The sequence below is a fragment of the Miscanthus floridulus genome, chromosome 19 (genome assembly GCF_019320115.1).
Source record: "Miscanthus floridulus cultivar M001 chromosome 19, ASM1932011v1, whole genome shotgun sequence".
Taxonomy (NCBI): Eukaryota; Viridiplantae; Streptophyta; class Magnoliopsida; order Poales; family Poaceae; genus Miscanthus; species Miscanthus floridulus.
This window is the reverse complement of record NC_089598.1, coordinates 68,116,790-68,188,878: the sequence shown is the minus strand read 5'-3', so window position 1 is coordinate 68,188,878 and position 72,089 is coordinate 68,116,790. Positions and strand designations below refer to the sequence as shown.

The 72,089-nt window shown below is 47.8% G+C and overlaps 2 protein-coding genes and 1 pseudogene across 2 annotated transcripts; 2 read left to right on the top strand and 1 right to left on the bottom strand.

Annotated features, from left to right (window-relative positions):
• Positions 1-11,849: 11,849 nt before the first annotated feature.
• LOC136527003 (uncharacterized) lies at positions 11,850-12,260 on the bottom strand. Its single transcript, XM_066519596.1, has one exon. It carries the CDS (start codon positions 12,216-12,218, stop codon positions 11,850-11,852), a length of 369 nt encoding a protein of 122 aa, XP_066375693.1. The 5' UTR covers positions 12,219-12,260.
• Positions 12,261-44,895: 32,635 nt separating this feature from the next.
• Positions 44,896-45,969, top strand: LOC136526727 (putative RING-H2 finger protein ATL69; annotated as a pseudogene).
• Positions 45,970-48,733: 2,764 nt separating this feature from the next.
• Positions 48,734-49,979, top strand: LOC136525198 (E3 ubiquitin-protein ligase ATL41-like). Its single transcript, XM_066518189.1, has one exon. The coding sequence runs from the start codon at positions 48,902-48,904 to the stop codon at positions 49,808-49,810; it is 909 nt and encodes a 302-aa protein (XP_066374286.1). The 5' UTR covers positions 48,734-48,901; the 3' UTR covers positions 49,811-49,979.
• The last annotated feature ends 22,110 nt before the right edge of the window (positions 49,980-72,089 follow it).

Sequence of the window (72,089 nt, the reverse complement as noted above, 5' to 3'; positions counted from 1 at the left end):
GGGGTCATGACGGACTATCTAAGATCAACAAAGTAGAAGATGTGTTGCCCCCACTATCGTGCAAGGGATGCTACCCTAGATACCCTCGTAGCCACACCTTGGTTAAGGAATAGGAGTTTGTGCCCTTTATGTAATAAAACGTTAGTATCGCAAGTCGAGTCAATGATTGAGTTGTGCACCTTTATTGCTTTGTTGAATTGTCATTATGCTTTTGCTTGTTTTGAATCTTTGTAATGATTGCAATGATCTTGTTGAGTGTTCCCACAATTTCATTTAGTTTATAGGCCTAAGGTATGAGGATTAATGAAATAAATAGTCGGGTTTTGATTCTCTCCTGTTTTCTCTATCGTGCCTTCGGAGCAACCTATCTTTATCCGTTTATATCTCTGTCTTTGGACTACCAAAAATCATGACAAAATTCGGGACGACATTAGACTTCAATATCTTTCTCTAACCATAAGAATCACCTTGATAGCTATGTTGGTTATGGAATTATGAAAATCACAAGACGATACATCGATGCTGTCTGAAGCCTAGAATAGTTTCTATTGTGCACTACTTTCGACTACCTGAACTACAGAATTTAGAAAAGTGTTCTATAAGAAAGTTGAGGATTTGATAAGCTTTCCAATAATATATAACTGTAGCTCTATTGGATTAACAAAATGAGAGTTATAGCTGTTTTACTGCGCTGTTGTTTTTCTGCTCGCAAGGAATTTTAGATTTCTTGTTCTTGCTCATACATGAGGGTATCATTGGGATGTCAGAACGTTTTGATACTAGTTAGCTCATCTGGAAGAAGGTGCAAACTACCCTTTTTGTGTCCCCTAGTTGGTCTTTTCTTAAGGGGCGTAGCCAAGTTGAAGGATTTGCAAGATGAAGTATCTTACGTTCTAGTTTATGCAGCGGAAGCGTGGTGGACTCAAAACCCACAGGTCCCAGGATCAAAACCTTTGGAGGAGATCAATAAGATAGACAATCATGCTTGTGCCAACTATCTAACTAAGAAGGGTCTGAATGTTCAAGGTGCCATATGAAGTTCAGTTATGCTCTCTAGCTCTCACTTGGAAGAATTGGTTAATCTGATAAGAAAGGTGGTACCTAGAGGATGTATATCACTTAAGGGTTTCATCGTCCAGAGTAAGTATCATTTGCTCGGTTGATAAGTTATTGGATCTTCTACGAGGAATGGATGCATTCGTCAATATGGCTCTACGATTCGAGCTATCCTCAGCTGGGAGTCCAATCTTCAACATACCTAGGACAAGTAGGCGTTGATGACAAAGGAATGAAATATCTGATAACTACATATGGTTCTATGGAGTCTCAAGAAATTCCAATGATATACTAAGCATGACAAGAAGGTTTGGATTGAAGAAAGTTAATGATGTGATAGGAACCCGCTCAAAGATGTGAGAGAAACTCAGAGTCTTTAATAATGAGGTTTGATTAGAGGTTCAAGGAAAGTTTATCCAAGACCATCAAGATATTGATAGTGTTACTGGAGAAGGTTTAAGTTCGGATCAAGAGACCTCAGCTAAGTATTTGAATGAGTAAAAAACGAGGTTGAGATAAAACCTATGTATTAGCTTTGCCAGATCAGGACAAGAGCTTTATATTTATTATGACACACCATGTCAAGGTGTGGGATGTGTCCTTATGCAAGAAGAAAAAGTAGAGGTTTATGTAAGAAAACATGAGAAAGAACATCTGATGTATAATCTAGAGTTATCCATTGTGGAGCATGAGGTACTATCTATTTGGGCTTAACAAGTGACATCTAGGAGGATCACAAGAATCTACAGGACATCTTCACTAAGATGGTTTTGAGCTTGTGATATCCTCGTTGGAATGAAATTGATTATGACTTGGGAAAGTGCTATTACTTCAAGGAGAAAAGTCATGACCAATGCCCTTAGCAACGGAGAGTTGTGCTAAGAAGGTTCGGGTGACACCAAGGACTAAGAATTATATTCCAAGTTTGAGCAACTTAACCGGAATCATTAATGTTTTGAAGATTGGTGGTAGATTCTCTTTCTGACCAAGAGATTAGTCAGGCTCCGTTGGAAGGTGAATATTTTAAGAAAGAGAATTGATATTATGGACTAAAAAGAAAAGTGGCCTAGTGATTGGAGTTACCTGAGTATTGTTTGGAGTATCTGTCAGAATCTTGGAATCAGTTTGGTAAGGTACTTGGAGTAAGGTTAACAGGTATGCAAAGTAAAGTGGGATCCTTGTCAAGACAATGGAACTACACGAGGAAGTAAAGAAGAATCCAAAGACGGAGCATCCCTATCTCCTAGTCGATGTCTTCCGAATCTCAGGGACGAGATTCATTTTAAGGGGATAGAATTGTAACACCCTAAAATTTGTACTTTTGAAAATAAGATTAAAATGATTTATTTATGAATTTTTGTGCACATGAAATATAGGAAAAAGAATATTTTTCATTATATTAAAATGTATCATAAGGCAGCAACATGTTTGTGCATACATGCAGCTGCATATTTATTTGTAATGATTGAGTTTGATCAAAACTTCAAAAGGATTTAAATTTGGATTTGAAAATTGGGTTTGAGAAATTAAAAAGGAATTTCTTTTACTTCCCCTCTCCTTCTCGGCTTCAAGCCCACGGCCTGCCCCAGCTCGACCTCTCTCCTTTCCCTCACTCCTCGGCGGCACAGTTTTCTTTCCGCAACAGGCGGCCCATCTCTTCTCCTAGCCCAGCTCTCACCCTCGGCCCACTCCTCCGCACTCGGGCCGCTTCCCCATTTTCCCTGTTCGGGCCAGCTCTCAGCCCAGCAAGCCGCGCCACGCCTCCTTCCCACCCACAGTCGCTGCTAGGCCAGACCTGCTGTCAGCGGGGGTGTCTTCAACCTCTCGTGCTCAACATGGACTCCGCGCCACCGAGAGCCCCATGCCGCCACGACACCGCCTTGTCGTGCCACCCACGTCGCTCTACCCCTATAAAAGCTGGAGACTCTGCGCCGCATCGCCCCCGCATAGCTCTAGCGCAAGTCGCTGCTTCCACTTGAGCTCGTAGCACCGCCGCCGCTGCGAAACCTTGCGCCGACATCCGTCGTCACCTCGCCAAGCCACGCGTCGTCTCCATGCCTCCTCTGCCGTCGAGAATACCATAGGTGAGCTCACCATCATCCCCTCGCTCGCCCGGTGCCCTCGTTTCGTGCAATCGTGAACCATAGACCGTTTTCCAAGAACACTGATGAGCTCGGTCGCCGCCGACCATGTCCACCGCTGCCTCCTCTTCCTGTTCTGGCTCCGGTCATGTCTTCTCTCTCACCGATTTGTTTCCGGCCATACGATCTGAGATCAACGGCCTAGATTAGAAGATACACTTCACCGGCCTTTTTGCTAAAGAGACCCTGAGTTTTTATGAAATTAACCCGCCGTCCAGCGTAGTTCAAAATAATTCAATCCAAGCCCCTGAATCTTATGTTTTGACCCCTGTAGTTTTCCAAAATCGACGCCCAGTCCACAAGACTGTTTTAATTTGGTTTTTAATTATTTTTAATACGAAATTGATTTCAAAATATTTACAGAATTGCTATTGATCTTATTTTATGCGTAGTTTCTTCGTTTTAACTCCGATTTAACCCGTTCAACTTGCGTTAGGTTCGTAATTCCATAATCTACATGTTCATACTACTGTTAGATATGTTTTCAACTTATTAAATTTGAGGTTAGATTGAATCTATTATTTTATTAAAGAAAATCTTGTTTAATTCATAACTTTTCGTTATAGCTCCGATTAGTGTACTTTTCGTGTCTGTGTGTTCGTAGTAACGTGTAGAACATCTTTAAAACCTTTTTCACTTATTTATTATGTTTGGTGTACTGTTCTAATTTAGTTCTATTGTTTGCTTCGTGTATGATTGTATGGATACTTTTGTGGTGTTTTATGATCATGTCGAGTCGGTGAGCTATACGCGGTGAATCTAGAAGCAATTCATTGAAGGTTTGGACTAGAAGAAAGATCTGAGTTTTAAGGCGAGTATAGCATGGGATCTTCTTTGCTGTCCTATACACCTTTAATCATTTAATTCATACTACATGTGTGTACCTTGACTACCACTAAGGATTTTCTAGTACTTTGTTACCTCGTACCTTGATTCCTATGGGTTATTGCATTGGGTAGTATGATGCTAGTGCTCAACTACAACCATGATCTTGTCACTTGACTAATGGAATATGCAATAAACAATAAAAGATGCTTTTTAGCAACATGGAACAAGGTGGCTAGAACATTGGGCTATTTTTATGGTGCTCTAGATTTCTCTCCCTAATTACTTATCTATAAGTGATCATCCGGAACTTACAGTACAGATGTGAGGGCTACATGGCTCTGGCTTTAGCTTAGTATGAGGATCTTTTCTAGCTTGTTAGTGGTTACCTTTATTAGCATGAGAATGGCTTGCCGAATCGGGTATAGTACGGCCTTTGTCCCCTTGTGTATAGGCTGCGCGTCATTGTGCCATTGGAAAGGAGGGTTCTACATCTTTTTGTCGAGTGAATCTAATGACCCTAACTTGTTAGACGAGCCTTTAAAAGACTTCATAGTGAACCCTGCCGACGTTCCTTGGTAGTGGGTCAAGAGGCTGATCACCTCAGGCGAGAGGGCAAATCACGACTCACTGTGAAAGTGTACAACCTCTGCAGAGTGTAAAACTGGTATTTCAGTCGTGCTCATGGTCACGAGTGGTCTTGGAATCCTTAGGGAATAGATGATAAACACTGATGATACTGATGATAAAGATGCTCGTTAATGGTTAATTGTTTATGCTATTCATTGTTCATGTTTACATGATCATGTGTTTAGTGGGCTTGTGGATAAATTTGCTGTTACTCAATTACTAAAATGATGACTCATTAAAAGCTAATCTCAGTTAAACTAGTGTTATTTTTCAATTATTCGGATAAAAATCCGCGATGGGAACCAGATTGCCTTAGTTTGGAGGAATTAGGCTTGTGATCAACCAGTCAGTTGTCCCTGTGGAATTGAAGTTTTCATCCGAAAATCGAAGTTGTCTTTCCACTGTTTGTTGTCTAAGGTTATATCCTTTATACTAAGTACGTTATATATTGAGCATTGTCTTTCAATATTACTCTTATTTGTAGCTATATATGAGATTTAACTTCCTAGGCTCATATATGGTGCATATCTGGTTTTGTTCTTAAAACCATATGCTACATTTCATTATGCTAGATAGTATATTACTCCATTTGTCCCAAAATAAGTGACGTTTTTTACTTTTATACTTCTTGTTTGACCATTCATTTTTTTTAATTTTTTTATATAAATAATAAAATAAATAAGTCAGTATTAAAATATCTCTAATGATAGAATAAGTCATAACAAAATAAATAGTATTTATACAAAATTTTTGAATAAAACAAACGGTCAAATAAGAAGTCTCGAAGTCAAAAACATCACTTATTTTGGGACGGAGGGAGTACGACAAATATTGTATAGGAGTACTATACTTTTTAAATAATATAACCATAACTATGTTTACATGTAAAATACATTTCATTTCAAAGTACCAATTCAAAATTTATTTGTGCACCAAACAATTATTTAGGAAAATATTATGTCACACAGTTGAAAACAACTATTCGAACATAGGTAATTCTTTTCCACGTTGAAGAGAAACAATTTCACAGAAATAAATAAAGAAAACAAAGGCAAATAATATGTTCAATTCTCTGGCCTACAAACGCTGACTAACAGATCTGAAAAACGGGTGCTCATCCCTCCCTCTATCGTCCCTCGTACTAAACACAAAATAGGGACATCTCAGTCCCCTCAATGGAATCATCCCGTCCTAGAAAACTAGATTGGATCTGTCCCATCCCTCCTAGTCGCAAAACCAAACGCAACCTAAGAAGGCTAAGTTGCTCCCTCTACTGGACAAAGTCGCTAACAAACTTCCAGGATATAAGGTGTTGGTGTAAATGGAGCATCTGTAAAGGGTCTTTGTGCAAATAGTTGAATAAAAGGAGAAAGAGTGAGTGTGCTGGGAGAAGTAGCACACATAGTATTCCCAAAATCAACATAAGGCAACCTTGATGCGGCCCTTTGGACATTTGGTCCTCGTGGAAGTTGTCCTAACAGCCATCTAAATAGTAAATCTGTTAGCTCATAGACATAGATATTCCTAAGTGGATCACCAACATTAAGATCCGATGGGCTTTCCTTTGGAAGAGCAAAACTAACGTGAGGTCATTGTGCTATGGCTTGAAATGTGCTAGGGTTTGCCCATGACAGATCAAAATTTGGTAAATTTTGATCAAAGAATGGAATCCCTTATAACAAATGACCAAAAATTGCGCAGGACCTGTTATACTAAGGAAAGAAATTGGTCACATGCCCAGACAGACAGGTAGTTGACAGATTTTGCTGTGAATTCTGAAGTCATAGCTTGTGCAATCATGAAACTAACTGAAATAGCATACAAGAACAGCTCATGGTGTTGACATACGTCATCTTTCCCTGGTAGATGTGCAAAGAAGAGTAATTCCTGTCCCCGTTATATAGCTTTCACATTCTCTGCCAAGTTCTAGCAGGTTAAGATTATGAATACAAAAAAATAACCGTCTGTAAGTGTTGTGGCTTAGGGACCGGAGATCGTAGGCAGTGCCGGTCCTAGGATTTTGAGGACCTTCTGGCGAACTTGTCGCGACGGCCCCTCTCGACAAATGTTTCTTAGGTAACATTCTAAAATTCTAACACATGACCTAAATTACAAGAAAAACATAACTATATGAGTACAAAGTACTAGACAAAAATTGAACAAGGAAAAAAAACCTAGGGCCCAGACAATTTGGATATGAACTTATTCAGAACCAAGATTCACAAATCACAAAAGGGCAGAAGGCAATAACCAAGATCAGATGTCGTCGTCTTCGTCGAGCCCTGCTTCAGCTGCCTGGTCGTCGTCGTCGTCTGGAACGCCGTCGTCTAGCTTCTGGAAGACTAGAACTCGAGCATCGGTGTCTCGGTGATCTGCGCTGGTGATCGCGTGGTGAACTGGTGATCGGCACCGTGTCTCTCATAGTCTCCCGTCTCGCCAGAAGTCCAGAAGTCGCGACTCACGATCGCTATGTGCGCGTGTGCGGGTGTTGGCGGCTCGGCTCCTTGCCTCCTGGAAAGAAAGAGGCAGACGACTCCTTTTGCTGATGGACCGCTGCATCTTCTCATTAATCTTAAATCCTAATGGACTATAGCTAAAGGGTATGGAGTATTATATACTTGGGCTTGGGCCCCCATCCCGCGAGGGCCCTCGGCCGTCGCACCTCCTGCCCACCACTTAGTGAAAGCTCTAGTTTGGTTTTGGTAAATTGATGAAACCCTAAGTGCTAACCTAGTTTATCAAGTGATCATGACATAGGTAGCACACTTCAAGTAGAAGAAGCTAATGAAGATCATAGCATGACAATGGTGATGGAGGGGGCAAGCCTTCGGGTGTGGCGAACACATCTTCAAAGGAGGCGAGTAGCTTGTCAAGCAATGTTGTTCCGATGGTACGGCCCGCGTCGTGAATAGCATGGAGACGGCGAGTGGACTGCACGTCATCTCGGGTGGAGCCGATACCTCGCCTGAACACGCGCCGACCTGCCCTGGTGAATGCCATGCACAAGTCATCAAAGTCCCACAATATCGGTCCAAGGGTGCGCAAGAAGTTGACCCCGAGCACCATGTCCCAGCGGTCCAATGGGATGGTATAGCAGTCGACTGAGAATACTTCTTCGGCAATTCGTATGCCGACGTCGCGCGCGAGCCCCCGGCAGGCTACGTGGTCACCATTTGTGACCGTGACTCCGGCACCTGGGCATGGTTCAAAGTGGATGCCAACGCGTCGTGCGACGCTGCCACTGATGACTGTGTGAGTAGAGCCCGAATCCAGCAACGCCACACACTATACGTTGCCCACCTGGACATAAACCTGCATAGTATCCTCAGTCCTGATGCCTGCAATGGCTGATAATGATATGGTGGGTCTGTCTGCGCCGGCTGCTGACGTCTGTTCATCGTCATCGGACTCTGGCTCCTCCACAAGATAATCTGTGACTTCAAGGTAAAACAGCCGCTGACACTTGTGTCCCTGCACATATGGTTCGTCACAGTTATAACACAAGCCTAACTTGCGGCGGTCTGCCATCTCTGCTGGTGTGAGCCATTTGAAAGGCCGGCCTGGTGGGGACGCCGAGGCTGGTGATGATGGCGGGGCGGCCCCTGTGGCCGGTAATGCGCTCTGTACAGCCGGAACGCGCCGAGAATGTCGACTTGGTGGTGCTGGAAGTGCGAGGGCTGCTGACGCTTGACGACACTCATAAGCCCGAGCCAAGCGCATGGCGCGGTGTAAATCCTGAGGGTCATGGAGCTCCACGTCGACCCTGATGTACTCCGGAAGTCCTCCGGTGAACAGTTGTGCTCGTTGTAGCGGTGCCAGATGCCCCGCGTGCGCCAAGCGTGCCTGGAAGGCGTCCATGTATGCATCAACCGAGGAACCGAACGGTAGGCGGGCGAGATCAGCAAGATGGTTGGTGGACAGCGCCGGTCCGAAGCGTTGGTGGCAAAGCAGACGAAAGTTGGACCAGGACGGTCGGCCGGAGTCTCGTTCCAACACATAGTACCATTGCTGTGCGGATCCCGTCATGTGGAAGGAGGCGAGCCAAACCTTGTTCGCCTCACGTGTCAGCTGGCCGCGGAAGGACTCACAACGGTTGAGCCATCCAAGCGGGTCTTCTTTGCCGTCGTAAGTGGGGAAGGACAGCTTATGGAACCTGGGAACGCCCTGGCTGTCTCCATGTTCCTCAGGTTGATGGCGCGGTTCGTGCACCATCGTTGCAGACGAGTAGATCGGCCCGTGCATGATGGAGGACAGCGACGGTACCGGTGATGGTGATGCCGAAAAAGGGATCAACTGAATGGGCAGCCCCGTCGTAGCTGGCTACGAGGTGACGCGAGGAGGTGCGGTCTCCAGGCGCGGCGCCGTGGACCCCGGCATTGACGGCGAGGACAGGATCTCCGAGACGACCGGCTGTGAGGCTGACACTGGAAAACCCCCATACCCCGGCATGCCATATTGTAGTAGCGGCGGGGTGGAGTACGACAGACGTGGTGTCATCGAAGGGCCCGACTGGCCTTCGACAGTCGCCAAGCGCAGAGACATCTCCGCCATCTACCGCTGCTTGCCTTGGAACATGTCTCCCATCTGCCGCTGCATGGCTGCCAAGGCGGCCAGGGAGTCCTCAAGAGTAGGCGGTGTGGGGGGCGGTGGAGGGGCGCTCGTCGCGGCGACAGCAGCGATCGACGACGCAGCGGCGGCGGCAGGAGCACCCGAGGAAGCCATGGTCTCTGATACCAAATTGTTGTGGCTTAGGGACCGGAGATCGTAGGAGTGGAAGACCGGAGGCCTGGGCTTTGAACCCCAACGATGGACTGGAGGTGCCGTGCTCGGTGGCTGGCTGTAGACGGCTGGGGAATCGACGGCAGCGGAGAGACCGTGAACAGTAACGCCCGAGGGCCCAAGGTGAGATAAACTCAATCTCAGGCTGATCCTTCTATTATAATTGTTTAGTACTTATACAAAGAGATGTCCAACCGACTCAAACCTAATTTAATCAAATAACAAACTCTAAGAGATAAACATCCTATATTCTAGGACTTGATAACCAACAGTCCAGCTAGGCCGGACTCCTAGCCCGTTGTCTACGCCTATAGACCTTACCGGTCATAACAGTAAGCCTATCAGGGGATGACTATACTGGCCTCTTAAAATAAAAAATGTAATTACTATAATATCATCAAAAGACTGGGAATTACTGTTGAGATTACTCAACTTCTATGGTTACACAGACATATTTCAAACTGAAATCAATTGTAGTTTAGTATGATTAACGAAGGTCCATAAGGTTTTAAACCAAATACTACTTGCACTCCAGAATAGCTATTGTCTAGTGTCCTAGAATATGTGCAGCCAAACTTAGAAATTGGGCTACTAATATGCATATGCATGTACAGAGATATGATATAACTTATACGTTTCATCTAAAGTACTTTCGTATCATTTTGTCTCCAATAATCTTTGGCTCCTCGCCAAGAAATAATATTGGACAAGGACCTGTCTTGGAGATGGTATTGTGTCCAAAACAACAAAATAACAGATCTACTAACTACTTACCAGATATGCCTGTTATGTAGTATGGTTGAGATGACTAATATTAACTCTTTCCCTTAATGCAGTTTCAACAATACAAACGAAAATAATGCCCTATTTAGAATTAGAATACTCCTTGCCTGTATTTAGCCGCCACCCAATCCGGCCATTCCAGTCTCTAGATGGTGATATCCCTACAAAAAGTTGGCCAGAGTTAGTTCATGAATTCTGTGATGTGGCAAAGGGGATCACTTGAAATGTATATTAAAGCATAAAAAGATGAATGTTTTAAATCTCCAATTATGGCATTTAGCAGATGGCCTCTAAAATAGCTAATAGCGTAGCTAAATGAGGCTATAGAGGGCTATAGCCACTAAATTGTACATGGACACAAATAGCTTGATATGCCTCAAAAAAGTATAGCAGGCTATATCGTAGAACCTTGAAAAAAAAACCTTAATCATGTATAAATATGCTTCCAGAACATTGATGAACAATCATTTTTCCATCAGAGGTCAAATCATAGAAGATGGTAACACTTTTCACAATAAATAAATAAATAAATAAATAGAAGACGGTAGCACAGGAAGTATTATATCAAATTATCAACCAGATGCCACTATTATGATAGATAAACGCTTGAAGAATGAGCTCTTCCAAATGGCATTTGTAACGATAGTTACAACAAATACGGCAATTTGTGTGTATGGTGTTCTCATAATTATGCTGTTCTACTTCAGTATACCACTGATGTTCAGGCTTCAGAAATTGTGTGCAGGTTATCAAATTGTTTCCAAGCAAAAGTTATCAAAATGTGTGCAGGTTACTAGTAAGCGTTACCAGGCAACTGCAGTTTCACAAGAAAATTTGTATGCGGAAATGCCGGTGGGATCATCTTCTGTCACTAAAGGCTGCCAAAGAACCAAAATTGGAGTAAGCACAATCACCAGGATCATTTGTAATGAACCAAGAGAAGTACAAACCCTCAAAATGGTCAAAGAGAAGCAAACTGACTCCAGAGTAAAGGCACAATCCAGTGACACCAAGAGGGTAGCTAATCTGCTAAATCACTGAGACTGCATCACAGCATCTTCTATTGTACTCCTAGTAAACTGAATTCAAACCACAGTTTGTAGCTTTTGCTGCCTTTAGCTAGGAGGGCGCATGCACAGCAAGTGCTGGACGAATTTACCATCAATTACAAACCCAGAGATAAGCATAGATGCAAAAGCAATACACGATGGCATCAATCTTGCTGTGGTAGTACTAGTACGGTAGCAATATGACAGCAGATCACGGAGAGGGGTTCTAGATTCAGTGTTGGGATGATGGCCTAGAGACTGAATTCCCTGCTATAGCCTTCAGGGCCTTGGGGATCAGCAGGGACCAGCATCAAGGTCACAGAAGCATTCCCTAACGTAACAAACTCTTCAAATTTCAGGAATCCAAATTGCGACCCATTGTGGCGCCATCATCAGTGAGGAACAGATCAATCTATGACTGCAATTTATTCATTTTTTTTCCTTTGGGGACAACTTATTTCCTATCATCAAGAGTACAGAAAAGAGGAAACCAACCAACCAATCCACTCCAATCGAATGCAATCAAATCCAACGAGAAATTGGGCCACGAAGCGAGAACTCCTGTTCTATACTGTACAGTGGACGCCTATCTGAACCCCTTCCGGAGCGAGTATCTGGCCGCCTTTGCCACGGGGTCAGCAGCGACTCCATCCTGCAGTGCTGCCAGTCTCAGCACCGCCGGCAGCACCGCATCGGGCTCGGTCAACTCCGTCGCCGCAGCCGGCGAAACCTCCTGCCCGAGCGGAGCCTCGGGCCCCGCGACCGCCGAGATCGCCTCAATCAGGTTGGTGATGTCCCGGAGCTGGACCCGGCCCAGCAACCGCGCCCTGGACGGGCGCTTCTTCACCCCGCAGCTCTTGACAGCGTAGCCGGGCCGCCGAGACACCCCAACAGCCGAGGCGGTGGCGTCCGAAGAAGGGGCAGCGTTCTCCTTAGCTGCAGAGCCGGCAGCCATCCCGGGTCGCGAGCTCGGGTGCCTGGACCGGGCGGAATCTGGGGCGAGGGCGGGGGTGGGGCGGCGAGGCTGGACGCTGGAGGTGGGATTGGGGAACGGGGAGTGCCCATGGGTATTTGAGAGCTGGAGAAGCCGGGATCCCTTTCAGGATTTGAGTTTTGCACGCAAATGACTGGAGAGGAGTGGAGGGAGTGGTGGATTTCGGTGTTCTGGCTCCATTGCGCAGGCGAATCTGTGGAAAATTTTGAGGAACACTATTCGGATTTGGAATCGGGGCGCCGGGGGCGGGGGCGGGTGGTTTCGAGTCGGCGGGGATGGGATGGGGCAGGGAGGCGGAGGGAACTTCAAATTTTGTCAGTGACTCAGACCAATTTCAGAGTGTAAAGTTTTCGTGTCACATCCACTGTTATGTGAGAGCGTGGCGTGTGTTCGGATATTAATAAAATAAATAAATTATAGAATCCATCAATAATTCACGAGCTGTAGCACCACATTATTAAATTACAGACTAATTACGTCAAAAAGATTTGTCTCACAAATTAGTCGTAAACTATGCAATTAATTATTTTTAGTCTATATTTAATACTTCTACGTGTGTCTAAACCTTGGACAGAATATAAACAACACCTCAGTCGAAGAGCATGAGCATGTGATGGTGGTGTGAGCGCGGAGTGCACGCGCCTATTTCGTGACGTCAAAAAAGGGCAGGCGGCTGAAATGTGCCGAGGCGGCGTGCTGCTGCCACCGTGACTTGGTGAGGGGGCGTTTGGAACAAAGGATTTTCGTAGAAAAATTAAAGGAAACAAAAACGCAGGAACGGGAGGACAGTAGAGCGTTTGGAACACGGGAAAGTAATATTTCCTTTCATATGGAACACTGAAGCTTCTCTGCAGTTTCACGGGAAAGCAAAACTCCACTCCAATCTCTGGTTTCTGATTCCTTCGCGGAAGCCCGAGGTGACTATGGCAATAATTCATCAGATGCATGGTTGTCTGCTGCTAAAAGCGGATGGATGAGTAAGTGCATGGGTCCCACAATAGTAACATGTTACAATTAGTACTCATATTTGCCTAACATGTTACAATAACTATATTATAAATTCCTGTGTTCCAAACAGCCTAAATTTTCTATTCCTGTGTTTAGAAATCCCGTAGTTTTCACTTTTCGTTATACCTTATTCCTACGTTTTTTCCTATTCCTACGCTTTGGATTCCTTCGTTCCAAACAGGGCCTGAATCTTTTTTCAGACCACGATAGGCTCACCACACGTGGGCCCTTTCACCCTATAAAAAGCACCAACACATGCCCTGTCCCTTTAAAAATAAACACACACATGCTCTCACGTCTCTCAAAATGATAACCGTATTTTAATAATGAAGAAGTCAAACAAAACAGATTTTGACCTATTATTATCTTATACTATATATTTTAATTTGTTAAAAGAGAAATATAATTTTTGAGGCACGTTGAATACAAATTCATTACTACAAGTTTCATGTTCAAAATTTATATAATTTGAATAAATGTGGTCAAAAATTTTATATAAGTTAATTTTCCCATTGTTTGAATATGATTATTATTTCCAGATAGCAAAGATTTTCGAAATATTGAACCGGTAGGTTTTAAGATGAATTCGTTTTGCACGTGAGCTATTAAAGAATTGCCCAAGGCTTACTGCTTAAGTGCTTGGATTTTTATAAAACAAAGGTTGCTATGAGAGGCATTCATGTCATCAAAAGGGTAATTGCTTCGTGATGGTTGCTACAAAATACTTTGCAAAAGACGTTGCAAGGTGATCGTTCATCAGGTGATACCCAAGCAATGGCCAATATACTCATATCACCCATAGAAAAACATGCCCGATGTATACATCATCCAGATACTAGGTAGTCCATGAGTTGGACATCGTTGCTATTTAGTGATTTTATGTTTCTAGGTTCGTATAAATCTCATCTGAAAACAGGGGGCATGTGTTGACAACCAAAATTATTCATTTTGTACAGTTATCAAAATGTGAAATGGACATTACCATTGCGTTTCTCTCATCGGGACGGTAAAAAAAATATGGAATGTCCAATTTGAAGTTCAGATGAAGGAGTTACGTCCTCAGCTATGACCCATTTCGGAAGTTCCGACGGACTTTAGAACTTCTGAGAACCTAAAAATTGTTTGGGTGCACGGGGTCATCCCCACATCGGAAGTTCCGACCTTCGAAAGTTCGAACGGACCTTAAAAATGACCTTGTTCGTACTTAGCATTTTGGATTCCAATTCGAACTACTCCAAACTCAAGGAAACTTGAAAAATACTCCTTGAAAAGGTTTTCTACTGGAATAAAACCAATCCCCTTTTTATATATTAGAGGATCATGGCCGATTGAGTAATCCAACAACCAATAGAATATTTTACATCTACTATCTCCTTTTGCCCTAATCTCTTCCAACCCCTATTCTGTTGTTTATCGCTTAATACAACGACCAAGGATGGCGCTCTAGGCTTGCTGGCCAACCTAGGGTAACCCGACGACGTCCTTGCCCTAACGGGTCCCTCCCGAGCAAGAGTTTCAACAATTCATTTGCTAGTTTGCTCGAAAACTAGCCGTTCTTCATCACGCAAGTGCGATTATTGGCTATTCTTTGGTGGTTTCATTGTAAACCTCACTGTTCTTCATCACGATAAAGTGTTGGTTATCCTTTGTTGGATTACTCGTAAACCTCACCGCTCTTCACCGTGAAAACATGTTGGTTACCCATTGCGTTCTTTGGTCTGTGGTGACCCGAACGATCTAGCCCTAACTGGTGTGTAACCTGTCTTTGCGTCAACAATTCCCTACATAATTGCGGCAGCACGACAATGACATAGACCTTGATCTACTTGACCTACGACGCTCCTAGCTGAGGGCGTGCTCGAGGATGGATTGCTCCTTCACAAGTACCACTGAAATGATGGACCCACGAGCTCTTACCCTTCAGATCCAGTGTCGCCCCTCCCTTCCGGCACCGCCATGCTGTTGCAGTCTTGTCGGTGCAGAAAATGACCAACTAGTAAATATTTATAGTTTTGCTGTACGTTGTGATCGGAGGTGGCCTAGCACTCAATGACACATGATCTATACTGGTTCGGACAACGTGCCCTACGTCCAGTCGGGGTCGGTCGACGACTTTATTCCTAAGCCCAGGTGCTCGAAGTTTGCAGTGGGGTTACAAACGAGAGGAAGAGAGATGGGGTGTACAAGAGGTTCGGTTGGCTCCGACCGGAAGGGTTGTGGTCAGAACTTGGTGGTTCTGCGGTTGTAGGGTGTTGATCTCGATCTGAGGAACTCTGGTCTCCCTTTTCTCCGTCCCCTTGTTGGAGGGAGTGCATCCCCTTTTATAGATGAAGGGGATGGCTTTACAGGTGAGAGAGAGAGTACGGATGTTTCTAAGCCTTGTTGCCCATGCTGATGAAGACTGGATCGCCGTAGAATGTTGGATGCGGATGCGAGGTCGTGCTATCTTCTTCAGGAAGGATGGACGCTGGTACCTATAAATATTATTTGATGCCTAGTGGCATGTGAGGAGCCGCGCTATGTTCACCCAGTATGGCAAATCCTGGTGCCCATACTGCGATCGATGTCCAGAGACACGCGGGGGGCTTACCGTATGGGAGTTTTTAGCGGCCCCTACAATACCGTAGGGGGAGATGTTGGTGCTTACAATATTGTTTGTGTTAGGGTGGCTGCAGAGTACTATTTCATGCAGAGTATGGTCCCTGGTACAGTGGTTTTGACTTGTGAGCCTGCCTTGCCTTTCTCCGCACGTCTTCCGGTGCCCTCCGAATGGGGTGCCCCTAGTCGGATGGCTCGAGTCAGCTCTGAGTGCGCCGGTCAGAGAAGAGCGGTGAGCAGGGTTCCCACGAGCCCCGGTCGCGGGGTCAGAGTCATGGGGTCGGAGTAGGAAGCAGTGTTTTGGGCCATGCCTTTCGATTGGAGAGACCGCCTGGAGGCGGCTGGTGCCTAAAGCGAGTGCTCCGGTCGAAGAGGTGGGCCAAAGAAGTTGACGAGCGGGCGCTTGTTCTTTTGGGTAGACCTTGCGGTCGGTGACCGGACTGCCCTTTCGGCCTGTTGTGTTTTAGGCTCTTGGGCCGGCCCATGAACTACATGTTGTTTTTCCTGGGCCGAGCCCGGGCGTGGAAGCCGGTCCCCAAGGGACCCCAGGTTTACGAACCCGACAAGAGCCCCCGAGCCCCCGGGCGATTTGAGCCGAATCGTCCGGGGGATTTTTTGTCTTGCCAGAGGGTGCGCGCGAGCGCACCCACGGGTGTAGCCCCCGTGCCCTCGGTCGGTTCAGGTGGAACCGGTTGGGGGGTTTTCTGCGTTGTCAGCGGGAGAGGTTTTTGTGTTCGGTGGGTGCGCGCGAGCGCACCCACGGGTGTAGCCCCCGAGCCCCCGGGCGGTTCGGGCAGAACCACCTGGGGGTGTTTGGAGCGTGTGTGCGTGTTTTTTAGTCTGAGATGGATTTTCGTTAATCCACAGCGTCGATGTGCCACCAAAGCATTTTTAGGCGCGGAGATTGGTTAGTTCTGAAGATGGATGAGACGAAGCCTGTGGGTCCTGATGTTGGTGCGGGTTCGGAGTTGTGATCCCTGGCTAGGGTATTTTGGAGTGCAGTCGGTAGTGAAGCCGTTATGTGAGTTTGGAGTCGTGGTCCTAGGCCGCAGCCGGATGTCATAGATCCTGTCGATGCGAGTTCGGGGTCATGGTCCCAGGGTTTTTGTCGGAAGTGAAGTTTGTTACGCGAGTTCGGAGTCGAGGTCCTCGGATTTTTTGTAGCGCGGTCGGAAGTGAAGCTGTTACGCGAGTTCGAAGTCGCGGTCCCAAGCCGTAGCCGGATGTCATAGATCCTATCGACGCGAGTTCGGAGTCGCGGTCCCAAGGTTTTTGGCATTTGAGCCCCCGAGCCTTGTCGGGCCTTCGTGGGGGTCGATGTGAGTTGTTTTGCGCTACCCCATCCGGTTCCTCACAACTGGAGGGGCTGAGTTTCGTCGCATGTCCCGATCACTCGGGCTCGAAGACTAGCTCAGTGAGCTCACTAACGGGTGTGATCGAGTGGAATCCGGGTCTATCGTTCGTGACAGGGTCAGCATAGCCCTCTTGTGACATTCCACTACTCCTTTACCTGCAACCCGATAGATGCCTAGGTCGTTCCGGAGACCGACCCGGGTGGCCTAACGGCCTCCCATTGGATGGAGATTCTATGAGCCTGGCAAGAGGTTCAGGATCGAACAAGAAGGTTGAGATGACCCGGTTTGCCAGACCGGGTGAAGGCCGCACGGTGCTCATCTATGGTTTTCTCCCTTGCCTCTATTGTTTGCTCATGTCAAATGAGGCAACCGCTGCTTCTTGGTGCAACACGGAGCGTTCTGGTGCATTTCGCTGCACGTGCGATGCTTAGTTCCTGAGCCCCCGGGCGGTTCATGCCCTAACCGTCCGGGGGGGTCAGGTGTATGAGATGAATGCACGTATGGATGTATGAATGATTTGTAATGAAATAGAGGGGGTAGTGTTTACCTTGACGACTGGAGTGACGGGGCTCGGGACCCATGCTTGTCATCCGCGACGAAGTCAGCGTGGCCTACATGGGGCGCCCCTTCGCTTCCTTACCTGTCAGTCGGTGTCTATCCTTACCTGTCATTCGGGTTCCTTTAGGTCTGGCCTGGGGAAGTGGGAGCCGCCCGCGTGCGGTGGAGCTTTGGTTCATGTGCCCGTCGTGTGGTAGTGGTTGATCGTGCGGTAGTGGTGGGCCATGGCCAGACCATGTCCCATCTGATCAGGTGCCATTCCATCGTGCGAGGCGCGTCTCATCGGTTCAGGGTACGTCTTATCTGCATTAAATGGAAGAAAGAGAAAATCTCGCCTCGTTGTTTCGACTTCCCCGATCGGCGCGTCCCTCTGTAACCACTGCTCCCTTTCCTTAAGTAGGAGAGGGGAGAGGGTTTTCTTTCCGCTCTTTTGCCTGTTCTTCGTCTGCCACTGCCTTCCCTCCTCCTCTTTGTTGTGATCATTCCTGAGAGCTACAGAGGTTTCTAGGAAAGAAGGGGAGAGAGCGAGGGAGAAGATAGGAACTCACCAACATGTTGGACTGGAGGTCGTTCACCGTGAGGGCGTCGGTGCTGGAGGCGTTCGTCGCGAGGGGTTCCTGCCGCCGCAGGAGGTGGCGCACTGGGAGGGTCCCCAGGAAGGAGGAGGAGTTCCCGCAACCTCGTCCCAATGAGGTGGTTTCTTTTCTTACCTTCCACGAGCATGGGTTAGGATACCCCGCGCATTGGTTCCTGCACGGGCTCCTCAATGAGTGGGGTCTAGAACTGCAGCACCCCAATCCGACGGGGGTGCTGCACATCATCGGCTTTGTCACCGTCTGCGAGGCTTTTCTCGGGATGGAGCCGCACGCGAATCTCTTCTAGCTCTTCTTCTCTGGGAGACCTATGGTGGACTGGAGTTTGTCCAAGATCGCACAGGTCGGAGGCTTCGCCCTGTAGAGGAAACCGCGTGCGGGAGGCTCATATCCTGTGTATTCCCCATGTGACTCCAACCGGGGGTGGCATGGGGAGTGGTTCTACATCAGGAATCCGCGCGAGGCGCCATTTCCAGCGTTTACCGATGGGAGGCCGATGAAGCAGAAGAGTTGGTCATGGGGCTACGCCCACACGGAGAAGCACAAGGTGGAGGCCATCGAGGAGGAGCTCTAGAAGCTCATAAGGGGCAGCCTCGATGGGGTGCGGGTGTTCCACACCCTTTACCGCCGCCGGGTCACGCCATTGGCGGAGAGGACGCACCCGATGTGGATGTATGACGGCCGGTCGGACCCAGACCGCATGTCGCCGAAGGAGCTGGCGGACAACGGGATCTGGAGTCGCATCGGCCGAATGCTGTAGCTGAGGCCTAGAGAGACGGTGGTGGGAAAACCCATACCGTTCAATGCCTCGATCGTGCCCACGCTGGTATGCTACCTTATTTTGTTCGTGCTTTTTTCTCTGCCCCCGTTCTTTTTTTATTTCAGTTCATTCGTCCCGTAGGGGCTTGGGAGGTACAAGTCCCGGCCGCACCTTCCCAAGGGCCGGTGGTCCAGGCCCGGCAGGCCGCCCAGAAGGAGGTGGCAGACACCCGGAAGGAGAAGAAAACCAAGGAGGTTTATCGGAAAGAAGAGAAGAAGAAGGAGGTCGCCCGGTGCATGAGGGCCGGGGAACGTGCAAGCGACGTCGAGTCGGAACTTGTGTCGGATGATCCTATGGATATGGATGACATGGTCTTCTCCGATGAGGAGGAGGGTTGGGGCGGTACGTCGCGATCCTGCGGCGACGTCCACTAGTGAGGAGCAGGAGGTCGCGCGACGTACGGAGGTTCCTACGTCGAGGAAGCGTGCTGCGAGTGCGGATGTCGTCGGTGAATGGGCGGTGAAGCGAACGTGGTCACCATGCCCCTCGGCGACATTGCCAGCTTCGTCGTCGCCTGTGGCGGATGCGGCTGGATGAGCCGGGAGGTCCGAGGAGCGGTCCAGCGCCTGTGCGGTGACAGGGCCGGTGCCAACGCCAGACTTGCGGCCGGAGGAGGCCCCGCCTGCCATGGGTGCGGCCGAGCAGTCTGGGCGGTCTGAGGGGCAGACTGGTGCCCGATCGACGCGCGACTCGCAGTCGAGGGATGCCCCGCCCGCTGCTCTGGTCGGGGAGCCTCGAGCTAGAGGTCGTAGCGACCCGTAGGCCGGGCAGGAGCTGGTTGGAACGACTCCGACCCCACCTGAAGTGAAGGGGAGTGGGTCGCAGTCTGGGAGTGGTCCTCGTCACGTGGGCCCATCGTCGTCGGAGCCTGCCTTCAGAGTAGTGCCGCTCACCACCCGGTATGTTTCCTTTTGTTGCCTCTTCGACTTTTGGTGGTTGAGTCTTTTTGGAGTGTGGCTTAGCCGTGATTCCTGTCAATGGACGAGGGATGTCGGGGTTGAGCATCACCTCGACCCCCGTGTGGGAGGTTTGGAGGCCCACTCTGCAGCATGTTGCTGTGAGTGAAGGGGGCAGCAGGCTGGCGGTGGCGAAGCCTTTCCTCCCAAGGGTGGTGCCCTCTGGGGTAGCTACGGCGACGTTGTTGGTGGCAATCCCAATGCCAGTGGTGGAGGTGGTGTCGGAGGTAACTCTTGCGGCCCCTCCTCCGCCGGTCATGGTGGAGGAGACGAGGGGGCGAGCTCCCCACCTCGCCGGGTGGAGGGCTACATGACCCATCCTTGTCGTCGAAGCCAAAGGCGTTGGAGGGAAGCATGGCGAGGACGGAGTTGGGATGCCCGGCGGCGTCTCATGTGAACATGGTGGTGGATATCTCGTCTGACGACGAGGCGGATATCATGGAGGAACCGCCGGTGTCGCCACGGGAGCCATAGGAGCTGGCGGTGGTCCGATGGGAGGCTAGGCCCTCCAGTGGTTCACCGGAGGGTGACCTGGAGTGGCCCTTCCCCTAGGACCCATCGAAGGCGGGGTTCGTCCTCCGAGATTCCTGGGAGCGTCAGCTTTGGGACATTTTTGGGGGGCAAGGTCATGCCGCGGTGTCTGAGCTCACCAAGCTATCCACGAAGCTTGAGAACGCCCGGAAGCAGGCTCAGTTTGCCCGGCAACTAGTTGAGGTCGACCTGTAGCTCGCCATGGAGGTGAGTTTCTGATACTTATCCTTGCCCTCTGAATCTTTCGTCGGTTGTTTTTAGCATGCTTGTTTTCCGCAGGAAATAAGGAAGGTGTCATCTCGCAAGTCTCACTTCCTCTGGGCGGAACACGCCTGGATGGCCGAGCTTGAGCGTTGGGTGGAGTCCGCCTATCGTGAGTCCCATGTCCGGGCGGCCAAGGCGGTCGCGACGTGGGCGGAGCGGGCAACTGCTGCCGAGCAAGGGCTCAAGGCGGCAAAGGTTCTTCAGGAGGAGACTAAGGTGGGGCTATGGACATCCCTAGCGAACACTGAGGCGGCGCTTCAGGAGGCCTTGGTAGCCCTTGAGCTAGAGTAGGCCACCCTGGAGTCAACACAGAAGGCCCTAGAGGCGGAGCAGAGGGCCCGGTCGGAAGCGGATCGGGAGGTGCTCGTGCTCCGGGCCCAGGTGATGGGGATGGAGGACGCGAGTGCCCGGCTGCGCGAGCAGGTGGCTCGGCAAGCGGAGGATCTCTCCACCCTTGTGGCCTCTCGCATCGGTGTGTACCTTTTTGTTTTCTCGTGGTGTTGATTTTTCCCCCCAGCCTGTTTCTGAGCTTGTCGCCCTTCTTGCAGAGCTGGGTGAGAAGGTGAAGGCGCTGGAGCAAGACCTAGAGACGACCAAGGCGAACTTCAACTGGAATGCCAAGGAGCTAGCCAAGTCCCGTGAAGAGCGATGTGCTCTCAAAGGGGAGCTCAGCCAGATCTGCAACGCTGCCCAGTTCATCGTCTCGGAAGTCTTCGGGTCGGCGCCAAGTACCAGCGCGCCCGCGGTTCAGCTAGTGGAGGTCCCGGACGCGGGCAAGGACCTTGTCAGGAGTAGGCTGTTTTATGGAGCATCGGGGGTGCTGACCTCGGTGGCGACGTACCACCCGAATCTGGACTTTGCCACTATCTGCGACGGGTATGCTGAAGGCCTAAGTATGGAGGACATCCAGTCAATTGGGGTGAGCCTGCTGCTGTACACGCGGTCGGTGTCAGAGCAAGTCTCCGCCGAGTGGGTGATGGATGTTCACCATCAAGACATGGCCCGAAGCATGCGTGGAGAGGATGCCTCCGAGCCTGCAGATAGCACGGAGCCTGGTTCGGGGGGAACGTCGCCTCGGCCCTGATCGAGCCAAATGTCGTGCTGCCGGGGAGCGAGCAGCCTGTGCCTTCGTCGGTCGCGCCGTCAGCAGATGCCGCCGGGTCGGTTTAATACCTTTTAAAATATAAGTAGTTAGTAAATGTAAGAAGTTTAAGTTCATGGGGGGGCCTATGTAAAATGTTCGTGTGTGTTTTAATGACTGTAATCGGTTTTTGTTTTTTGTGATGGAGTTGCTCCGTTCGGGGAAGCTTGTTCCCTTTCGTTCCTTAGTTCTCCCTTAGCATAATTTTGTTTTAAATTTCTTTCTCTCTCGTACCTGCCTGTTTGTTCCGTGGGCTGCAACTTTGCGAGCCCGAGGCATGGCCCGCGAGGCTCGGCCAGTCGTAGCCGTAGGAAAAGGCGGGGTGCGATCAGTCGGAATGTTGTAAAGCAAAGGTACGTAAGGTAAATCAAAGGAACAAACTGCCCTTTCGTTTGGGTAGGAAGGAGTTTCTCCATACGAAAGTAAAAGAGTACTTAAGGTAAAAACAAAAACAGAGGGGTAGTAGAGCCCCCTAGTGGAGCCCCCGAGTGCCCCGAGCCAAAAAGTGTTCGGGTCGGGGTGCTCTTATAGGAGCGTTCACTAAGTAAAGGTAAGACTGAAACTTAGGAAAAGAAGAAAAGACATAGCTGTTCCAAGGTCCATGGAGAGAGCGTCGTCATCGTCCTTCAGTCGATAGGCTTCCGGTTGAATCACTTCAGCCATCTGGATCCTTGCCCGTTCTGCCCCTTCTTCGGTTGCTGCTTCCCCATCTTCTTCCTCCTTTGGCCTGCCAGACTACCTCTGTAGGCGCTTGAGGAGCTGGCAGTCCTTGTAGAGATGGTTGATGGGATAGTTGTGGTTGGTGCATGTAACACCCTGGTGTTACGATTCTTTTTAGCGCCGCGATTTAGGCCTCAATAAAAACCTTCGAAACGAGTTTCTCTAATTTTAAAGTTTTTTTATGATCATGAAATGATAAACGAACCGTTTGTGACTTCACCCTTGTGGCTGAGAAAAATCAACATAAGTAGTGCTAATCAATTTTTCTTTAGTGCTTAAAAACTTTTAAATAAGCTCATGAACATCATTGGACGCTGCTGTGCTGCACTGTCCCGTGTCCTGGCACCATGCCTCTGCTGTCCCGTCTGTGTCTGTCTCTGAATTCTGAAATTGCTCTTCGAGCTGAGCAATCGACGTGCTACTTTTGGAGGGGCCTTGGCCACGACTTGCTGCTGCTTGGCACATCGAGCAATCAAAGCTGCTGCTCTCACTCTACTTCGCTTGTCTTGTCTGTCTTCGGTTGTTTTTCCACACCGACTGGACAACGTGTTCGTCTGCACTCGCTCAGTCCTCGCTTGTCTCTAGACTACCTCGGTACCGAGCCAAGCAACCCATTTGACAGCATCCCCGTCGCCTTGGCCAGTGAAGCTAGCGTCTCATCCTTGTCTGCCTCGGCTTGTCTGTCTACATTGGTTTTTCTCTGCTCTAGTCCGTCCCGCACTGGCGCCCGAGTCTCCAGCGTCACCGCACACCAGTCGCCGGCATGTGGACAGCCGCGGCCGTGCCTTTCCCGGCTCTCCCGCGCTCTTGCCGCCGTCGCTGCGCCTCCTCGAGCCGTCACCCCGCGCGTGGCCATACCTCGCCTCGCTCCTCCGTGCTGCCATGGCTGATTCCACCACCGCCACCGTGCACGCGAGCGCACTCCACCGCATCACCTGTGCCCGTGCGTGGCTTCGCTACTCCTCGCGTTCCTCGGCCCGCAGTGTCTCGCCGTGGCCGCTGCAGCGCCGTGGCATGCTAGAGTCACCGTGTGCGTGGCCGGCCATTGCCAGCATCGATGCCCCTGTTTCTCCCCACGCCACCATCTCAGGCCATGTCAACGTCGCCTCACCGTCATCCGCGTGGCCCGCCTGCTGCCCGTGGCCGGTGATGGGCCCCGCTGCCATGCCGATTTGCCCTGCCACCGTGCGCGGGCACGTGGGTCCCACTGCAACGTCCTGTGCCTCACTGCTTGGCCGCCGACGCCGCTGCGGGCCATGCCACGATTCCCCGCAGCCGCCATCACCGTGAGCGCGTGCTACTCATCAGAGCTAGCCCGCCGGCCGCCCGGAGCCACCCTGCCGGCGCCGCAGGGCCACCGCCTCACCTCCGCGTCGCGCCCCTCAGCCGCGCGCGAGCACGCCATGCCCGGTCGACGCTGTAGGGCCAGCGGTTGGTCTCCTCTGTCCGTGCTCTGCTCCTGGGAAGAGTAGTAAAGGAGAGAAGGGTAAGAGTCCAACAAGAAGTTTTATATGGGGTCGTTTTTGCTAAATACATGACTAAAGTAAATAGTACCAATGTCCTGCGGGGTAAATTTGAGATAGTCTAGGGGGCCGTTTCGTAAGTTGCCGTCGACGCTGTGCGCTTGGGCCGCGCCCTCTCTACGCGTGGGCCATCCGCTTTGGTTGCTGGGCTGCGGACTTGCGCTGTGGGGCCGCATGCGCCTATGGGCCGTCCGTGCCCACGCCTGGGCCACCATTCCTTGCCGCGCGCTTGGCCAGCTTGGGCCGCCGCGCCTCTACCGCGCTGTGCTCCAGCAGGCCACGCCCGTTGTGGGCCAGTTTGGTGGCCGTTGCCTTTTTTATTTTCCAAAAGTATGTGTTAATTTAGTCTTAGAAATAAACTGGTAAAAATTGTAGTAAATCCTAGAAAAATCATAAAAATACCAAACTAGTTTTGCTAGTCTCCTAAAATCATGACCTACCTGCTAATATAATTTGTTCACGTAGTGGGATAATGTTCTTAGGAGCTACATAATTAAATTGGGATACCTGATATTGTAAAATATGAACTTATAGGAAGTGTTGTGATAAATTGGTAATAGCATTAGTTCTAAAAATTCGACAGTAGATTTCTAGCAATAATTAGTTGCTAGATAGACAATGAGGTCCTAATCCGAATATAGTAAATCAGATAGAAGGAAGGAAGAAACAACGTTGGTTTGTACAACTAAAAACAACTATTGGGAAATAATGCCTTGTTCGGCAACATGGATATGTAGCTAAGTACGGTCGTCGTTAGCACTAGCTCGTTAGCTTGAGAGGCGTACGTCGTATTTTACGAGTCACGATTGCAGTCGATTAATTATGTCTTTGCATGTGCACCGCATTGCATATCATATAGGTACGATGATGGACCAACGGATCAATTGAAGGAGGATTAGGAATCTGAAGATGGTGTATTGGTATTCTCTCCAGGAGAGGATGCGAGGGGTTTTTTATTCGGATGATCTGAGGATGCAGATACTAACTTTTAAATATATCTTACCCAGGCAAGCCCCGATGCATAACCCCTACTTTTCTGCAGTTTAAATTATATTTGTTCATTAAGTTTCAAGGAGTTGAATGAAACCACTTGCATATATATCTTTATCCTATGAGTCTTACTAGTATGACAGGATCATGTAGATTGCTATGCTACAGGACTCCGGTAAAAGTCAAGTGATTGCCTGTCACTCGTGAGATATAGGAAATATGTTACTATATGATTATCACCTGGAATATATAAAATGGTGACCGGACAGGGATATGGTTTGGGTATTGGTGGGTGTAAGAAGTTGTGTCGCCGCGGAGGCGGGTCATAGCTTGGTTACACCATTTTTCCCTATCTGGTCGGTTAAGGACCGATCGTTGCATATGACTCTAGGCAGGCCACAGACTTATTATCCCGAGCACATACTTGTGTATGGGCGCTTGGAAGACTTGTTGCTCTCTTGTCGCGGATCCGGCTCTTCCGACCGACTGTCAGGGTTTTGTTTTGGTGGAGGAGGTCCTTGCACCGCACTGAGTCCGGGACTCAGGGGCGGGGGCTTGGAGTCCCAGTTTGGACGGGGACCTGGACACCCGGGACAGGAGAGTGATGGGTTGGTCCTGCTTGTGCCTGGGGTACAAGCGGGGCGTGTGTTTTCGGGGTACCCAGCTAGGGGCATTGATTCGTGAATCGTCGGGCGATCCGGTACGGCTTGTCTGCGGTTTAGCATCGTAGTAAGAACTGAAGATGAAAGATGGAAGATGGAATTGGAAATCTGATTGCTTACCACCTGCTTGAAAGTAGCACAGGTGGTTACATAGAATGGTTAGTTAATGAACCAATGCGGCTATTAATAAAAATCAAATATAAGGACGCACGCTTAGTAATGCTTCCTGCAAATGCAACCCACAAGCCAGATAGCCTTGCATATCCTTGTAGTCTTTTCTTTCCTCTTGTCGGGTAAGTCTTGCTGAGTACAATTAAGTACTCAGGGTTTTATTCCCCCTGTTGCAGGTGCCAGGTGGATGCTAGAGCTGACCTTTGTGTGTGGATTCCTCCTGGTGGGCTCAGCGAGGATTCCTTTACGCTGCGATCGTAGTTGCTATTTGTAACTCTCACCAAATACTTTTATAAATGAAAGTTTAATAATCTGTTGTCATAGTTTATATATCAATACTTCATCATGTCATTAATAGATGTTTATTTCCGCTGTAACTCTGATCACATGCTTATATTCCGCTGTTTAATTAAATTGTTTATAACTCTAATAATATGATTACATTCCGCTATTATAATAATAAATGTTATACTCTGATGTACATGTAAAGTGATGTAAGAACTAGTTAAGAATGATGTAAGCTTTATTCTCTCATTTGTGATCCTGAGAGAAAAATGTGGATTTTCGGGTTCTCCCCTGGGGTGTGCCCGACGGAACCGAGTAATTTAGTGTTCTCCCTTGGGTGCTTAGTGTCTAATGGAAGACGAGCACTTCTGTGAGGCATTAGATTAGGCGGTTCTGCCACAGTGCATGGGCTCTCCATGAGCTCGTGAAAGTGGCCCGGAGGGTCTTGCTGGGGCTGAGTGCCCACGTAATCTATTGTGGCGGCCAACGCGGAGTTGGCCGGTCGGCGGCGATCCTTTCTGTTCTTTTTTCCCCTCGGCATGGAGGGGCCCTCGTCTTGACCCTGGCGCTTGGCCTTACCTTTGTCGTGGCCTCCGTTGAAGCGCGGTAGGAACGGCGCTTGCTAGAGCGGTTGGACAAAGGTCCGTTGTCCTAGGCGATCAGGGCTGGGACTCTAGTCGACGCTGCGCACGTCTTGGTTTGGCCCAAGCCGCGCATAGATAGGCGGTCATCAAGTCAAGGCGAGGTGCGGCTGCGGCTTCCTGTGCTGCACTCGGCAGTTGTGGTGGTGACGGGGTGTAGTGCCCCATCTGCTGCGTCCCTGTTCCCCGGACGAGGAAAGAGGTCACGAGTCGGTGTCGTGATACGGAGGACTCCGCTTATTGAATGGCGATGATTTCTAGCAGTGCCTGGAGGTTCTGGTGGATCGCCCGTTAGCGAGGGTCGTTCGGCTCGGATAGGTCGTGCAGGAGCATTGCCACGGCGGCAATGTTCTGACTGGCCTGAGCGAACTGCGGGGGATTGGTCCCCTGAACCAGGGCGTTGCGCTGGGGCTAACGGGTGCGACCTCGAGCGCCGTTCGCCGGTCTATGCGCACGGGGCGCAGTGTGGTGCACCGAGCACGCTGGTACAGTTGGTGGCTGATGTGGCCATTGTCCTCGTAGATCCTCCCCGTGCTCACGTGTGAGCTCGGGGGTCTCCACGTGAGGGCCTGGTGGGGCGTGGGTCAAGAACGACTCTGTTACCCCTAGCGGCTGTTCCGGGGCATCCGCCATAGCGTACTCCCAGGACCAACGGTGGCTAGGCGCCACGTCGCCGATGTTGGAGTCGTCACTCCCGATGTCATCATCCATGATGTCGAGGAAATAGGTGGGAGCATAGCTCGACATTCCCACGAATTCAGACGTGAGAGGGTGCGGCGCCAGCACCTTTTGGAGCCCCTGAGCTATGCGTCCATGGAAGACGCGAGGCTGTAGGGTAACCGACCGTATGGCGGCTGCGATGGGGACAACGGTAACCCACTGGGTATTTGGCGGAAGATAGAGCGTAGTAAGTAAATAACAGCATGTATATTACTCACAGCGGGGTTTGAGCAGAGAGTTTGCTCGGAATGAAGCGCAGATGCCGCGTCGTCAAAGTCGCGCATCCCGGAGTCGATGGAGGACGTCCCTCCGATGGGTGCTGGGTCGCGAGCCTGCTCGCGGAGGTGGAGTACGCCGAGTCGGTCGGCGATGAAGTCCAGTCTTTCGAAGAGGAAGGCCTGGGATGGCTCGAAGACGGGTGGAGCCCACACTCCGGCGGGCGAGAGTACGGGAAATTCTAACGAGCCGAAGCGAATCGTATCGCCTGAGCCAGCCACGACGGGGGTGGCGGAAAAATGGGCCATCCGATGACCAAAAAGTGTTGAACGTACAACGTCCTCCCCACGGTCGGCGCCAACTGTCGGTGCAGAAAATGACCAACTAGTAAATATTTATAGTTTTGTTGTACGTTGTGATCGGAGGTGGCCTAGCACTCAATGACACATGATCTATACTAGTTCGGACAACGTGCCCTACGTCCAGTCGGGGTCGGTCGGCGACTTTATTCCTGAGCCCAGGTGCTCAAAGTTTGCAATGGGGTTACAAACGAGAGGAAGAGAGACAGGGTGTACAAGAGGTTCGGTTGGCTCCGACCGGAAGGGTTGCGGTCGGAACTTGGTGGTTCTACGGTTGTAGGGTGTTGATCTCAATCTGAGGAACTCTAGTCTCCCTTTTCTCCATCCCCTTGTTGGAGGGAGCGCATCCCCTTTTATAGATGAAGGGGATGGCTTTATAGGTGAGAGAGAGAGAGTACGGATATTTCTAAGCCTTGTTGCCCACGCTGATGAAGACTGGATCGCCGTAGAATGTTGGATGCGGATGGGAGGTCATGCTATCTTCTTCAGGAAGGATGGACGCCGGTACCTGTAAATATTATTTGATGCATAGTGGCATGTGAGGAGCCGCGCTATGTTCACCCGGTACGACAAATCCTGGTGCCCATACTGCGATCGATGTCCAGAGACACGCGGGGAGCTTACCGTATGGGAGTTTTTAGCGGCCCCTACAATACCGTTGGGGGAGATGTCGGCGCCTACAATACTGTTTGTGTCAGGGTGGCTGCAGAGTACTATTTCGTGTAGGGTATGGTCCCTAGTATAGTGGTTTTGACTTGTGAGCCTGCCTTGCCTTTCTCCGCACGTCTTCCGGTGCCCTCTGAACGGGGTGCCCCCGATCGGATGGCTCCAATCGGCTCTGAGTGCGTTGGTCGGAGAAGAGCGGTGAGCAGGGTTCTCACGAGCCCCGGTCGTGGGGTCGGAGTCGCGGGATCGGAGTAGGAAGCAGCGTTTTTGGCCATGCCTTCTGATTGGAGAGACTGCCTGGAGGCGGCTGGTGCCTGAAGCGAGTGCTCTGGTCGGAGAGGTGGGCCGAAGAAGTTGACGAGCGGGTGCTTGTTCTTTTGGGCAGACCATGCGATCGGTGATCGAACTGCCCTTCTGGCCCGTTGTGTTTTAGGCTCTTGGACCGGCCCATGAACTACATGTTGTTTTTCCTGAGCCGAGCCGGGGCGTGGAAGCCGATCCCCGAGAGACCCCAGGTTTATGAACCCGACAAGTCTCGATGGACTTGCCGAGCTAACAGCTCGGCCAACACAGTACGATTAATTAGCACCAGCTCGTGTCGTGCTATGCTGGCAACCGGGGAAGTTCTATATGCCAACCAGGGTGGCACGTAGCGCTACGCCAACCACGGAAGCTTGCTGCCTTGTGCACGCGCCCCGCGACCTAGCCAGCCCCGGCCCCGCACGCTTCCAGCCCAGCTCGTGTTCCCACCCGTGCCTGTGCGATCTTCCCCATACATATCCATGCAACACACTCTAAATTACCCCTCAAAAACAGACTCTAAATCAGAAATACTATATAACACATATGTGTTTTAGCAAAAAAATATCTCTCTCTTTCTCACCGGTGACCACCGGCGCCGGCGACGGTGACCGGCGAGCTCGCCTCGGCGCCCGCGCCCATGCCGGCCATGGCAGCGGCGACGGCGGCGACAGATCTGTGATTTGTCCTTTCATAGAAAAAAAATTATGATCTATGATATGTGTTCTGTGATCTATAGAGGCTGGAGGCTGAAGGTAGAAGAAGGTGGAGGCTATTGGATCTTAATCCTGTGGTGCAAAATAATTAATGTGGTGAAACTGCATAAAATACATGGTTGTGTAGTAGACAGGCTTCTCTAAATTTGATGATGTCAGCTGAAAGGATCAAGATGCCCAAGAGGGGGGGTGAATTGGGCTAATTCTAAATTTTCTTTCAATAATCAAATCCTACGGATAGCCCAATTAACCCCTTGTGCCTAGAAAAGTGTTTATATCAAACTAATGCACAACAACCTCGCAACCTAAGTTCCAAACTTACTCTAGCAAGCAATTCTATGGATGTAAAAACAAGTATTGAATTGCTCAAAGTAAATGCTCAAAGTAAATAGAGAGAGAAAGGAACGCGGCGATGTTTTGCCGAGGTATCGGAGAGTCGCCACTCCCCACTAGTCCTCGTTGGAGCACCCGCGCAAGGGTGTAGCTCCCCCTTGATCCGCGCAAGGATCAAGTGCTCTCTACGGGTCGATTCTTCGACACTCCGTCGCGGCGAATCACCCAAAACCGCTCACAACTTGAGTTGGGTCACCCACAAGCTCCGCCGGGTGAACACCAAACTCCCAATCACCACCAAGCCGTCTAGGTGATGGCGATCACCAAGAGTAACAAGCACGAACTCTCACTTGACCACGCGAAGCCTAATGAGAAGATGGATGCACACTTTGCTACTCTTGATTTGCTAGTGAGGCTACTCTCTTGGATTCTCAAATCACAAACACCTCACTAGGACCTTGCTCTTCTTGGCACTCACAAACGTGTTTCTCAGCTGTTGGAATGAGCAAAAGATACTCCACTCACGAGTGGACCTTCTATTTATAAGCCAGCCTGGAAAACGAACCATTATGAGCTTCTGCGGGATGACCGGACGCTCCGATCGTGATGACCGGACGCTCCGGTCAGTTCAACCCGCGAACCAGTATTAAAGAGTCGACCGGACGCTGGCAGGGTCCGGTCAGCACTGACCGGACGCGTCCGGTCGCATAAAACCCTTACTGGAACCTTACTGGACTCGACCGGACGCTGAACCCTCAGGGTCCGGTCAGCACTGACCGGACGCGTCCGGTCACTCTTTCCCAAGTCTGGACCCTTACTGGAGTCGACCGGACGCTGGCCCTCAGCGTCCGGTCACATGACCTTCCAGCGTCCGGTCACATCAGACTTGATCACCTCAGTCAAATGAACTGACCGGACCCTGCGGCCAGCGTCCGGTCGCACCGGAGCCAGCGTCCGGTCAGTGTTTGACCCTCCATTCACTTCCAACTTTCGAACATATGTGAATGAAGTTTGCTCCAAAGGATCTTAGGCATTTATAGGAGCTACCTAGAGCTAGTTTTAACAAGTGTGCACCACACCTAACTCACTAGACTCAACTAGGTCAAGCTACCCGTTCATACCCCCCTTCATAGTACGGCCAAAGGAAAAAACAAAGTCCTAAACTACTCTAAGTGTCTCTCCAACTCCAATTGACACTTAGAACTAGTTATCCTTAACCTTGTCGTCCATCCTTTGAAAACCGAAACGATTTCCATCGTAGGGGCATGATAACCTCGATTTCCCAATCGATCTCCATTACCATGACCTAACTTAATTGCCTCTGCAAAACACACGTTAGTCATAGTAACTTTGTATTGACATTAATCACCGAAATCCAACTAGGGGCCTAGATGCTTTCAATCTCCCCCTTTTTGGTGATTGATGACAATACCACCTCGAGTATGTTATGGAGTGAGGTTTTTGACGGGCTTGGTTCATATAAGCTTTTGTCAATAAGAACAAAAGAGTTAGTCAAGCTTATATGACCCAAGCCAACACAATGTACTCAAAGGATATGAATTAAGCATGAGTACAAATAACAAAGCTCATTTGCTTCGAAATATAAGCGCGGAAGCAATAGCAAATGAGCATTACCCAAGTGATATGACATATAGATAAAGCAAAGTAGAAGTCACACATATCAAATATCACAACCATGTAGATAGCACTATCACATATATATAATAGTATGCATGAAAGTAAACACACAAATGCATAAGTAATAGTGTATCACACAAATAAAACTCCAAATGTATATAATAAGCTAATACTATATAACTAGCTCCCCCTAAATGTAGCTCCCCCTGAGACTACATACTCGTACACCCTCTCCCCCTTTGGCGTCAAACACCAAAACCTAGGGCGGGGCTGCAGCGGACGTGCCGGGCGCTGAAGAACGTGGGGCAAGTTGGAACTGGGCACCATCATCATCTGACCCTGAGCTCTGAACTGACTGACCCTCTGTGGCAGGAAGTGTCGCTGAAGCGATCTGGGTCTGAGCTGGGGCTGGTGCTGCCTGTGAAGCTGTAAGTATGTCTGTGGTAGGATCGGACGAGGCGACAGACGAGGGGAGCCTCTGAGTAGTCACTGCGACTGGATCTGCTGTAGATGGATCGGCGGTATGCATATGAGGCGGAGTAGGCATGCCGGTCAACTCGCTGAAGGAAGCTCCAAGACTCCTGGAGACTGACGTCTCAGGCACGAATAGCGAGGAAGACTGCTCTGGTGTGAAGCCCGTCTGAAATGGAGTGAACTGCGGGGCTACCACGGGTGAGGCTAACCACTGGGACACCTGTATGGGCGGTGAAGCAAACTGAGCTGGAGGCTGTCCCTGACTCTGGAGCCCACTGGGCTGTACTGCTGGAGTTGTCGAAGTGGTAGGTGGCTGTGCAAGCTGGGGCGAAGTCTGTGGCAGTGGGATCCCAATGGCTGTCACTACATGCTGCATGAATCCCATGAGCTGCTGCTGCATAAGTAACTGCTGGTGCTGAAGGAGCTGCTGCTGCCACTGAAACTCGTCCTGACGAGCCTGAAACTGTGCGAAGTTTGTAGCTGTCTCCTGTGCCTGTCGTGTCTGATCCTGCTGCATCCGCTCAAGAATAGCAATGAGAGCGGGGTCTGTCTGTGGAGCAGGTGGAGCAGAACTAGAGCTACCGGCCTCTGCATCGTGTCTGCGTGGAGGCATCTGAGGTATAGGCTGGTAGTCGTCGTTAGAGCTGTCACTGTACTCACTCACTCCCTGCTGTGCCTCTAGCTCCTCCTCCTCAGTGGCTGCAATCCCTCTGATTATCTCATCCTGCTGAGCTGCAGACTCTGGCACGTCGGGGCGACGGCTAGGCTGACTGGGTGCCTGAGGAGTGGCGTGTCTGATCCTCTGTGACAGGTTGTAGGCTGGGAACTCTGTAGTGGCACCTGTATACTCATCCATCATGCCAGGGGGCTTATCAAGCACTATTCTGCGAATGAGGAATGTGATCCAGTGAGCATAGGGAAGCTGCCTGCGACCCTTGAATCCCTCAGCTATAGTATCCTCCATCTCTGAAAGAAGGAGGTCCTAGATGTCAAACACTGTCATCTGCATGATGGCATTGAGAAGCCAGAGCTGTAAGCGAGTCAAGCCCTCCCTGTATCCCAACCTGGGAAGCAGTGTCCTCCTGATGATGGCCTCTAGTATCCTCGCTGTAGGAGTCAAGTCACTGGGGTTCCTGCTCGACCCCTCTCCAAACGGCTCCTTGAAGCAATGCCGCACTAAATCTGTAGGGGGCACCTGCCCTCCATGAGGACGCCTGGGAGGCTCCTGATGTCCATAGCACACCTCATGCATCTTTACAGGCTGCTCCTGTAGTCTCAGTATCTCCCTGACTCTGCCACTAGTCACTCTGTAGTCTTTGCCTTTGAAAGCAAAGTGAATGAATCTGTGATGAGGATCAATGTAGAGCGAGGCATAAAACTGACGGACCCAAGAAGGTACATATATGCCCGTCCGTCCAATCAAATCTGTCAGTCCTGGCAAATATGACAAGTATTGCCGAATGCCCTCTCCGGCTGCTGCCACAATGGACTCTATCTGACAGACCCTCTGTGATCTGAACACTGCCCCACTGTTAAGATATGCATTGTAGAAATCCTCATGCAGTGGCGTGTAGAACCCCTCAGCTGCTCTCTCATCCCTCCTCGGAGGAAACCAAACCTCAAACTCAACAAACCGCAGCTGCTGAACCTGCCTGGCTGTAGCGGCCCTCAAGTCGAGGTGAACCACTGGAGGCAGACCCTGTGGTCTGGGCGGAGGGCGTGAACCCCTGCGCTGTGTAACTGGCCTAGGTGGAACTGCAGCACTAGTACGACTCGAGCGACGTAGCTGAGGTGCCGGCTCGGTCTCCTGACTCTCCTGAGTCTCCTGGGCTGGCTGAGGCTCTGCTGGTGGGGGCTGCTCCTGTGCTGACGGACCCTCCTCAATGGCGACCCGTCGTCCTGCAACCGTGGCAGTCCCAGCTGGACTACCGTGACGATGCTCAACCTCCTCAATCGCAGCTCTGAGTGCTGGTGAAACTGGCTGATCTGTAATGACAACTCCGCTGCGGGTACCACCTCTCTCGGCACGCTCTGCGGCCTCTGCAACAGCTGCTGCTCTCGCTGTCTCGGCGTCGGGGTACTTGCGCTTCTTGGATGTCAGCTGCTTGGTTGACTTGCCTTTGGATCCGGCTGGCTGACGAGGCGGGGGCCTCCGATCATCATCACCTGGGCCACCACCAACATTCTTGGTGCGAGCCATCTGAACTGACAAGATGGTGAACTGTCGCTGATGAAGATCAACTGTCAAACTGCCGCTTTCGAGGCTTGGCCTCGATCCTTACTCGCGAGCTTGGCTCCGAGTTGACTGCCAACTGCCAGACGAAACACAACGGAACCGACCCGCTGCACGATAGAATAGATGGATATACAAATAAATACCATATGTCTAATAGATGCGAAACCCTAATAGAGAAAGCAATGTAGATGCGAATTTGAATCGAGTGGCTTTCTACCTGACAAACAGCGAACCGAGAAGAGATAAGATGTCACGCGGGGGATCCTCGGAACCGGACTAGGGTTAGGTCAAACGCCCAACCAATGGGGAATCAGTGCGATTAGAATTTGATCTACCAATTGAAAGGATCAAGATTGAAACACAAAGCTTGCCATACTAATCAATGGAAGGAAAGGGCAAGAGCACTTGGTGAAAAGACGAGCAAGCCTTGGCAACGATCGACCGGCGGAGCTTGGGCGCGAGGAGGCCGGCGAGATGCGGAGCAGGTGGCTCGGCTGCGGGCTTGGCTGGAGCGCGGCTGGCGAGCGGGTGCCGAGCGCGGAGACGCGGTGAGGCGAGGGCACGACGACGTGGCTAGGCAGTGGCGGCTGCTCGGGCTAGGGCTGGCGAGCGAGGCTGCGGCGGCTCGGCAAGGCAGCGGCGGCGCGGCTTGGTGGCGCGTGGGCACGGCTGCGGTTCAGGCTTAGATCAAGGAAGAAGAAAAACACGGTTCGGATAAATAGCCCCCAAAACGCGATAGAAAAGGAAACGGAAAAGAGTCTTAAAGCCGCGCGAGATCCACTGACCGGACGCTCCGGTGGTAGCGACCGGACGCTACCACCCAGCGTCCGGTCGATTCCAGAGAGGTCCAAATCCTCTGGAATCGGGACCGGATGCGTCCGGTGGTCCATGACCGGACGCAGGCAGGGTCCGGTCAAAATAACTTGTCCTTCCTTGATCGACCGGACGCTGAACCCTTCCTGACCGGACGCACAGACGCAGCGTCCGGTCACTCCTTCATTAGCAGTTCACCTCCTGTGAACTGACCGGACGCTGGACAGCAGCGTCCGGTGCAGCGTCCGGTGCACCTTTTACAGCAATCCTTCAACATTCCTTCGCGCTACCTGTTCCCAATCAAGTCCCAACTTGAATAAGATCCAAATAAACACCAATTGGGACTGATGTGAGTGACCTCTCTCAAACCCTCATATTTTTCAAAATATTTTGCCTTAGGCTATAATTCTTTTTAAGAAAATAGGCAACAAGAGGGCAAATGGAACAAAACGACAAAACAACATTCATGCATATGTAATACTTGTAAGTAAATCTAGTTGCTTGTCAAGTTTGATCCAAGGTTAAGCTTCTTCACACGCTTTTCGGCGGTTATCTTAACCATGTTAGACAAGCCCTAAATGCATTGCCACAAATTAAACATGTTGTATATTACAATGAATGCAAGGGACAACACAAGCTCAATTTTTAGTGAAGTTACTAAAATCAAGTACATTGAGCTCGTTCCGCAATCTACAAAATGTAGCCTCATCTAGCGGTTTAGTGAAGATATCCGCTAATTGATCTTCGGATCTTACACCTTCTAGTGATATATCATTTTTAGCTACATGATCTCTTAGAAAGTGATGGCGGATATCTATATGCTTGGTGCGAGAGTGTTGAACCGGATTATTTGCAAGTTTTACCGCACTTTCATTGTCGCACAAAAGAGGTACTTTCTCTAGAACTACTCCATAGTCTAGTAAAGTTTGTTTCATGTATAAAATTTGTGCACAACAAGCACCCGCGGCAATGTATTCCGCTTCGGCGGTGGACAAAGCCACACTATTTTGTTTCTTGGAGGACCAAGACACAAGTGATCTACCAAGCAAATGGCACCCTCCGGATGTGCTCTTTCTATCAACTTTGCATCCGGCGTAGTCCGAATCGGAATAGCCAATTAATTCAAATAAAGCTCCTTTGGGATACCAAAGGCCAATGCTTGGTGAGTGCTTAAGATACCTAAGGATTCTTTTTACGGCAATTAAATGTGTTTCCTTAGGACTAGCTTGAAATCTAGCACACATACACACACTAAACATGATGTCGGGCCTAGATGCAGTTAAATATAACAAGCTACCAATCATAGAACGGTAGAGAGTTTGATCAACCGAGTTACCTCCCTCATCTAGGTCGAGATGTCCATTGGTAGGCATTGGGGTCTTGATTGGCTTACATTCATCCATCTTGAATCTCTTGAGAAGATCTTTTGTGTATTTCTCTTGAGAGATGAAGATGCCTTCTTTCATTTGCTTTACTTGAAAACCAAGAAAGAATGTAAGCTCACCAATCATTGACATCTCGAACTCCTTGGACATCAATTCACCAAATTCTTTGCATGAGTCTTCATTTGATGATCCAAAGATGATATCATCAACATATACTTGACAAATGAAGATATGCCCATCAAGCTTCTTGGTGAATAGTGTGGTGTCGACCTTCCCAATGGTGAAGCCCTTCTCAATAAGGAAATCCCGAAGGCGCTCATACCAAGCTCTTGGGGCTTGCTTAAGCCCATATAGTGCCTTGGACAACCTATAAACATGATTAGGATATCTAGGGTCTTCAAACCCGGGAGGTTGATCAACATAGACTAGTTCATTAATAAAGCCATTTAAGAATGCACTTTTCACATCCATTTGATATAGTTTCATTTCATGATGTGATGCATATGCAAGAAGGATACGGATGGCTTCTAATCTTGCAACCGGTGCAAAGGTTTCTCCAAAGTCTAAACCTTCAACTTGAGAGAACCCCTTTGCTACTAGTCTTGCCTTGTTCCTCACAACAACACCTTGATCATCTTGCTTGTTGCGGAACACCCACTTCGTTCCAATGACTCTTGCACCTTTTGGTCGCTCTTCAAGATTCCAAACTTCATTGCGAGTGAAGTTGTTCAATTCTTCATGCATGGCATTGATCCAATCCGGATCTTTGAGAGCTTCTTCTACCTTGGTAGGTTCATAGCAAGAGACAAAAGAGTGATGAGCAATAAATGAAGTAAGTTTTTGGGATCGAGTCATCACTCCCTTTGTTGGACTCCCTATGATGAGATCTTGAGGATGATCTTGTAGGAGAGGTGTATTTCTTCTATTGACCACTTGAGGAGGAGGTTGTGGAGCATCAACATCTTGTGCTTGTACCACCATTTGCTCATGGGAGATATGAGTATCTTCATTTTCTACTCTCCCAACTTTTTCACCATCTTGTGGTACATTTGATGAAGAGGGTTGGTTAGTGACTTGTACACCATCTTCATCATCTTTTGGCTTGATGTCTCCCACCGGAATATTCTTCATAGCCTCCCTCAATGGTTCATCACCTACATCATCAAGATTCTCATGTGCTCCTTGGGAGCCGTTAGATTCATCAAATTCCACATCATATGTTTCTTCAACCAAGCCGGTGGCATGATTAAATACTCTATATGCTTTGGACTTCAATGAGTAACCAACAAGAAAACCTATATCACAACACCTTTGAAACTTCCCTAGGTGTTGCCGCTTCTTGTAGATGTAGCACTTGCAACCAAACACCCTAAAGAAGGAGACGTTCAGCTTCTTCCCATTGAGCAACTCATATGGTGTCTTGACAAGGAACTTTTGAAGAAATAGGCGGTTGGATGCATAACATGCGGTGTTGATTGCTTCCGCCCATAGAGCTTCGGGAGTGTTGTACTCATCTAGCATTGTCCTTGCAAGAGTGATCAACGTCCGGTTCTTCCTCTCAACTACACCATTTTGTTGAGGAGTATAGGTTGCGGAGACTTCATGTTTGATTCCAACTTCATCACAATAAGCTTCTATGTTTGTGTTGTCAAACTCTTTGCCATTGTCACTTCTTATCTTCTTTAGCTTCACTTCAAATTCATTTTGAGCTCTCTTGGCAAACTTCTTGAAACAAGATGCAACTTCGGATTTGTCATGAAGGAAGAACACCCATGTATATCTTGAATAGTCATCCACAATCACAAGACAATAGAGATTTCCTCCCAAACTCTTGTATGTTGTTGGTCCAAATAAATCCATGTGTAGAAGTTCTAGCACTCTTGTGGTTGACATGAAAGCTTTGGTTGGATGAGTGTTTGCAACTTGCTTGCCGGCTTGACATGCACTACAAAGCTTGTCCTTTTCAAACTTCACATCCTTCAACCCTCTCACCAAATCATTCTTCATAAGCTTCTTGAGTGAGCTCATTCCAACATGAGCAAGTCTTCTATGCCATAGCCACCCAAGTGTTGTTTTGGTGAATAGGCAAGTCTTCAAGTTTGCATCTTCGGAGGTGAAGTCAACTAGATATAAGTTGTTGTATCTAAATCCATTGAATATCACTTGATTGTCTTCTAATTTGGATACAACAACCTCCTTTTCGGTGAATAGGCATTGAAAGCCAAGATCACACAATTGCCCAACGGATAGCAAGTTGAAGCTCAATGAAGCAACATAGAGCACATTGGAGATGGAATGATCATTTGATATTGCCACTTTGCCCAATCCTTTAACCTTGCCCTTTGAATTATCTCCAAATGTTATTTTCTCTTGTCCATCTACCTCTTCATCTAGTGAGGTGAACATACGAGGATCACCGGTCATATGTTGAGTGCAACCACTATCAATAACCCAATGACTTCCACCGGTCTTGTAGTTCACCTACACACAAGAGATTCAAGCTTTAGGGATCCAAGCTTGTTGAGGGCCCTTCACCTTCTCAACAAGTGACTTAGCCACCCAAATTTTCTTAGGCCTACTCTTGTTGGGGGGACCTAAGAACATGACTTTCATCTTTCCACTCGAATCTTTTCTAAGCATGTAGTGAGCATTGAAAGCAAAGGGTCTAGCATGCTTGGGCAAGGGTTGTGGTGGTGGAGTTTGACACTCATGAGCAAAGTGGCCTTCTTGTCCACACTCAAAACATCTCTTTGGCTTTGGCTTTGGCTTTGATTGTTGGTGTGGAGCTTGAGCCTTCTTCTTCTCTACACTTGCCATATATCCAATGCCACTTCTATCCATCTTCATGACGGTATTCATGAGTAGCTCACTTTGGAGATGCTTGCCTCTAGCAAACTTGCTCAATCCCACCTTGAGATGCTCTTTCTCCATCTTGAGCTTCTTATTCTCTTCCTTGAGAATATCATTGTTCTTCTCCACCTTGAGTTTCTTGATTTCTTCTTTTAGCTTCTCATTCTCAAGGATCACCTCTTTGTCATGATCAAGAGTTTCTAGCACAATGGTGTGGTGACTTTTCATCTCTTCAAGATCTTTCATGAGCTTCTCATTGTTACTCTTGAGCTTGACATACTCATCATAGTCATTGCACTCAACCACTTGCTTGCCCTTGCTACTCGATTCATGCTCAATGCTTTCATCAATTAAGTCATCACATGAGGTAGCTATATCAATCTTAACAACATGGTTAGTAGCATCATGTGGCTCATTTGGTAAGAATTCTTGTGCAATAATAAGGGTATCATAATTGATCTTTAGAGTTGCATATTCATCTTTTAGCTTATTGTGACTAGTGATAAGCTCATTGTGCACCCACTCAAGTTTATCATTTTTATCTTTAAGCTCTTTCTTAGAAGATTTGAGCTCCTTGAGTTTGGATGATATAGAATCATTTGTTTCTTTGAGCTCATCATTAGCCTTTTCTAATGTGTCACATTTAGCTAAGAGTGAGTCATTTTTAGCATCAAGTTTTTCATTTGTAGCTCTACTCTTTCTAATGATCTTAGTATATTTTCTTAGTATTTTGACAAGATCATCATAAGTAGGTGAGTCATCATCATCGCTATCACTATCATCATCACTAGCATGTTCATCATCACTACTATCATCACTCTTAGTTACCTTGCGTTCACCTTTGGCCATAAGGCATAGGTGTGTTGAGGATGATGGCGATAGTGGTGGTGAAGATGCAAGATCAATAGCAATGGCGGCCACCTTTTCATCGTCACTCTCATCATCGGATGATCCACTTGATGAATCAATGTCCGTGAGCCAATCACCGACAATATAGGCCTTGCCACTCTTCTTCTTCTTGTAGAACTCCCTCGTTTTGCCATCTCTCTTCTTGTATGGCTTGTTCTTCTTCTTTTCATCTTCATCACTTGAATCATCTTTCTTGCCCTTGTTCTTGAACTTGTCTTTCTTGGGCTTTGTGCATTGATGAGCTAGATGACCAAGTTCGCCACAATTGTAGCAATCCATCTCGGAGATTGGCTTTCTTCTTGAGCTAGTGAAGAACTTCTTCTTCTTGCCATCAAACTTGATGCCACTCTTGTTTAGCTTTTTTAGCATCTTGGTGGTCTTCTTCACCATGAGGGCAAGGCTTTCTTCATCATCTTCATCACTTGAGCTCTCATACTCAAGTCTTGCTTTGCCCTTGTCTTGGCTAGCTTTGAATGCTAGGTCCTTCTCTTTCTTCTTTGTAGAGGATGAGCCATCTTGTGGTGTGATGTGCATGTACATCTCATGAGCATTTATCTTTCCCAAGATTTGTGTCGGTGTAGCGGCGGAAAGATCACCTTGATGTAGCACGGTCACAATGTGCCCATATTTATCAATGGGGAGGACACTCAAGATTTTTCTCACAACATCGGATGGTGACATTTGAGTAAGTCCAAGCCCATTGACTTCCTCTACAAGAACATTTAATCGAGAATACATCTCATTAGCACTTTCTTTGGGAAACATCTCAAAAGAATTTAGCTTTTTAATCACAAGATGATAGCGTTCCTCACGCTCACTCTTGGTTCCCTCATGGAGCGCACAAACGTCCGACCATAGAGCATGGGCGTCTTTGTGGTTCCTTACACGATTGAACACCTCTTTGCAAAGGCCTCTAAAAATGGTGTTGCGAGCCTTTGCATTCCATTTCTCATAATTCACTTCATCGCCTTGAAGTTGTGCGGCATTCCTAGGTGCGGGGAACCCTTGAGAGGCGGCTCTAAGAATTCCAACATCTAGAGCTTCTAAGTATGCCTCCATGCGGATTTTCCAATATGGAAAATCATCTCCCTCAAAGATAGGAGGAGGTCCATCCCCGTGAGACATCTTGCTCTAAGCGATTAAGCTTAAAAACGTGAGCACGAGGCTCTGATACCAATTGAAAGGATCAAGATGCCCAAGAGGGGGGGTGAATTGGGCTAATTCTAAATTTTCTTTCAATAATCAAATCCTACGGATAGCCCAATTAACCCCTTGTGCCTAGAAAAGTGTTTATATCAAACTAATGCACAACAACCTCGCAACCTAAGTTCCAAACTTACTCTAGCAAGCAATTCTATGGATGTAAAAACAAGTATTGAATTGCTCAAAGTAAATGCTCAAAGTAAATAGAGAGAGAAAGGAACGCGGCGATGTTTTGCCGAGGTATCGGAGAGTCGCCACTCCCCACTAGTCCTCGTTGGAGCACCCGCGCAAGGGTGTAGCTCCCCCTTGATCCGCGCAAGGATCAAGTGCTCTCTACGGGTTGATTCTTCGACACTCCGTCGCGGCGAATCACCCAAAACCGCTCACAACTTGAGTTGGGTCACCCACAAGCTCCGCCGGGTGAACACCAAACTCCCAATCACCACCAAGCCGTCTAGGTGATGGCGATCACCAAGAGTAACAAGCACGAACTCTCACTTGACCATGCGAAGCCTAATGAGAAGATGGATGCACACTTTGCTACTCTTGATTTGCTAGTGAGGCTACTCTCTTGGATTCTCAAATCACAAACACCTCACTAGGACCTTGCTCTTCTTGGCACTCACAAACGTGTTTCTCAGCTGTTGGAATGAGCAAAAGATACTCCACTCACGAGTGGACCTTCTATTTATAAGCCAGCCTGGAAAACGAACCGTTATGAGCTTCTGCGGGATGACCGGACGCTCCGATCGTGATGACCGGACGCTCCGGTCAGTTCAACCCGCGAACCAGTATTAAAGAGTCGACCGGACGCTGGCAGGGTCCGGTCAGCACTGACCGGACGCGTCCGGTCGCATAAAACCCTTACTGGAACCTTACTGGACTCGACCGGACGCTGAACCCTCAGGGTCCGGTCAGCACTGACCGGACACGTCCGGTCACTCTTTCCCAAGTCTGGACCCTTACTGGAGTCGACCGGACGCTGGCCCTCAGCGTCCGGTCACATGACCTTCCAGCGTCCGGTCACATCAGACTTGATCACCTCAGTCAAATGAACTGACCGGACCCTGCGGCCAGCGTCCGGTCGCACCGGAGCCAGCGTCCGGTCAGTGTTTGACCCTCCATTCACTTCCAACTTTCGAACATATATGAATGAAGTTTGCTCCAAAGGATCTTAGGCATTTATAGGAGCTACCTAGAGCTAGTTTTAACAAGTGTGCACCACACCTAACTCACTAGACTCAACTAGGTCAAGCTACCCGTTCATACCCCCCTTCATAGTACGGTCAAAGGAAAAAACAAAGTCCTAAACTACTCTAAGTGTCTCTCCAACTCCAATTGACACTTAGAACTAGTTATCCTTAACCTTGTCGTCCATCCTTTGAAAACCGAAACGATTTCCATCGTAGGGGCATGATAACCTCGATTTCCCAATCGATCTCCATTACCATAACCTAACTTAATTGCCTCTGCAAAACACACGTTAGTCATAGTAACTTTGTATTTACATTAATCACCGAAATCCAACTAGGGGCCTAGATGCTTTCATCAGCATTTGAAAGAATGTTTGGAACTTTGAAACATCGTAGTTTACAAACTAAGCATCCAAATAAAATTTCGATTACATCATTGTGTTTCTTAAAAAAATACTTCAAAATAAGATTACACATGGATATATTTAGATAAAATTTTATTAACGAACATTAATCTTATGAATTTAGAACATTCTATTTTGTAGAGTAGATGCAATATTCTATGTCCTGAAAGCAATGTTCTGTCTTCGTAAGAAAAAAGTTCTAGGTTGAAAAGAACAATGTTCTAGATTTAGGAAAGTAAAATATTAGCTTAATGTGAATGGTAATATCGGTGAAAAATAGAGAGAAAAATAAATTGCAAATCCTACGACATATATAGGATGGAATAAAATAATAAAAACTTAAATACAAAGAGAAAATAATAAAAGATAGAAGAAAACACAAATAATACAAAAGATAAAAGGCACGAAGTAGATGAAAATAAAAAAGACATCACGTGTATATTACGTAAACATGCGAGTGAGAATTAAATGTACCATTGAGAATTAAATTAAAATATGAAAAAATAATAAAATAAAAAAACAATAAACAACTCGATTAAAAAATACAATATGAAACAACAAATAAAAAGCATATAATTCAAAACAAGAACATCACATAGATACTACTTGAACAACCTAAAATATACCATAGAACATCTTGTGAGTATTACATGAATATTCAAAGATAAGCGTAAACCATCTATTTCTACTACGTAAACATCATAAAATAAATCATATGACATCACATGTTACGTGATCATCGTATGTATCTCATGCAATACAGAAAATAAAAAAAGAAAAAATCGAGTGAAATGAAAAGAGGAAAAAATAAAATTAAAAATATGAAACTCAAGAAAATAGTAAAAAAAGACATAAAGGAAAAATAAGTAGAAGAAAAGGAAGAAAATAAAAAATAATAAAACATGAAAAATGAAATATTGATAACATTAAAAAGGAAAAAATAAAATGAAAAAAGAATAAAAATCACAAAAAATTAAAATGGAAAAATAAATAGAAGCAAGGAAAGAAAAGGAAAAAGAAATAAGAAAAACTATGCACTTACAATATTCGAGTTAATGAAAAACAAACAGCCCAATATCAATCTGTTTTGTTGCACGCTGGTACAAGCGAAATAGGCTGAAACTAAATTGTTGGGCCAAACACTAGAAAATAAAACAGGAGGGGAGGTGGTCGTCGGAGAGCTCCCGTCCGACCGGTCGGACGAGATGATTCCTGGGCAACTGGCAACTGCCAACTGCCAACTGCCAACTGAGCCTGTGGGCAGGCACGTCATTGTCCTGTCTCTCGGTGCCATGCCTGCCCGACTCTAATCCGACAATGTGTCTAGCCAGGCTACCCGGTTGGTCATTTACAAAATATATAATTTGCAGGTCCAATAAGTCGCTATAATAGGCACGGGAAGCATCAATCACCCTGCAAAATGCCGCGTTCAGCTACGTGCCAACCATCTCCCTACCTCTACCCTTCCATTCCATGGCATACCACACTACTAGCGACTACGGCGGTACTTCTGCCCAACGCCTCAACCTCCACGAAAGAAGAAATAATGCACAACGCACACAACTTCCGGTGACATTTCTGTGATTGTCTCACATCGATCCCTTCCGCTCTGCAAAGTCTCTCCATCTTCGGAATCTCCCCGCGCTCGATATCGATCTCCGCGGCAATGCCCGGCGCCTCGGCGTCCACGACGGCGCAATATGCGGGCATAGGCGTCTTCGTCGCCATCGTCCTCTACATCCTCCTCGACTTCACCCGCCGCTTTTTCAACTCGGTCTTCCTGACGCGCCGATACGACGCCAACGCTGATGCTGTCGCGGCAGGCACTGGCGCCGGAGACGCTGTCGCCAGGCCCGCGCAGCCGCGCCCGGTGCAGGCGCTAGGCCTCCGTCCCGACGACGTCGCCGTGCTGCCGACGTTCACGTACCGCGCGGCGTCGCCGGACAGCCGCGGCCGTGGCGATGCGAAGGGCGCCGGCGGACTGCTGCTCGGTCTGCCTCCACGAGCTCCGCGAGGGCGCGCTGGTGCGCATGCTGCCCACGTGCAAGCACTACTTCCACGCGGAGTGCGTCGACGTGTGGCTGCTGTCGCACGCCATGTGCCCGGTGTGCCGGGGGAGCCCGGGCCCTGAGAAAGTCCGCCTGGGCGTGGTGCCTCTGTCGCCACCGCTCCCACAGCTGCGCCGGTTCGGGGAGGTGGCGGTGGCGGTGTCGGTGTCGCCCGAGGGAGGCGAGACGTCGGGAGCCAAGAACGCCTCATCCAGGTCGCCGTCTCCAGTCAGGTCCCCCATGCATTTTGAAGTTATGGTTGCTAATTTGGCAATGTCACCATCGCCGACTCGTTCAAGAACGCCGGACAGCCGAATGTGCAGGACAAGAACACCTTCTCCGGCAACGTTGGAGTTGCACGACGTCGGAGTGTAGAGCTCGCAAAAAAGTACTTGGTTTTAAACTTTCCAGGCTAGATTTTTATATGCTTCAGTATGCCCCGCAAATTTGTCATGCAGATGCAGCTGAGTTCATGTATTCTTCCAGATAACAACCAACTGAGATTCTGTTGACTGACATGACAAGAAGTTGGTCCTACCACCGAACACACATTCCTTGCTTCCTCTGTTCCGGTGCTTACTCTGTCCTAGCCCCACGTCATATCATGTACAGACTTTAGGGTATTTGGATTTGAGCCACACCCCGCCACGTCATCGTTTCCCACTATGGTGTTTGCATAGGTTAACTGAAAGCTTAGGCTACCACAAAAGCCTCAGACTCAGTTTCTACCATAGATTGTGGTGTTCGATTTCTCTGCTACAGTTATGCTGATGCCATGACTCCCCTAACTGAATTATGGCAGAGTGTGGCGTATAATCAATCAAGCTCGTTCATTTCTTGCTATTACGGTCTAAAGGTGAACCATGGCAATTCAGACTCTGAGCTCAATCACATAGCTTATGGTCTTACAAGAAGCTATGCAAATTCACACTAAGCCTTACAAAAGATTGAGTGTCTATAGATTATACAACCCTCCGGATGTTCTGGGTGCTGCTGGTTCGCATCCGATGACTGCTAAGATTTACTTGACACAAAAGTTTAGTTGAGTCAAATTCATGCACTGTAATAACAACTCCAGCAGGCTACCTAAATAGAGCCCCTAATATGTTTTTGAGTAGTAGAAAAAAAAATCAAGTTACATCAGGCTACCTACTCGGTCAAGAACGCCTTCTCCGGCAACGTTGGAGTCGCACGACGTCGGAGTGTAGAGCTGGCAAAAATGTACTTGGTTTTACACTTTTCAGCCTAGAATTTTGTATGCTTCATTCTGCCCAGCGAATTTGTCATGCAGATGCAGATGAGTTCATGTATTATTCCCCATAACAAATTAACAAGCAACTGAGATTTTGTTTGACTGTCATGACAAGAAGTCGATCCTACCACCGAACACATTCATTTCATCCTCTCGTCCAGCGCTTACTCTGCTCTACTGCCGCCCCCCCCCCCCCCCCCCCCCCCCCCCCCCCCCCCTATGTCACTTCAAATCGTCTATACAGTGTCGGGCAACGTAATATGACTAAAATTTGCTTGACAGAAAAGTTCAGTTGAGCCAAAATCGTGCACCGTAATGGACTCAAACATCCTAATTTTCATCTGCACCAATACACGGCCACGCTAATTAGCGAACGATCACTGATTGGAAATTGGGGGAACGATCCGACAGCATATTAATTTCCATTCTCAGGGAGGCGTGTCGGGCACTTTATTATTTTGGCATAGGCTCTCATGCAAATGGACATTAATTAATTTCTCTCATCAGTCACGTTCCTTCTCATTTTCAATGGATGTGACATGTGACGTCACCTGACATAAGTTACCAAAAAGCGAAATATTTACTTTAAACTACTCTAACTTCTGAATGGTGTATCTATTTTTAATTCAATCTGTACCAATGTGTTCTACGTGATGAGATGAATAAAACTAGACCCCACTTACATATGTTTCAAAGAATTTTATTCTTGTAACAATTTATACGTACTAACATATAACATATAACTTATGTACACAAAGTTATGGAACACAACTTATGCACAAAAGTTATTAAACACAAAAGAACGAATTAACTTATAACTTATGCCAAACTTGAAAACACCAAAGTTATTAAATACAAAAGGAACGAATTAACTTATAACTTATACCAAAGCTTAGAAACACAAAAGCTATGAAACACAACTTATGTACAAAAGTTATCAAACACAACATGTGTACATAAGTTATTCTATACAACTTGTGTACATAATTTATTATATACAATTTATGCACATAACTTATATACAAAATTTGGATGTATGTTTAACTTACGGAGACGGAGACAAAAATTCTGCTTCACAACTTAAACTTGTTCAAAAGAAGTGAAAAAATAAAAAAATGGTAAAAAAAAAGAAACAAAAAAAGAAAGAAAAAACATCTAGAATTAGTCGACGAGGGCAGAAGAGAGAGAAAAAGAAGAGAAACCTACGTTGTGAAGATGTCCGATTAGGCAGACATGGCCGTTCACTCGTCGTTCGTTGCGCAAGAATCGAGTGAACGCTCGTGATATTGGATTTGGGACCAATACACCATAATTGTGCTTAAAGATACACAGTAAAATTGACTCTGACTTTCCGTGTAAAGTAACTGTAATTTCAGCACAAGCTAACTGCAATTGTGGTATTGAATAGACATTGACGTGTGGGACCTACACGTAGGGTGAGAAAACAAAACAAAACAAGAGAAAGCAAGATCTGACGGACAACAGAAACCAGGACACAGGTGACATCAGTGGGCAAAAATAAAGATTGCGTGCGGACAGCCCCAAAACACACGGTTGTTTGTTCGATTTTTCTGTTAAAAAGAATACATGCATAAGTTGCCTTCGAACCACTACGAGGTTGACTTCGAGCCTATCCAAGTGTCTACAAGCAAATTCAACTGAACTATTCACTATTCTAGGATCACCAATCATGCCCGCACCCTGAATGATAGATCGATCGATGTGAAGCCCGGCAGTTCGACGACTAAACTACACACAGAGGACAAAAGAACACCAGCAAGTCAGCAACAACTCAACATAATTATCCAGTTAGTCTGTATGAACAATTGAACACCAGTAACATGCAGTTTACAAGGTTATCATATGATATTTAGCACGCAACGTCATGTCTTCTTAACCCAGGCCGAGTCCAGCTAGCGACCCAACTGCAAATCTATCACGCACTTGGCATGCATGCGGCGCACACATCCCCTTTCATGCCTCCGTCTAAACCTCACGTCAACCACAGCTCAATGATTTGATCGGTTCCCAGCGACATGTCGTCTCTGAAATCATCTCTAGACCAGGTCATCGGAATCGGACGTTCTTGTTGGAGGCCGCAGCAGCAGCAGACATGTCCACCACCGTGACCGTCTCGCCGCCGCCCGACTCTTTCGGCGATGCCCCGGCGGCACCCGGCACCTCCAGTTCCAACTTCACGCTGTTGTACATCATCATCGTGGTCCTGGCAGGCGTGATACTCTACATGGCCTTCCGCCATGGCCAGTCGGTCCTGGCCGAGTGGCGCCGGCTCCAGGCAGATGGCCACTCCGAGGCCGAGTCGTCCGGGACGAGGCTCGGGCTTAGCGTGGACGACATCGCCGCGCTGCCCACGTTCACGTACCGGGCGCAGGCCGCGTTGGCGTCGCCGCACGGTGGCGGCAGGAGCCGCAGCAAGGGGAGGACGCCGGGCCGGGCTGTGGAGTGCGTCGTGTGCCTGCAGGAGATGGAGGACGGCGACGTCGTGCGCGTGCTGCCCGCGTGCAGGCACTTCTTCCATGGCGGCTGCATCGACGCCTGGCTGCGCGCGCACTCGTCGTGCCCCGTGTGCCGCGCGCACCCGGAGCCCGAGCGCGCGCGGATGGCCGAGGCGGCCATGTCCCCGCCGCTGCCGCAGCTGCGACGGTGCGGCGTGTCACCGGAGCGGCCAACGGCATCGAGGGTCCTGGCGGACATCCTGGCGCGATCGCCGTTGAGAAACAGCTGTTCCTGCTCGACAAGTGGATTTGGGGAGAACATCATCGTCTCGAAATCACCATCGCCAAGGCTTCACATTGGGTCAAGGACTCCGTCTCCGACGCCGCAGGTGTATGCCAGGGTGGACGATACATCCTCAAAGTCACCGCCTCCGGGGATATCAGAAATCGTGGTTGTCCCGTCCAAGTCGCCGTCGCCGATGAGGTTCAGCACAAGCAGGCAGTTGTCGGCGAGGAGCGTTGGAACATTGGAAAGCATAGAGGTGATCGCGTCAGCATCACCGTGACCGTCACCGGTGGAGGACGGTGGCGGTTCCCTGTCGATGTCGCAGTAGCCGTCGCCGGTGCCACATCGAGTAATGGGTAGGATAGTTGGAAGAGCGTGTGTTTTTTACTCTTTTATTATGATGAAAAAGGTTTTCTGTTTGTTTAATTCATATCTCAATATCCAACGGGGGCGAGTGATACTACAAAGGTTGTCTCTAGTCCTTCGGTGAGTGGTGATAAATTTAGATTTAGGGTAGATTCCATGTTGTGCTGTGTAACTACAACAGGGGCGCGGCACCTTAGTGATGATTACACTGGCTCTAATTTCTTGCTATTCTTACTATGCCAAGAACAACTTTAAACTTGTGAGCAAATGGAAGAACAAAGCAAGAATAAGTGGGCAAGCAAACAGCACATACACCTTATCTAAGAGATGGAATATGCATCATGAATTTGGGGTTCTAGATACCAGCAGCCGGATGGTCTAGATCAACACACGCGTTACAAATAAATAGCTAGAAGCTAAACTTTTATCTAAACATGAACTCAACCTAGTATTTATAGGTAAAACATAGCCAGAAGGCATGGGGAGCTGTAAACCCTTGCTTAGAATGTGCCTCTAGTGGGAGGACTCAGCCTATGACTGGAGGTCTAAACATCTTATGGTCGATTATGATCAACTCCAATGGAATTTGACCATGAGCTTAGATCCATTTGAAAAGTAGAGTTCAAGATCTTTCCAACAAGTATTCAAATACCTTCAGCAATGTCTAGAGTCAGAAGTTATGGGTGTTATGCGAACTGATCATAGATCAACTGGTAGGGTTCCTTGTGGTGGAACTTGCCCACCCGGGTTCAAGTCCTCGACCTAGCAAGGGTGCTCGTATTTTCCTTGATTTATTCCAGGATTTAACGGCACTATACTTTCAATGGTAGGCGACGTCCCCGTCGACAGTGAGGCGCCTGTGGTGACTTAGTGAATCTCGTGATCTGTCGGCTCAGTCCTTCGGAGGTGCTCATAGGGTTAGGGTTTGCGTACGTGTGTTCATAGGAGTGAGTGCGCGTACGTGTTGTGGGCGTCTACCTTGTACCGTGTAATTCTCAAAAAAAGAAGAAGTTATGGGTGTTATGGCTGATTCAAGACATCGATGCTTGGAGGTCTGCACATGTACGTAACCCTAGGCAAAAATAACCAAAAACCAAAAACTGAACCGAAATAACCGGAACCAAAACTGAACTAACCGAAACCGAATATTTTGGTTCCCAATTCGGTTCCCAGTTCAGGGTAACCGAAATAAGCAGGGTTAATTCAGTTCTTGAGCTCTGTTAACCGAGAAACCGAAATAATTGCTAAGGCCAAGTAATAGAAAGAAAAAGACCTAGCCCAATAGACATAGATACATATATAACCTTTTTAAACCCTAGGCCCACTCACCAGTGATGGGGACGAGGTTCCCGATCTTCCGTCAGGATCAAGATAACTATCGATTTGGGCAAAGAGCGACACACCGATCCGACTTCAGATCACAAAGACCCGAACCCTGTAACCTTAGCACCACGTCTCCTTTGGTTATCAACCATGTCACAATCCGGTTGACCTCACCAAGAAGGTTAATCCCTGCTGCGAATCGAAGAACACAAGCAAGAACAAGATAAAATGCAACTCAAGTGAAGTGACAACTGCGGATATATGATTAAGCTCTCGAATGTGGGGTTTCACAAACCGATCAAGGCGACTGTTCAAAGATAGATGGATCTAAAGCAAAACCTAAACCCTAACGTAGGCAGTGGCTACTGAATATATAGCTAAGGGGCATGCAAGCACCCTTATTCACGTCCCTAAGGAGCCCCAGCATGTTACAAGGCCCAAATGGCCCAAAAGACGGCGATGCAGCGCCCTGACAGATTCTGGATGTCAACTTTTTTTTATGATTCCTGTACATTGGAAAAGAATTTTGATATGGGACCACATCCATTGGTTGCCTTATCAAATTATCTTTCCATACATATGTGGATCCTTGAAAACGGAGTCCATATGCGAGCTGGGCGTCCATTTTACTACACGCTGCTCCTGGAACCCGAGATGGACTCAAACTTGACTAGGATTGGGCCTCCAACTCGTCGTGGACGCCCTTGCTTGCCTCCTAAGGTGGTGGTTGCAAGTGCATTTGCCCCCCATGTGGGTTTTGGTGTATTGATGGCATCCAAATTGGGGACTAATGAGATCTTAATGAGATATATTGCAGCTTTAGTCCCTTGAAAGCTTTAAAAGAAGTGATCTAGGATGAAATGATGTCCCCCAATTCTTCAAGTACAAAAAGCGGACGAACCCAAAGCGCTCTCCAAAGCCCTTTTATTTTATTTTGGGTTTAGGTATGCCATCCTATAAAGAGGGATGCAAGTTTAGATGGTCTGAGGAAGATAGAGTGCTCAAGCATAAAAAATAAAATCAAAAGAGAGACACAAAATCACCTCACGAACACTTGGACATAGTTTGTGGACTTTTTGTAGTCGGAAGTTCTGGCGTGAGGTGAAAGTTCCTGCTGTCAGAAGTTCTGACGTTTGGTGCTAGAAGTCGTGACGCTTGCTGACTTAGCCGTAGCCCGTCTATGCATCGTTGCTCGTCGGATGTCCCGATGGGAGTTGGTAGTTCCGGGTGCCAGAAGTTTCGGCTTCGTTCGGAAGTCCCGACACTTCATGACTTGGCTGCCTACGTAGCTTCGCCCGTCGGAAGTCCCGATGGGAGTCGGGAGTTCCAGGTGCTGAAAGTCTCGGCTCCAGCCAGAAGTCCTAACACCTTGGGACTTAGTCGCCTGGCTCGTCATGTCTATTGGGAGTCTCGACGGAAGTCAGAAGTCCCGACTGCCGGAAGTTTCGACGATCGCTGAGAGTTCCAACAATATGTGAGCAAGTCTAGTGGACTGTCTGTGTGAACAATGTTTTTGCGTTGGGCCAGAAGTTCCGGTGATCTGTGTCGGAACTTCCAACTCAGATTTGAACGGTTGGATTTGCCCTTGAGTATAAGTAGCTCTCTCCTCTCCTCTAACCAAAGTATACTCATTCATTGCTCACCAATCTTCGTCCAAAATAGGTCCCAAGCATTCAAGGAACCCCTCTCATCTCCCCCTTGGTTAAATCTTCAATTCCCCTAGGGTCTTGAGTGAAAGGAGAGTGGATTGAGGGAGAAAATCACTTTGGCAAGCTTGAGCACTTGATTTCTTCATCAAGCCAGTTGGATTTGCGGCTATTACTCTTGGGTTCTTGGAACCCTAGCCGGCTAGGCATCGTCCAAGAGCTTCCATCTTGAGGAAGAACCTTGAGAAGTTTGTATTACCCTTGATTTCTTAGTGGAAAGCTCGAGTGACCTTTGTGGTTGCTTTGAGAGAGGCGAGGAGGTGGAAGAGACTCCGAACTTTGTGGTCACCTCAACAATGAGGATGTAGGAGCTCCTTTGTGGGGTTGCCGAACCTTGGAATAAATTCTTGTGTTCCACGTGCTTGTTGTTGTTGTGATTTGTGCTATCATATTTGTTCTAGTTGGTTTGTATTCCTCTCAAACTCTCCTCCTAGGGTTTAGACTCAATCTATGAAGTGGTGACCTTCAGGCTTCAAAGAAGCAACCCTAACACTTCACCTTATCACTAGGGAGTGGGGTTGTAAGATATCTTTCACTTAAAGTTCATTTTAGCAGTTGTAGTACAATTCTCATAGGTGCCGGAAGTCCCAGCTGTTTGCGTTAGAACTTTTGGGTGATAGAAGTTTCGGTACAAACTGTCAGGACTTCCGACTGTCACTGACATTTGACTTTAACTTTACGTAGAAATTTTTAGATACGCCTATTCACCCCCCTCTAGGCATTGTTTAGATCCTGTCAATTGGTATTAGAGCAAGGTCTTCTTATAGTGCTTCACCGCGTAAGAAGAAACAATGTTGGAGACCGACAAGATGCAAGCCAACGCCATCGAGATTGCCAAGAAGATAGCTGAAGAGTTGATGGCTTCTCAAGTCAAGTTCTTCCAAGATGAAATAAGAAAGATGCAAGATGAGTTGAGCAAGATGAAGGAAGAATTGAGCAAGAAGGTTGATGATGCAACAAGTGGCAAGAATGATGCAACAAGTGGCAAGAATGAAGCAAACAAAGATGCCGCTAGTGATATTGGAGCCGGTGAGTGTGCTCAGGGAAAGAAAATATATTCAAACATGAATTTTGACTATGGACAACTCATCAAAAGTTTACCTCTACATACTCCTTCTGTCAATATTGACAAGCCACCTCACTTTGATGGAACAAGATACACCGATTGGTCCTACAAGATGAAGATGCATCTCATTGCAGCAAAACTTTGGGAAGTTGTGGATGTTGGTGTGATGATTCCTACCGATGAAGATAGAGAGAACTCCAGAAGAAGTGCACAATCTCCATCAAAATGCACAAGCCATAGCATTGTTTGTGTCAAGCCTAAGTTCGAATGAGTTTAGAAACGTAAATGGAATGGAAAGTGCAAAGCAAATTTGGGATACTTTGAAAGTGTCATTTGAAGGAGATAAGAGTGTGAGAAAAGGCAACATTGAGTTACTTCATGATGAGTTGGAAAGATTTTTGTTCTTGCAAAATGAAACAACACAATCTATGTTTGATAGGCTTATGGCATTGGTCAATAGCATAAGAGCTCTTGGAAGCACTGAATGGGATGATAACAAGGTTGCTAGAAAGATGTTGAGAATCTTTAGAGCCAAGAACAACATGCTAGTGTCTGTGATCACGGAAAGGTCTGATTATAATGAGATGACACCCTAAGAAGTTCTTTCAAAGCTCAAGCATCATGAGTGTCTAGATGAAGATGCAATCAATGCTCACAATCAAAATCCTAATGCAATGGGATACAACAAGAATGCAGCCCTAAAGGCAACTCAAGCTCATAAAGACAAATCTTCTAGTCAAGCAAAGAAGAAGAAAGTGAAGCATGATTCCTCAAGTGAAGAAGAAGAGTCCGATAAAGAAGTTGCAGTCATCATTAGAAACTTTAGATAGTTCATAAAGAAGAAGAGCAACCAGAAGACTTACGGTGATGGGAAGAGAAGGAACAAGAAGAGGTTTTGCTATGGTTGTGGTCAAACCGGTCACTTCATAGCCGATTGTCCTAATGAGATGAAGAAGCACAAGCACGACAAGGATGAAGACAAGAAGAACAAAGGCAAGAAGAGAGGTGAAGCTCATCTTGGTGAAGAGTGGGAGTCAAATGATAGTGACTCAAGTGATGATAAGAAGAAGAAGAAGGGAGCCGCAAACATCGCCATCCACCACTCTTTGTCACTGACCTTGATCTTCCCTAACTTGACTTCGCCACCATAACTCTTCCCCAACTTATCCTCATCACCAAGGCTCTTCTCCAACCTCATCGACAATGACTACTACACTCCAACTTGCTTCATGGCTAAGGGGGAGAAGATACATGTCTCATCAGATCCCTCTAATGATGTGTATGATAGTTGTGATGAGAACATAGAAGAACTTGAAGCAACCATGATAAAGAAATTTGGTAAAAAGGCCTACACTAAAATAAAAACGCTAATAAAAAAATTAGAGAAGAGGGATAGATGCTTGGAGATGTAAGGAGACATAATCACTCAAGAGAGAGACAAGAACCTTGCACCTGAAGCATCTATCGCTGAGGATAAGATGAAGGTTAAAAAGTTAACCGTTGAATTGTCTTTAGCCAATGACTCAATTGGGAAATTGACTAAGGAACATTCCTCGATTAATGATCTAGTAGCTAGCCTCAAGAATGAGAAGAGTATAGCTCAAGAAGCCTCACAAGCTTGGAAGAAAAATACCAAAATCTTGAGCTAAACTATAGTACACTTTGGGCTAGCACTTCAACTTCTCCTAAGGCAACCGAAGATTCTAATATCTCCACTAGTAATGGTCGTAAAAGATGCTATAAAATTGATATAAATTCATATGAAACTAATCTTGTTGAGCTAGAGAATAAATACAAGGAGATTCATATGTTGAAGATGATCTTGAAGAATGGGTGCAAGTGTCAAGAGCAATCCAACAAGACTATATACAAGTCATCAAGGCACCCATCCATCAAGGAAGGCATTGGTTACAATAGGTATGATAAAAAGACCAATGGAAGGAACATTATCAATGGTGTGCCTTGTGTGAAGTTCAACAAGGGCATTGCTCTTGATGAGCTTATATGCAAGGCCAATAACAAGGTCTACATTCCTAAGATCCAACCTACAAGTGACATGACAATCAAGAAGAAGCAATCCGAGGCCTCCAAGCCATAAGCACCACTTCCATGGTGCTATGCTAGTGACTATATGTGTTGTTAGGGCAAGGATGGCAAGATTTTAGTCAAGTATGTTGGTGCCCCAAAGAGGAAGGAAATTATGAGGAATGTTTGGGTGCCCAAGTTTTATGTGACTAACCCCTAGGACCCAAATCTGTTTGGGTATCTAAAACAAAAGCTTGATTTGTCTTTATAGGAATAATCCTCCATGGAACAAGTTGGGTGGTGAATAGTGGTTGCACCAATCATATGACTAGAGAGAAAGACATGTTCACATCATTCCAACCTAGTCATGACCAAGTGGGAACATTGTGTTTGGTGACAATGGAAAAGGAGAAGTTCTCGGTTTGGGTAAAATTGCTATCTCAAATGATAATTCCATTTTCAATGTTTTACTTATGAATTCATTGAGATACAATTTATTGTCCGTTTCACAACTTTGTGAGATGGGCTATAATTGTCTCTTTACGGATAAGGGTGTGGAAGTCTATAGAAGGAAGGATTCCTCTATTGCATTTATGGGTCATTTAAAAGGGAAACTCTATCTAGTTGATTTCACATCAAATAGAGTAAATCCCGAGACTTGTTTAATGGCAAAATCTATCATGGGATGGTTATGGTATCGCCGACATGCCCATGTTGGGATGAGAAACTTGGCCAAACTTCAAAAAGACAAACACATCCTTGGACTAACAAATGTTTCTTTTGAGAAAGATAGGATTTGTAGCGCATGCCAAGCGGGAAAGCAAGTTGGAGCTAAATATCCTGCCAAGAATGTTGTGACAACTGAAAGGCCATTGGAATTACTTCACTTGGACATATTTGGACCTATCGCTTATATAAGCCTTGGTGGTTACAAATATGGTTTCGTAATTGTTGATGATTATTCTCGTTTCACTTGGGTATTCTTTTTGCGTGACAAGAGTGAGGTACATGGCATCTTCAAGAAGTTTCCAAAAAGAGCCCAAAATGAGTTTGATGTCAAGATCTAGAGAGTTAGAAGTGACAATGGGACGGAGTTCAAAAACACCAATATTGAAGAGTTCCTTGATGAAGAAGGAATCAAGCATGCGTTTTTGGTTCCATACACTCCACAACAAAATGGTGTTGTGGAGAGGAAGAACCGAACGCTCGTTGAAGCCACAAGAGCAATGTTGGATGAATACAAGACTCCAACCAACTATTGGGTAGAAGCGGTTAGCACGGCATGTCATGCTATCAACCACTTATATCTTCACAAGAAAAGGGACAAGGCCTTCTATGAACTTCTAACCAGTAAAAAGCGTAAGGTGCACTACTTTAGAGTTTTTGGATCCAAGTGTTTTATACTTAACAAGAAATCCAAAAGCTCAAAGTTTGCACCAAAGATTGATGAAGGTTTCATGCTTGGTTATGGTACTAATGAACATGGATATCGTGTTTACAATAAAACCACCGGTTTGATTGAAATCACGGTAGACGTGACTTTTGATGAAACCGATGGCTCTCAAAAGGAGCAAGTCAATGTTGAGATTATAGGTAATGAAGAAGCTCCACACAAAGCCATCAAGAAGCTTGCAATTGGTGAAGTAAAGTCCATCGAAGATGAAGATGATGACAATATTGTGAATGTTGATCTGGATCCAATCACTCATCATGTCTTATCCAATGAACATGGTGAAGCTTCCACAACAAGAAATAATCAAGATGGGAGATCATATGAAGCACAAGGTCATTCTCATGAAGATGGTGTAAACAATGAGTAAGCTCAACCTCAACTCAACAACGAAGAAAGAAGTGAAGTCAATCCTCCACAAGCTCATGGTTGTGATCCTCAAATCGATCATGACCATGATGGTGACAATGATGTTCCCATCCAAAGATCAACTCAAGTGCCACATCCTAGAGTGCATCAATCTATTCAATGAGATCATCCCGTTGATAACATATTGGGGAGCATTCGACGAGGGTTAACTACATGTTCTTGTTTAGTAAATTTTTGTGAACATTACTCGTCTGTTTCTCCTTTGGAACCTCATAGGGTGGAAGAGGCACTTGATGATCCAGATTGCATGATAGCCATGCAAGAGGAGTTGAACAACTTCACTCAGAATGAAGTCTGGTCTTTAGTGGAAAGGCCCAAGAAAAATGTGATTGAAATCAAGTGGGTCTTCCGCAACAATCAAGATGAGCACGGCGTGGTGACAAGGAACAAGGCAAGGTTGGTAGCTCAAGGATTCACTCAAATTGAAGGCTTGTATTTTGGGGAGACCTATGCACCGGTGGCTAGGCTAGAATTGATTTGTATTCTACTTGCCTATGCCACTCATCATGATTTCAAGCTATATTAAATGGACGTGAAGAGTGCATTTCTCAATGACCCCTATCCGAATTGGTGTATGTAGAGCAACCACCGGGCTTTGAAGACCCCAAGTATCCCAACCATGTCTACAAGCTCGTTAAGGCGCTCTATGGGCTCAAACAAGCCCCTAGAGCTTGGTATGATTGCTTGAAGGATTTTCTACTTAAACAAGGGTTTGAGATACGAAAGGCAGATGCTACTTTATTTACTAGCAAAGTCAATAATAATATCTTTGTTTGCCAAATATATGTCGATGACATAATATTTGGTAGTACTAATGTGGCTTTTTGTGAGGAATTTAGTAAGATTATGACAAATAGGTTCGAGATGTCCATGATGGGAGAGTTGAAGTTCTTTCTTGGATTTCAAATCAAGCAACTCAAGGATGGTACGTTCATAAGTCAAACCAAGTACACAAACAACATGTTTAAGAAGTTTGACATGGACAAAGCCAAGCCCATCAAGACACCTATGCCAACCAATGGACATCTTGACCTTGATCAAGGAGGATAGGACATCGATCAAAAGGTATATCGCTCTATGATTGGATCCCTCCTTCACCTTTGTGCATCTAGGCCCGATATTATGCTTAGTGTGTGCATGTGTGAAAGATTTAAAGCTAATCCAAAAGAATGTCATTTAATGGATGTTAAGAGATTTTTTTGATATTTAGTGCACACTCGTAATCTTGGCTTGTGGTATCCTAAAGGTTCCACTTTTGAGTTACTTGGCTATTCCAATTTGGATTATGCCGGTTGTAAAGTAAACCGAAAGAGCACCACCGGAACTTGTCAATTTATTGGTAGGTCTTTGGTGTCTTGGAGCTCTAAGGAGCAAAACTTCATTGCTTTGTCCACCGCCAAAGCTGAGTATGTGGTGGCCGGTGCATGTTGTGCCCAACTACTTTGGATGAAGCAAACTCTCAAAGACTTTGGTTGTGAGCTAACCAAGATTCCCCTTTTGTGTGACAATGAGAGTGCCATTAAGTTGGCAAACAATCCTATTAACCACTCTCAAACAAAGCACATAGACATCCATCATCACTTTTTAAGAGACCACGAAGCCAAAGGAGATATCGCAATTCATCATGTGAGCACCGAAAAGCAACTAGCCGATATCTTCAAAAAGCCCCTAGATGAGTCAAGATTTTGTGCTTTGAGGAGTAAGCTAAATACCATTGATTCTCATAATGTGGCTTGATGTCTTGCACATACTTTGTTTGAACTAGCTAGGTGAAAAGAATTGTGAAAATATTATGTGACACTTTTAAAATCTAATTTATAGTTTTCATATGTGACTATTGCCTTGTGAAATGTTTGAAACCTAGTCATATGTGAAAATGATGTGTCCATCATATTTTTGCCCCATATGGCATGGTGAGCTCAAGCTAAGACATTTCTGAAGTTTCCTACGTTGGAAGTCCCAGCGTCCGCCAGAAGTTTCGACAGCCAGAAGTCCCGGCCCTAGGGTCAGAACTTCTGACTGTTGGAAGTCCTAGCTCAGGCTAGAACTCCCAATGCCAATCTGAGTGGATGGCTCTTTAACCATGCCTGTTTGACCTAAGGTTCATTATTTGACCACGCCCGGTCCCCCACCCCGTGCCGCTGTCTCTCGCCCCCTACGCCCACCGCAACCTACCGCGCTGCCCTCACCCCTGCGCTGCCACCCATACTCGCACCGTCGTTGTGCCGTCCCTACGCCGCCACCGCCCACGTGCTGCCCCTCGCCCCCTCATGCCCTGGTTCTATTCACCCTTCCTTGTCGCTATGGTGGCCGTAGATTTGTTCAAGGAAGTCGTTCTTGCCACGGATTGGTGATTCTCCTCTTCTTCCTCTCTCTTCCAAGGTACAACCTCCTTGGCTAACCCTAATTTCCAATGTACCTTGCGATTTGATTCTTTTCTACCTCCCTCTCTTCTCCTCTACTTTCCTTGTGTGACTGATCATGTAGATTTGGAGCCCCATGTATGGATTGACTACCAAAGTGCGTCGAAAGTCCCGACGTTTGCCGAAAGATCCGACAGTTGGAAGTCCCGGCTCTAGGTTTGGAACTCCCGACTGCCGGAAGTCCCAACTTAGACTGGAACTCCCTGTAAGGAAAATGGACCCTTGGCCCATTTACTTTAGATTTTGGTGTTTGATGACCAACACAACCAAATTGGACTAATGAATTTGCTTGTGATTGTTTTGTAGTTCACTAGGATGCAAGACATGACTTGGACGAAGGCGACATGATGATCCGATGATTGACACCATAAGCAAGACCATAGAAGCACAAGAGAAGACCCAAGATATCAAACAAAGTCCAAGCACAAAGATAGAAACCAAGATAGATGCAAGATCGCGAAGAAATGAGCTCATAGAGATGACTGGACGCTGGACAGCTCATAGAGGTGACCGGACACTGGACCAGACGCTAGACTGCTCACAGAGGTGACCAGACGCTAGACCAGATGTTGAGCAGCAAAGTGACTGGACACTGGATGCCAGAGTTCGATCAACATCAGTAAGGTTCCAGAGAGCCGTTTTTGTGACCGGATGCATCAGATCAGTACTGACCGGACGCTGGTCAGAGTCCGGTCAGTAGCAGAAAAGCAGGATTTCGTCCCCAATGACTACTTTCTCAGTGGGGCTTATAAATAGACCCCCATCCAACCATTTGAGGTGAGTGGAGCTGAGGAAATATACCAAGGGTGTTGATACAACATTTTAGTGATCTCCACTTGCATAGTGCTTAGTGTTTTATTAGGTGATTAGCGTAGGTGCTTTGCGAAGTGCTTAGGTTGATTAGACCACCACTTATGCGCTTTGTGGGGGTATTAACCCCTATACCCTTACGGCTAGGCTTGGGTCGGCCCAGATCAGAGGGTCCGGTCCACCAAAATACGACACGTGGCCCGGCCAACCTATTTGGAGTCCCGCGCAAGGAGTCAAGACAGATTTGGCGATCAAGCAAGATCCTGGTCGGTTAGAATAGGAATCCTTCTCCGGCCACCTATGGCAATTGTAACTGGCTAGGATTAGTTTCTAGATCTGTAACCCTTCCCCTCGGACTATATAAGGCAGGCAGGGGACCCCTCTAAAAAACATCTCTCATTGACATACAACAATACAATCAGACGTAGGACGTAGGTATTACGCCTTCTTGGTGGCCAAACCTGGATAAAACCTCGTGTCTGTCTTGCGTCACCATCTTGTTTGTGGCTTGCGCATCTGTCTGCCGACAATCTACTACCTTGGACATACCCCTGGGTAGACTGCCGACCATATTTCGTCGACAGTGGCGCGCCAGGTAGGGGTCCCCTTTAGGGGTTGTGCGCGCTGATCTTTCGACGAGCCAGAAGGGAATTTTCGTTGATTTCTACCAAGTAATCGGGTGAGTCGTTCTGAGCAACACTTTTGATTAGCTCAATCTGCTCTCCACATATCTAACTCAGATTAATTTTTATGCACGTCATATCTCCGTGATCTGGTTCGGCGGTGAGCCGCTTTTCCTGTCACATGCCGCCACACGAGGGGTTGAAACTTGGCACCACACGCATGCATCCATGGTGGACCAGTGGTTACTGGCCTGACAATCAGCAATGTGCCTTCAGATCTCGTTGCAACTTCACGGTGGACAGCATCAGTGTACCCATCTGTCTTCACACTTTGGCCTCACGATATTCGACATATGCTGTCGGTTCTCAGGCCTCGACAACTCAACGCGTGCGGGCAATGGACTCCTAGTTCTGCACGAGCCAGACATGCAAGCCAATAGCAACACACGGAGGTCTATGCACAAGCAAATAGAGGAGTATGTGTGCATCTACAAGCACATATATGCGTTGGGAGCGGATCCACTTGCTTGCATGTCGTGCTAAGGCATCCATCAGCGGCATCCATACAATACTAATACGTACAATGAAATACGTCCAAGTCCAAATACATGGAGCCATCCGAATCAAGTTATTAACTGAGCCGCATGAGCTACCAAAAGAAGCGTCCGAGCTGTTTAAATTAGCCACGTCGAGCCATCAAGTGAGCCGACCAAACCATAGGCGAGCCACGCCGAGCCAACCAGCGAACCGCACGAGCCAATGAGCGAACCACATCGACCACGTCCCGAGCTCTGACCACCAGACCACGTCGACCACGTCCCGAGCTCCGACCACTAGACCACATCGACCATGTCTCGAGCTCCGACCACCAGACCACGTCAACCACGTCCCGAGCTCCGACCACCAGACCACGTCAACCATGTCCCGAGTGGCTCCACCGAGCTCTGACCACCAAACCACGTCGACCACGTCCCGAGCTCCGACCACCAGACCACGTCGACCACGTCCCGAGCTCCGACCACCAGACCACGTCGACCATGTCCCGAGCGGCTCCACCAAGCTTAGACCACCAGACCACGTCCCGAGCGGCTCCGCCGAGCTCCGACCACCAGACCACCGGACCACGTCCCGAGCGGCTCCGCCGAGCTCCGACCACCTCGACCACTAGACCACGTCGCAATGATGATCGCCACGAAGAACAGCGCTATGACAACCGCGACCATCGTCACAACAGGCCGAAAAGCTCGAGGACCGGACAACTTCATCACCGCTGACCGGATTTCTATCCAAAGATAAGTACACTTCTAATATTTATATAATTTTTCATTACGACATTTCTCCACAAACGTCCTCGTCATGATTATTCTTCAAATAACGTTTGTCCATGTATACCATCTTAAATGTAACATACAGCTATACTTAATGCAAATCCTCGACCAGTCATGTTGACGCTCGATGCCTCCAGAGACGGCCCTGTCTCCGGCTCCTCCCTACACGTGCACGAGCGTCTGCCCTCTGCGTTATGGGTGGTCGGCAGCGGCTCCTTAGCGACGCTTTGTTCTTCCTACACATGCATGGCTCTGTGCCCCGCGTTATGGTTCATGGGCTAGCTAGGGCTGGAGACTCAGCTACATACTAACTGGTCGGACGATTTATATTAAGTATAAACACAAACTTCACATTAACACTGATGTTTACAAAGCACCAACTGCTTTATCACATCATGCTCATTTGCAAATGACTGCTGAGCGTCATACGCTATTTCTTCACCGCTGATTTTTTCTCCATAATTTATTATTTTGTACATCATGTACTATCATTCTACATATTTATATTGCAGTAATTTCGAGCTATGCTCGAGGACTTCGTCGCTCGCTCCTCGACCTATGCCCGGGGACTGCCTCGATCACTCTCCGACCATGGCCCGGGGACTTCGTCGCTCGCTCCTCTACCTGTGCTTGGGGACTGCCTTGATTACTCTCCGACCACAGCTTGGGGACTTCGTCGCTCGCTCCTCGACCTGTGCCCGGGGACTGCCTCGACCACTCTCTGACCACAGCTCGGGGACTTCGCATCTCAACTACATGCGACTGGCGACTCGCATACAGTTGGGATATTTTTTCTCACTTAGACCTTGCTACAAGGCTCATACCTCGCCTTCCAGCAAGCTCGGGGACTACATCGGTACGATGCACCTGCCGTGCATCTCGTATCGTCTGTATGACGATTGGGTTCTCAACTTAACTGAGAATTCTTTTTAGACCCTGGCACCACGTGCCTACATCACCTACTACCAGGCTTGGGGACTAAGTGGGCACACTTCACCTTACGGTGAATGTGTTTGTTTTTCGACCCTATGCCTCTGATGATCAAGGACGCTACGCTTCAAGACGCACTTACATTTCTTTTTAGAAATACAAGTGGGCACACTTCACAGGACGGAAATCTTTTTCTTTCTTCTTAAGGGCACCATACATTCTTCAGACAACCTACTTCTCCGGCGACAACGGTGGTCGGAGATGTCAAGAACTCAAGCCTCACTGTTCGGAGAAGGTTAAAATGGCGTGTCGCATCAGAATACATGGCGCTCGGGGACTAGCTGTGGGGGATATACCCCCGGGTACCACAAGATGGTACATGGGCCGCACCATCCGAGGTGGCCTGGCCCGTAAGATCAAGGCATGTGCATCAAGATTACAAGTTGTACTAGATATTGTAATAGTACCAAATTGGATACTTTACTTGTAACCTTGTCTCTTCAGAGTATATAAGGAGAGACAAGGGTCCCCTAGAGGACAGGTTAATCTATATACACCTCAATCCAATACACCAAAGACACAGGACATAGTGTATTACATCGATCAGACGGCCCGAACCTGTCTAAATTGCTATCTCTGTGCCTTGTGTCACCATCTGGTTCCTGATTACACGCACCGTCTACCGATAATCTACCACCATGGGCACCCCCCTCGGTGGACTGCCGACCATATTTCATCGACAGTGGCGCGCCAGGTAGGGGTCCCCTTTAGGGGTTGTGCGCGCTGACCTTTCGATGAGCCAGATGGGAATTTTCGTTGATTTCTACCAAGTAATCGGGTGAGTTGTTCTGAGCAACGCTTTTGATTAGATCAATCTGCTCTCCACATATCTAACTCAGATTAATTTTTATGCACGTCATATCTCCGTGATCCAGTTCGGCAGTGAGCCGCTTTTCCTGTCACATGCCGCCACACGAGGGGTTGAAACTTGGCACCACACGCATGCATCCATGGTGGACCAGTGGTTACTGGTCTGACAATCAGCAACGTGCCTTCGGATCTCGTTGCAACTTCATGGTGGACAGCATCAGCGTACCCGTCCATCTTCACACTTTGGCCTCACGATATTCGACATATGCTGCCGGTTCTCAGGCCTCGACAACTCAACGTGTGCGGGCAATGGACTCCTAGTTCTGCACGGGCCAGACATGCAAGCCAATAGCAACACACGGAGGTCTACGCACAAGCAAATAGAGGAGTATGTGTGCATCTACAAGCACATATATGCGTTGGGAGCGGATCCACTTGCTTGCATGTCGTGCTAAGGCATCCATCAGCGACATCCATACAATACTAATACGTACAATGAAATACATCCAAGTCCAAATACATGGAGCCATCCGAATCAAGTTGTTAACTGAGCCGCATGAGCTACCAAAAGAAGCGTCCGAGCTATTTAAATTAGCCACGTCGAGCCATCAAGTGAGCCGTCCAAACCGTAGGCGAGCCACGCCGAGCCAACCCGCGAACCGCATGAGCCGATGAGCGAACCACGTCGACCACGTCCCGAGCTCCGACCACCAGACCACGTCGACCACATCCCGAGCTCCGACCACAAGACCACATCGACCACGTCCCGAGCTCCGACCACTAGACCACGTCAACCACATCCTGAGCTCTGACCACCAGACCATGTCAACCACGTCCCGAGTGGGACCTGGTCCTGAAGTGGAAGACGAATCAAGCTGGTGTCCATAAACTCGCAACTCCATGGGAGGGGCCCTTCATGATCAAGGAAGTCACACGACCAACGTCTTATAGGTTAGCTCACCTGGATGGTATGGACGTACCAAATTCATGGCACATCGACAAGCTTAGGCATTTCTATGCTTAACTACTGAGATATGTACTCCTCTTGTACTTTCGATTTAATTCAATAAAGCTATTATGATTTCTTCGACCACTATGATTATGTCACTTCGAATTTTACAGTTATTCTAACTTAGCCAGTCAAAGCCGACCACCATTCCTTCACGGGTTTTCGGAGCAGGCCCTGTCTCCGGTTCCTCTCAACGCGTGCATGGGATCCACTCTCTATGCTACAGGTGATCGGCAGGTCCCCCTGGTTTGACTTGTTCGCGTCTACATGTGCACAGGTCACGTACCTCACACTTCGACCACATGCCAAATCAGGGCCGTACAAACATTTTTTAGGATGACGTGTCGAGTAAACTAGTACAACTAAATAGAACGCTAACATGTTCTCACTTAGTTACGCCAACACGAGTTTCAAGCTTAAATACGTTTTATACAAAACAAATAAGCTTATAATGATATACAGTTACGTTATTACAAGCTTGCCTGAAGAGGTACAAGTTTACAATAACACAACTACATCCTCCTTCTACAGCTCTAGCCTATCCTGTTGGCTGGTCGGGGCACGCGGCACCTGCTGCTCGCTACTTCCGACATCCCACTCGAGTCTCGGGGACTCTTGTACTGGTCGAGCTAAAGAGGATGGCCCCACTGATGCCTGGCTGGTCGAGACCGCAGGCTTTGTCGGTTGGCTCACAACTAATGGTGTTTCTAGCTGGCTTGTTGATGGCGTACCCTATACAGGTGCTGTCCCACCTCCACACAGGTTAATGTTGCCAATTATCTTTGAAGACAGGTCCAGCTAGGTCATCCGAAGCTCCTCAGCCTTGTCTGGATTTACCTCCTTTGGGTACCCAGCCTCTAGGCGCTTGAGATCGATCAGGGGGTAGTGGGCACGCACCATGCTTAGCACATGTGCGCCTATGTACTCACCCGCCTCCTTCACGAACTCTTGGAACCATTCCCATGCCTTTCGGCATCTCTCGACCAGTCCGAGCTGCGGCGTCCTTGGCGCTTCCTCTATAAGCGCTAGGTCGATAAGGTTGAGGACGGGCAAAATGCTAGTTGCCACTTCCTGGCACAGGTTCTTCCATGTGTCCCAATCCTCGGTGATCTCTAGGCATCGCGCCTTCCAGCCATCACGATCTTTCATCACGGTTTCCAGATGCTTCTTGGCATTGACATTCAAAACTTCAAACCGCACAAGATATTAAAATGTCACGCCACAACAAGATAACGCGGGCAACAGAATGAGCAAGGTGGTCTAGAACACTTACTTTTTAGTTCCTCCTTCATCTTGGTTGTGCGGTCCCGGAGTTGCGACTGGTCGTGCGCCAGTTTCTTGTTGTCCTCCTTCAGGTGACCACACTCTATGGCCACAAGACTATTCTCCTCTTGGAGATGGACTACTTCGGCTTCTAAGCCTGCACTACAGCTGTTACTACCAACAATGCAACAACACGTGTCATGGACTTGCTGTGATAAAGTGACAACTTACTTGTTTTTTCCTGCTCTTTGTTACTGAGCTGGACGACTAGGTTCTGTTTCTGTGCCTCTTGCTCCGTCCTCTCCTGGTCAGCGGCTTCAAGTTGGTGGCACAAGCGTTCCACCTCGGCCGCCAGTTCTCTATTGCTTGCTGTGATCCCCTCAATCTAGTCGAAGCACTTCTTTCGGTACCTTGCGGTCTTCATCAAGTCCTGCATGTAAAAAAGCTAAGTCAGACAATTTGACTAGATAGCAGGATCAAGTGGTCAAGCCAAACATACCTGGACTTCCATCACCAGACGTTTTGCCGCTCGTTCAACTTTCGTGGTCTCTTCGACCTCTGGGATTTCCTCATGCATAACCCATTGGTCGTTCCACCAGCGCGACACATATACATGTTGTTGCTTGTCCTGGGGACGGCCCAGGACCTCTTCTACTTCATCCTCTTCGGCCTCTTGTTCGGGTAGCGGCGCTGGTCTGGAGTTTGCAGTCTCTACGATCACTATGGCTTTCCCACAGGCCATAGCATCGGCAAACATGCTCTGTGCCACCTCCGGCTACTGCTCCTCGGTTTGGTCGGATACCCTTGGCGCCAAAGTATCCCCCTCAGCAGGGTTAGTGCTTGGAGCACTTGTACTTGGCTCGGCTCTCCCCTCGACCAACTGCTCGGGTACTGTCGTTTGGCCGCTCGTCTGCTGAGGCTCCAGCGGACTTTCTACTACAGGTTCCTCCATAGCCGGCTGCTGGGTAGTTTTCTCCACCATTGCTGGCAGAGCCATGCCGCACCTGGCTAGTTGGTTAGGATTTTCGGTGGATGCCGACCTAATATATCAGAGATAAGTTTAGAAGACAACAATATTCAATATAAATTGTAAGCTTACATCAAGGTTACAAATACTTACAGCTTAGAAGCACAGAATGATGTGGCGAAGGCACGTCTCTTCATCCGTGCTTGCTCCACGTGCTCTGCGGGTGCCACCGAGTCTCTTTCCACGACCAGTACCGGCGCCAGGGCTTGATGCTCGACCCCTTTGCCGCTTGTCCTCTGCATTGCAGTGGTCGGTGATGCGAGTCCCACTAGCACGGAAGAGCCACCCTGCTCCGTCGACTCCAGTTGTCTCCTCCTCTTTCGAGGGACGAGTCGAAAGATGTCTGCATCCTCTGTTTCATCATCTGACAGTGTAAAGATGGCCTGACGATGCTTGCTGGCCGCCGGTCGCTTGCCAGCAGCCCTGGCCGTTGCCTCCTCCCCAACTCTGAGCATGGCCTAGTCGACGTCTTCGATCCTGGTGCTGGTCTGGGCGGTTGGGCCGGCAACTTGCGGCCAATCCACACTAGGGGGTGGAGACACGAAAACTGCTGCTCTGTCACGACCATTACTCTGGGAAACATAAAGGCGACAACATAGTAAGTTTCTGTTACAACATAACTCTACGGGTACAAGGCAGCATAATTTACCTTTGGGGGAGGTTGGGCCAGCTTGAAAGCGTGCTCGATGTCGCTCAACCTGACATAATTTGGATCAGCTAAGTTGAATAGCTCTCCAATCCTAGCTTTGACTTCTATCTTGTCAAGCGCCTCTTGCCTGGTCCTAGATGGGTCTGCGCTACCTTGGTACTCGTAGCCGGGATGTACCCTCCTCTGGCAAGGCTGGATCCTTCGGCTGATGAAGTTCCCGACCACACTCGGACCATCCAGTTTCTTCCACGGGATCATCTCAAGAAGTTCTGAGATTTGTTCCAAGTGCTCGAGCTTCTTCGACCAACTATTCTTCTTCTCCAGAATGAACCCCACGTCGCACAATGTGATCGTGTTCGGCTCTTCGCGGATGTAGAACCACTTCTTGTACCAGTCGTCCAACGATGTGTTCCAAGGGCAGTGCAAGTACTGGGCCTTCATCCCGTCACACAGATTGAGGTACACACCTCCGGCTATCTTCGAGCCACCGCTTCCTTTCTTCCACAGACAGAAAAGATGGCGAAAGAAGTCAAAATGGGGCTGGAAGCCACCATATGCTTCGCAAAGATGAATGAAGGTGGAGACAAGAAGAATCAAGTTGGGATGCAGATTGCAAATCCCAATCTCGTAATACAAACAGAGCCCCTGAAGGAAAGGGTGCACTGGAACCCCAAAACCCCGCTTGAAGAAATCTTCAAAAACCACAATCTCACCTGGTTGTGGATTGGGGTACCCTTCTCCTTCCGGCGCATGCCATCCTATGAGTGCCTTGTTGTGGAGTACTCCCATGATGACGTGGTCTTCGATGGTTTGCTCGTAGCTTCTTGACTTCCACCACTCCTTCGCCATGACTCCGGCTTTCTTCTGGGCATCACTCTTCGCCATGAATCCACCCTTGTTGATGGAGGTGGATATGGTGGAGGGGTGATTGGTGATGATTTTGGAGGTATTAGGGTTGGCAAGAGGAAGAAGAAGGCTGCGGCGGTGAATGGTAATGGGGATCGGTAAAAAGTAACTTACTAGTTCTATATTATAAATAACCAAGAGTTCCGCCATTTCATCCACCCGAGATTCTTGGGAGACATACGCACGCGCTGCAGACGATTGTTTTCACAACCTCGAGATCTATGCCAATATACGCGCCCCTTCGTTACCAGTGTACGTGCCTCTTCGTTGCTAGTGTGAGAGGGCCCACACTGACACACCTCCTTACAGGTGCCAAGCGACTGTTTGCTTGAAAGGACAAGAAGGCAGTATGACGTGCTATACCCATCTACTTTTTTGACCAGATGTGCCAGATTGGACTTGATAGTGTAAGAAGATAAATAAATACACCAAATAATAGTACAAGTGGCATTTGTTTCTTCGCTGCATGTCTCGTGCTCAGGGATGGTCTAGACCACTACCGTGCTCGGGGACTGCTCCGACCACTACCGTGCTTGGGGACTGCCCAGACCACTACCGTGCTCGGGGACTGCTCCGACCACTACCGTGCTCGGGGACTGCTCCGACCACTACCATGCTCGGGGAGTGCCCCAACTGCTATCATGCTTGGGAACTGTCCCGACCACTGCCCGGAGACCGCTCTCCTCGGCTACATGTGATTTGTACTCACATAGAGTGTGTAACAGAACCGACCAAATCATAAGAACGTAAGTACAAAAACAATCACCGAAGCGATCAAATTCCTGTACTTAAGCTCCCATAATCCCAGTAGTCCGGAAATCACGAAGGATTTCAACCAACTCTCGACATACAAACCAAGATCGTAATGATTCAACACAACACATCATCTGTTACAACATTTCACAAGTAGCATTCAGATTACATCCATCAGAGTTCAAATAAAATTATTACAGACCAAGTTTGAGTGTGCGGAAGCAACATAGTTTAGTACAAAACATCATAGTTTTCAAATACATTGCCAAGTCTGAGTCATGTCCCGCAAAAGCATTATCAGGTATGAGAACTAGTAGAGACCGCGCCCAATGGTCTAGTCTTCATCCCCAGCAGGGAGAAGGCAGTACTTACAGCAACCAAAGTAGAACTGGTCATCTGCAACAGGTGGGAGATAAACCCTGAGTACGAGAAGGTACTCAGCTAGACTTACCCGACAAAAATCAGAAATAATGGACACCAAGGATCATGCAAGGCTTTTTAGGTGGGCTAGCTTGACACAGTTGCATAAAAGAGCTTACGATTATAGTAACCAATTTAAACTTAGCATCAAGCTTATCATTATTTACCTGTCCACTAGATTAGCACCTGTACTAGAGCACTCACTTATTAGGAGCAAACAATATTAACCATAGCAGGTGTAATAAGGCTGTCATCATCATATCATCATTTCCGAACCATTAAGTTATTAAGTGTATCTACATTGGAGATAAGCCCGTCAAGTTCTCACTAACCGGGAGAGACGGTGACTCGAATCGAATTACAACTCAGCTGAGGGGGTATTCCTAACTCTCACCCTGGCATACTTAGCAAGGGTAGCCATGGGTTACCTTTGGTACATCTCAGGAACCAAATTCACGGGTTCGATCAGCGCCAGCACTCTCAGGGATTACCCTTCTGCCAGGACGATTAGGACTTTTAAATCACCTGCCCTTGGACTCACGCCTACGGCTCCCTTCCGAGGTGCACTTTATACTTATCGACTCCCGGCCTGAGGTGAGCTACTCGGCTTCGTGGTCGGTCATCGGACACGGCCAACTAAGAGAGAGGCATGCGTTCAACATGAACAGGAAAGGCTCCAAGAATCAGTCCTTAAGCGACACAGACGGAGTCACTGCAAACCGGCAAGCCTCCGTCCAGTCTTCATTTCAAATTAAGACTGGTTCTTTTCCACGATAGCAAATATAGCCAACCGTGCCACATGTATCTTCCTATATCTCGCAGGTGACAGGAAATCACCCGACTTCTACCGCGTTAAAGCAGGGCTAAGCACTACACGAGCCTAAGCTACATAGGATTCAGGGTAACAATACCTGGACAAGGAATTGGGTAAACAATGCAACAAGGGTTTGCATCCAACACCTAAACTTAATGCAACAATATATGGAATAATAATACTGTAACTGCATTTCGGAAATTAGGAGGCTTAATATGCTCTGGGGCTTGCCTTTCACAAAGTTGCACGGACGGTGATCTGGGCACTCAACGGCGACCTCGTCTGGCACTTCTCCTGAAGGCTGCTCCTCCTGAATCTCCGGTGTCGGCTGCTGCTGCTCGCTCGGTTCCTCGAATTCCAGCAGGGTCA

Bases quoted from the DNA above. Each gene is read 5' to 3' on its own strand.
- LOC136525198 (XM_066518189.1), top strand. From the start codon at position 48,902: ATGTCCACCACCGTGACCGTCTCGCCGCCGCCCGACTCTTTCGGCGAT.
- LOC136527003 (XM_066519596.1), bottom strand. From the start codon at position 12,218: ATGGCTGCCGGCTCTGCAGCTAAGGAGAACGCTGCCCCTTCTTCGGAC.